This window comes from Salvelinus namaycush, chromosome 32 (genome assembly GCF_016432855.1).
Source record: "Salvelinus namaycush isolate Seneca chromosome 32, SaNama_1.0, whole genome shotgun sequence".
Taxonomy (NCBI): domain Eukaryota; kingdom Metazoa; phylum Chordata; class Actinopteri; order Salmoniformes; family Salmonidae; genus Salvelinus; species Salvelinus namaycush.
Window position 1 is genome coordinate 35,489,312 of NC_052338.1, and position 72,089 is coordinate 35,561,400.

General features: G+C 44.3%; 1 protein-coding gene across 3 annotated transcripts; it reads left to right on the forward strand.

The window, feature by feature from the left end:
* The first annotated feature begins 17,277 nt into the window (after window positions 1-17,277).
* LOC120027227 (KH domain-containing, RNA-binding, signal transduction-associated protein 1-like) lies at window positions 17,278-53,423 on the forward strand. Of its 3 annotated transcripts, XR_005473273.1 has the most exons (11): window positions 17,278-17,601; window positions 22,535-22,659; window positions 27,575-27,691; window positions 29,537-29,683; window positions 37,411-37,562; window positions 37,679-37,907; window positions 42,916-42,983; window positions 43,535-43,593; window positions 43,874-44,083; window positions 46,360-46,462; window positions 51,226-53,423. XR_005473273.1 is itself a non-coding variant. In XM_038972123.1 (9 exons), exons 1-9 carry the CDS (start codon window positions 17,505-17,507, stop codon window positions 43,978-43,980), a joined length of 1,101 nt encoding a protein of 366 aa, XP_038828051.1. In that variant the 5' UTR covers window positions 17,278-17,504; the 3' UTR covers window positions 43,981-45,243. The 3 variants fall into 3 exon arrangements, 2 of the variants coding, with proteins under 2 accessions (XP_038828051.1, XP_038828052.1); XM_038972123.1 differs by lacking the exons at window positions 46,360-46,462; window positions 51,226-53,423 and having other exon boundaries at window positions 43,874-45,243; XM_038972124.1 differs by lacking the exons at window positions 42,916-42,983; window positions 46,360-46,462; window positions 51,226-53,423 and having other exon boundaries at window positions 43,874-43,986.
* The last annotated feature ends 18,666 nt before the right edge of the window (window positions 53,424-72,089 follow it).

Genomic DNA, 72,089 nt, shown 5'->3' on the forward strand with positions numbered 1-72,089 from the left:
TGCACTATGTAGGGAACATGGCGCTATTTGGCATATATCAATCAGCTCTCATTAAAACCAGAATGTGGTGCTGAAATAGTCCCAAATGGCATGTTGTTCCTTACTACTTTTGACCAAGGCCTATAATGCACTGTTGTGTGTGTGTCACCCTATCACTTATTCACCCATCGCTTATTCACCCTATCGCTTATTCGTCATATCACTTATTCACCCTATCACTTATTCACCCATCGCTTATTCACCCTATCGCTTATTCGTCATATCACTTATTCACCCTATCACTTATTCACCCTATCACTTATTCACTCTATCCGTTATTCACCATATCACTTAATCACCATATCACTTATTCACTCTATCATGTATTCACCCTATCACTTATTCACCATATCACTTAATCACCATATCACTTATTCATCATATCACTTAATCACCATATCACTTATTCACCCTATCACTTATTCACCCTATCACTTATTCACCATATCACTTAATCACCATATCACTTATTCATCATATCACTTAATCACCATATCACTTATTCACCCTATCACTTATTCACCCTATCACTTATTCATCATATCACTTATTCATCATATCACTTATTCACCCTATCACTTATTCACCATATCACTTATTCATCATATCACTTATTCACCATATCACTTATTCATCATATCACTTAATCACCATATCACTTATTCACCCTATCACTTATTCATCATATCACTTATTCACTCTATCCGTTATTCACCATATCACTTATTCACCCTATCACTTAATCACAATATCACTTATTCACCCTATCACTTATTCACCCTATCACTTATTCATCATATCACTTAATCACCATATCACTTATTCACCCTATCACTTATTCACCATATCACTTATTCATCATATCACTTATTCACTCTATCCGTTATTCACCCTATCACTTAATCACCATATCACTTATTCATTCTATCACTTATTCACCCTATCACTTATTCACCCTATCACTTATTCATCATATCACTTATTCATCATATCACTTAATCACCATATCACTTATTCATTCTATCACTTATTCACCCTATCACTTATTCACCATATCACTTATTCATCATATCACTTATTCACTCTATCCGTTATTCACCCTATCACTTAATCACCATATCACTTATTCATTCTATCACTTATTCACCCTATCACTTATTCACCCTATCACTTATTCATCATATCACTTAATCACCATATCACTTATTCATTCTATCACTTATTCACCCTATCACTTATTCACCATATCACTTATTCATCATATCACTTATTCACTCTATCCGTTATTCACCCTATCACTTAATCACCATATCACTTATTCATTCTATCACTTATTCACCCTATCACTTATTCACCCTATCACTTATTCATCATATCACTTAATCACCATATCACTTATTCATTCTATCACTTATTCACCCTATCACTTATTCACCATATCACTTATTCATCATATCACTTATTCACTCTATCCGTTATTCACCCTATCACTTAATCACCATATCACTTATTCATTCTATCACTTATTCACCCTATCACTTATTCACCCTATCACTTATTCACCATATCACTTATTCATCATATCACTTAATCACCATATCACTTATTCACCCTATCACTTATTCATCATATCACTTAATCACCATATCACTTATTCATTCTATCACTTATTCACCCTATCACTTATTCATTCTATCACTTAATCACCATATCACTTATTCATTCTATCACTTATTCACCCTATCACTTATTCACCCTATCACTTATTCACCCTATCACGTATTCACCCTATCACTTATTCATCATATCACTTAATCACCATATCACTTATTCATTCTATCACTTATTCACCCTATCACTTATTCATTCTATCACTTAATCACCATATCACTTATTCATTCTATCACTTATTCACCCTATCACTTATTCACCCTATCACTTATTCACCCTATCACTTATTCACCCTATCACGTATTCACCCTATCACGTATTCACCCTATCACTTATTCACCCTATCACTTATTCACCCTATCACGTATTCACCCTATCACGTATTCACTCTACTTGAGTGATAGGTACAAACCTAGATGATGTACATAATGTACATTTATATTGAGTAGTTTGTAAGGATGGTGAATTAATACTGCAAAAAAAGTGGTTGTTTTTTCATGTTATTTGATTAAGAAAAATATTTAATTTGATGTGAATGTTTTGTGTCTTTGCCCATAACGTCACACCTTTCGATGTAAATGTTTGAAAACAGGGTTTTGTTCTTTCTGGATTCCATTAGAATGACATCACAGAGAAAGGTACAGGGTTTTGTTCTTTCTGGATTCCATTAGAATGACATCACAGAGAAAGGTACGGGGTTTTGTTCTTTCTGGATTCCATTAGAATGACATCACAGAGAAAGGTACGGGGTTTTGTTCTTTCTGGATTCCATTAGAATGACATCACAGAGAAAGGTACGGGGTTTTGTTCTTTCTGGATTCCATTAGAATGACATCACAGAGAAAGGTACGGGGTTTAGTTCTTTCTGGATTCCATTAGAATGACATCACAGAGAAAGGGACACGGCCTCAACTCTTACAATTCCAACTATTGAATCCAGCAAGATACTGTTCTTAATTTTTCCAACGACCTTTTTTGCCAAAGCAGAGATGGCGAATTTTTGGGGGGTAGGGATGTGCTACAGACATCTATTTCAGTCCACTAATACTAGTAAAGGCCCAGGGCACTACTTTTGTAAAAAAAAAAAACATATATTAAAAAAATATATACAGTATATATTTGTATTAATATATATGTTTAATTCTGAATTTTCAGGAGTACAGCACCCTCAGCACCTCTACTTCCTGCGGCTATGAACTGAAGGCAAAGGGACTGAAAAGGAGTGAACAAGTGCAGACTAAAGGCAAAGGGACTGAAAAGGAGTGAACAAGTGCAGACTGAAGGCAAAGGGACTGAAAAGGAGTGAACAAGTGCAGACTAAAGGCAAAGGGACTGAAAAAGAGTGAACAAGTGCAGACTGAAGGCAAAGGGACTGAAAAGGAGTGAACAAGTGCAGACTGAAAGCAAAGGGACTGAAAGGGAGTGAACAAGTGCAGACTGAAGGCAAAGGGACTGAAAGGGAGTGAACAAGTGCAGACTGAAGGCAAAGGGACTGAAAGGGAGTGAACAAGTGCAGACTGTAGGCAAAGGAGTGATTTATCATATATGGAACTGCACGCACTTGCCAAGAAAAAGTAAATCCTTCTTTTATGAGCCAATTGTTATTCAGTTGACACAGCATCCATTTTGTCAATGACAAGAGCAATCAGGACAACCATGCAGCCCCCAGTGCTAACAACATAGGCGGTGTTCCAAATGGCAGGGGCTCTGGTCAAAAGTAGTGCACTTCATAGGGAATAGGGTGCCATTTGGGATATACCCATGGAAATGGTCAGAGATAGATCAGCTTGAGTGCTGAGAGTTAAAAAGAGGACGTAAACGCCACGACCTCCCATAAGCATTCACTGCCGACCAAATTTACATTTCATTTATTTAAAATGGATTCATGCTCGGGTACACACAGGAAAAATTAAAAATTACAGGAGTCAAAGTACTCAAACATTTAGTATTTGTCCCATATTCGGTAGCGTGCAATGACTACATCAAGCTTGTGACTCTACAAACTTGTTGTATGCATTTACAATTTGTTTTGGTTTTGTTTCAGATTATTTTGTGCCCACTAGAAATTAATGTTAAATAATATATTGCATCATTTTGGAGTCACTTCTATTGTAAATAAGAATATAATATGTGTCACGCCCTGATATGTTTCACCTGTCTTTGTGATTGTCTCCACCTCCCTCCAGGTGTCGCCCATCTTCCCCATTATCCTTTGTGTATTTTTACTTGTTTTCTCTGTTTGTCTGTTGCCAGTTTGTATTGTCTTGTCAAGCTTACCCGCGTGTTTTGTAGCCGGTGATGATAGTGAGGAAGGTTTTTGATGCCCCATTCTCCAGGCGATAGGCCACCCGGAAGCTAATCCAGCTTCGGCAGGACTCCCGCAGTGTAGCTGATTATGCTGTGGATTTCCGCACGTTGGCAGCGGAGAATGCGTGGAATCAAGAGGCACTGTTCGACATGTTCCTGCACGGCGTCTCTGTGGAGGTCAAGGACGAGCTTGCAGCCCAGGAGTTACCTACGGAGCTCGATTCCCTCATCGCTTTGACCATCCGTATTAATGGGCGATTACGGGAATGATGGAGGGAGAGGAAATTTGATTTTGCTCGCACGCCCAGGGATCCCACCTTGCCTCCAAGTCATCCCAGAAGCTCGAGACGGTCTCGTTGCCGAGAGAACCCGAGGCTTTCCGACCTGCCGAAGGGCTGCCGAAGATGGCCGAGTTCCTGCTTCCCCTGCTCGCACCCATTTCCTTGCCATTTTGCTGTGGGGAGACCAGTCCAAATCTCTCTGGGTTCTCATTGACTCTGGGGGCGACGAGGGCTTTTTGGACACTACCCTGGCGTCCGAGCTGAACATCCCCACTCAGCACCTCTCCATTCCCATGGACGTTAGAGTGCTGGACGGACGCTCTATAGGCCGAGTCACCAACAACACCACTCCCATCCACCTACGGTTGTCAGGTAATCACAGCGAGGCTATCCAGTTTCTGATCATAAAGTCCCCTTTGATTTCCGTGGTATTGGGATTCTCCTGGCTCCAACAACAAAATTCCCTCATTAACTGGTCCACTGGTGCCATCATGGACTGGAGCCCATTCTGCCACACCCATTGCCTGAAGTCAGCACAACCTGCCACTCGGAAGGTGCCCCGGACCTCTCCGCCATTCCCGTGGAGTATCAGGACCTCCGGGAGGTGTAACAAGGCCATGGCCACGTCGCTTCTGCCGCACCGACCCTATGACTGCGGGATTTACCTTCTCTCTAGCACCACGCCGCCCCAGGGACGTCTGTACTCTCTGTCGGGACCGGAGACCATGGTTATCGATACCTACATTGGGGACTCCCTAGCTGCTGGATTTATCCATCCCTCTTCCTCTCCCGCCGGCACACCGTTCTTCTTTGTGGAGAAAAAGGACAAGACCCTGCGCCCGTGCATTGACTACCGGGGACTCAATGACTTTATGGTTAAGGACCGTTACCCGCTACCACTCATCGTCTCGTCCTTCAGGGGGCCAGTGTTTTTTCCAAGCTGGATCCATGGAAGAACTACCACCTGGTGTGGATACGAGAGGGAGATGAGTGGAAGACCGCCTTCAACACAGCCAGTGGCCACTACGATTATCTGATCATAACCTTTGGCCTCACCAACGCCCCTACCGTGTTCCAGGCTCTGGTGAACGATGGTCTCCGCAACATGTTGAACTGGTTCGTCTTCGTCTACATTGATGACATCCTCGTCTTCTCCCGGTCCCCTCAAGAACACGTCCTCCACGTCCGGCAAGTCCTTCAACGCCTTCTGGAGAATCAGCTATTTGTGAAGGCGGAGAAGTGAGAGTTCCATTGCTCCACCGTCCCCTTTCTGGTTTACATCATCTCTGCTGGGAGTGTCCAGATGGATCCCAGAAAGGTGAGAGCAGTGATGGATTGGCCTCAGCCTACATCCAGGGTGCAGCGGAAACGTTTCCTGGGGATCGCCAACTTCTATCACCGCTTTATCCAGGGGTACAGCACCATGGCTTCCCCCTGTCAGCACTCACCTTGCCCAAGGTTCCGTTCATGTGGTCTCCAGCTGCTGACCGGGCATTCCGGGACCTCAAAAAATTACTTCACCACAGCTCCCATCCTGGTTCATCTGGACCCATCTTGCCAGTTCATGGTGGAGGCCGATGCTTCGGACACCGGAGTGGGGCCTGTCCTGTCCCAGTGTTCCACTCTTGACCTCAAGCTACATCCCTGCGCTTTCTTCTCCCATTGCCTCAATGACACGGAAAGGAAATACGATGTGGGGAATCACGAGCTTCTCGCTGTGAAGATGGCGTTGGAGGAATGGAGGCACTGGCTGGAGGGGGGGTTCATCATGTGGACTGACCACAAGAACCTAAAGTATCTCTGCACCGCCAAGCGCCTCAACTCCAGGCAAGCCAGATGGGCCCTGCTGTTCACATGGTTCAACTTCTCCCTCTCGTACCGGCAGGGATCCAAAAATGTCAAGCCGGATGCACTGTCCCTCCGCTATAGCCCCACGACTACTACCCCGGAACCCGAGCCCATCCTTCCCAACTCATGCCTGGCGACGGCACTCAGCTGGGGAACACGGAAGCAGGTCCGTGAGGCGCAGCGTTCCCAGCCATACCCCCCCCCCAAACCCCTGATAACCAGATGTTCGTTCCTGACAGCGCCCACTCCGCAGTCCTGAAGTGGGCCCACTCCTCCAGGCTGGCCTGCCACCCGGGTGCTCGTCGGACCCTGGCCTTTGAGCGACAGCGCTTTTGGTGGCCCACCATGGGCCCTGACGTCTCCGCATTCGTCGCTGCTTGCACAGTGTGTGCCCTGAACAAGACTCCTCAGCAAGATCCGGCTGGCCATCTGCAACCTCTGTCTGTCCCTCACTGTCCCTGGTCCCACATATCCCTGGATTTCGTCATGGTCTCCCCCCGTCTGAGGGCAACAATCTCAATCTCATTGAGCACGTCTGGGACCTGTTGGATCGGAGGGTGAGGGCTAGGGCCATTCCCCCCAGAAATGTCCGGGAACTTGCAGGTGCCTTGGTGGAAGAGTGGTGTAACATCTCACAGCAAGAACTGGTAGATCTGGTTCAGTCCATGAGGAGGAGATGCACTGCAGTACTTAATGCAGCTGGTGGCCACACCAAATACTGACTGTTACTTTTGATTTTGACCCCCCCTTTGTTCAGGGACACATTATTCCATTCCTGTTAGTCACATGTCTGTGGAACTTGTTCAGATTATGTCTCAGTTGTTGAATCTTATGTTCATAGAAATATTTACACATGTTAAGTTTGATGAAAATAAACGCAGTTGGCAGTGAGAGGACGTTTCTTTTTTTGCTGAGTTTATGAGTATAAAAGTACTTAAACATTTAATATTTATAATCCTAGCACACAATGACAAGATCAAGCTCGTGATTCTAGAAACTTGTTGGATGCGTTTTCAGATTGTTTTGGTTGTGTTTCAGATCTTCTTTTTGCCCAAAATAAATTAGGCTAATTGTAAAGTCACTTTTATTGTAAATAAGAATTTAATATGTTTCTGAAACACTTCAACATGAATGTGGATGCTACCATGATTACGGGTAATCCTAAATGAATCGTGAATAATTATGAGTGAGAAAGTTACATATGTATACCAGATACCCTCAAGATATGCTTTCCTCTGACCATTACCAATAACAGGGAGGGTTAGAATTTTGGGGGGATATGATATTCATCACGGATCATTATTCATGTTTAATTTATAATTTTCCGTAATCATGGTAGCATCCCCATTAATGTAGAAGTGTTTAGAAACATATGATCAGTTTTCAGGTAAGAGCCAAATGTAGAAACGTTGAATAAACAAATGTGTAATAGTCTAAGGGGCAAGCAAGAGACCAAAACTGGGAGGACTAGGAAAAAACTGAGACTAGGAAAACACGTGGGTAAGCTTGACAAGACAAGACGAACTGGCAACAGACGAACAGAGAACACTGGTATTAAATACACAAGAGGTAATGGGAAAGACAGATGGGCGACACCTAGAGGGGGGTGGAGACAATAACAAGGACAGGTGAAACAGATCAGGGCGTGATGAGAATGAGATTGAGGCTCTTTGCTGGCCATGGCAGAACACTGACATTCCTGTCTTGCAGAGAATCACGCACAGAACGAGCAGTATGGCTGGTGGTATTGTCATGCTGGAGGGTCATGTCAGGATGAGCCTGCAAGAATGGTACCACATGAGGGAGGAGGATGTCTTCCCTGTAACGCACAGCGTTGAGATTGCCTGCAATGACAACAAGCTCAGTCCGATGATGCTGTGACACACCGCCTCAGACCATGATGGACCCTCCACCTCCAAATCGATCCCACTCCAGAGTACAGGTCTCGGTGTAACGCTCATTCCTTTGACAATAAACCCAAATCCGGTGAGACAAAACCGTGACTCGTCAGTGAAGAGCACTTTTTCCCAGTCCTGTCTGGTCCAGTGACGGTGGGTTTGTGCCCATAGGGGACGTTGTTTGCTGGTAATGTCTGGTGAGGACCTGCCTTACAACAGGCCTACAAGCCCTCAGTCCAGCTTCTCTCAGCCTATTGCGGACAGTCTGAGCACTGATGGAGGGATTGTGCGTTCCTGGTGTAACTCGGGCAGTTGTTGTTGTCATCCTGTACCTGTCCCGCATGTGTGATGTTCGGATGTACCGATCCTGTGCAGGTGTTGTTACACGTGGTCTGCCACTGAGAGGACGATCAGCTGTCCGTCCTTTCTCCCTGTAGCGCTGTCTTAGGCGTCTCACAGTACGGACATTGCAATTTATTGCCCTGGCCACATCTTCAGTCCTCATCAAATCAAATCAAATGTATTTATGTAGCCCTTCGTACATCAGCTAATATCTCGAAGTGCTGTACAGAAACCCAGCCTAAAACCACAAAAAGCAAGCAATGCAGGTGTGGAAGCACGGTGGCTAGGAAAAACTCCCTAGAAAGGCCAAAACCTAGGAAGAAACCTAGAGAGGAACCAGGCTATGAGGGGTGGCCAGTCCTCTTCTGGCTGTGCCGGGTGGAGATTATAACAGAACATGGCCAAGATGTTCAAATGTTCATAAATGACCAGCATGGTCAAATAATAATAATCACAGTAGTTATCGAGGGTGTAGCAAGTCAGCACCTCAGGAGTAAATGTCAGTTGGCTTTTCATAGCCGATCATTAAGAGTATCTCTACCGCTCCTGCGGTCTCTAGAGAGTTGAAAACAGCAGGTCTGGGACAGGTAGCACGTCCGGTGGACAGGTCAGGGTTCCATAGCCGCAGGCAGAACAGTTGAAACTAGAACAGCAGCAAGGCCAGGTGGACTGGGGACAGCAAGGAGTCATCATGCCCGGTAGTCCTGACGCATGGTCCTAGGGCTCAGGTCCTCCGAGAGAGAGAAAGAAAGAGAAAAGAGAAAATAAAGAGAAAAGGAGAGAATTAGAGGGAGCATACTTAAATTCACACAGGACACCGGATAAGACAGGAGAAGTACTCCAGATATAACCAACTGACCCTAGCCCCCCGACACATAAACTACTGCAGCATCAATACTGGAGGTTGAGACAGGAGGGGTCAGGAGACACTGTGGCCCCATCCGATGATATCCCCGGACAGGGCCAAACAGGAAGGATATAACCCCACCCACTTTGCCAAAGCACAGCCCCCCGCACGACTAGAGGGATATCTTCAACCACCAACTTACAATCCTGAGACAAGGCCGAGTATAGCCCACAAAGATCTCCGCCACAGCACAAACCAAGGGGGGGCGCCAACCCAGACAGGAAGATCTCGTCAGTAACTCAACCCACTCAAGTGACACACCCCTCCTAGGGACGGCATGAAAGAGCACCAGTAAGCCAGTGACTCAGCCCCTGTAATAGGGTTAGAGGCAGAGAATCCCAGTGGAGAGAGGGGAACCGGCCAGGCAGAGACAGCAAGGGCGGTTCGTTGCTCCAGAGCCTTTCCGTTCACCTTCACACTCCTGGGCCAGACTACACTCAATCATATGACCTACTGAAGAGATAAGTCTTCAGTAAAGACTTAAAGGTTGAGACCGAGTCTGCGTCTCTCACATGGGTAGGCAGACCATTCCATAAAAATGGAGATCTATAGGAGAAAGCCCTGCCTCCAGCTGTTTGCTTAGAAATTCTAGGGACAATTAGGAGGCCTGCGTCTTGTGACCGTAGCGTACGTGTAGGTATGTACGGCAGGACCAACTCGGAAAGATAGGTAGGAGGAAGCCCATGTAAAGCTTTATAAGTTAACAGTAAAACCTTGAAATCAGCCCTTGCCTTAACAGGAAGCCAGTGTAGGGAAGCTAGCACTGGAGTAATATGATCAAATTTATTGGTTCTAGTCAGGATTCTAGCAGCCGTATTTAGCACTCACTGAAGTTTATTTTGTGCTTTATCTGGGTAGCCGGAAAGTAGAGCATTGCAGTAGTCTAACCTAGAAGTAACAAAAGCATGGATGAATTTTTCTGCATCATTTTTGGACAGAAAATTTCTGATTTTTGCAATGTTACGTAGATGGACAAAAGCTGTCCTTGAAACAGTCTTGATAATGTTCGTCAAAAGAGAGATCAGGGTCCAGAGTAACGCCGAGGTCCTTCACAGATTTATTTGAGACGACTTTACAACCATGAAGATTAATTGTCAGATTTAACAGAAGATCTCTTTGTTTCTTGGGACCTAGAACAAGCATCTCTGTTTTGTCCGAGTTTAAAAGTAGAACGTTTTCAGCCATCCACTTCCTTATGTCTGAAACACAGGCTTCTAGTGAGGGCAATTTTGGGGCTTCACCATGTTTCATTGAAATGTACAGCTGTGTGTCATCCGCATAGCAGTGAAAGTTAACATTATGTTTTCGAATGACATCCCCAAGAGGTAAAATATAGAGTGAAAACAATAGTGGTCCTAAAATGGAACCTTGAGGACAACAGAAATGAACAGTTGATTTGTCAGAGGACAAACCATTCACAGAGACAAACTGATATCTTTCCGACAGATAAGATCTAAACCAGGCCAGAACTTGTCCGTGTAGACCAATTTGGGTTTCCAGTCTCTCCAAAAGAATGTGGTGATCGATGGTATCAAAGGCAGCACTAAGGTCTAGCAGCACGAGGACAGATGCAGAGCCTCGGTCTGACGCCATTAAAAGGTAATTTACCACCTTCACAAGTGCAGTCTCAGTGCTATGATGGGGTCTAAAACCAGACTGAAGCATTTCGTATACATTGTTTGTTTTCAGGAAGGCAGTGAGTTGCTGCGCAACAGCTTTTTCTAAAATTTTTGAGAGGAATGGAAAATTCGATATAGGCCGATAGTTTTTTATATTTTCTGGGTCAAGGTTTGGCTTTTTCAAGAGAGGCTTTATCACTGCCACTTTTAGTGAGTTTGGTACACATCCGGTGGATAGAGAGCTGTTTATTATGTTCAACATAGGAGGGCCAAGCACATGAAGCAGCTCTTTCAGTAGTTTAGTTGGAATAGGATCCAGTATGCAGCTTGAAGGTTTAGAGGCCATGATCATTTTCATCATTGTGTCAAGAGATATAGTACCAAAACACTTAAGTGTCTCTCTTGATCCTAGGTCCTGGAAGAGTTGTGCAGGATTAGGACAGCTAAGCTTTGGAGGAATATGCAGATTTAAAGAGGAGTCCGTAATTTGCTTTCTAATGATCATGATCTTTTCCTCAAAGAAGTTCATGTATTTATTACTGCTGAAGTGAAAGCCATCCTCACTTGGGGAATGCTGCTTTTTAGTTAGCTTTGCAACAGTATCAAAAAGAAATTTTGGATTGTTCTTATTTTCCTCAATTAAGTTGGAAAAGTAGGATGATCGAGCAGCAGTGAGGGCTCTTCGATACTGCACGGTACAGTCTTTCCAAGCTAGTCGGAAGACTTCCAGTTTGGTGTGGCGCCATTTCCGTTCCAATTTTCTGGAAGCTTGCTTCAGAGCTTGGGTATTTTCTGTATACCAGGGAGCTAGTTTCTTATGACAAATGTTTTTAGTTTTTAGGGGTGCAACTGCATCTAGGGTATTGCGCAAGGTTAAATTGAGTTCCTCAGTTAGGTGGTTAACTGATTTTTGTCCTCTGACGTCCTTGGGTAGGCAGAAGGAGTCTGGAAGGGCATTAAGGAATCTTTGTGTTGTCTGAGAATTTATAACACAACTTTTGATGCTCCTTGGTTGGGGTCTGAGCAGATTATTTGTTGCGATTGCAAACGTAATAAAATGGTGGTCCGATAGTCCAGGATTATGAGGAAAAACATTAAGATCTACAACATTTATTCCATGGGACAAAACTAGGTCCAGAGTATGACTGTGGCAGTGAGTAGGTCCAGAGACATGTTGGACAAAACCCACTGAGTCGATGATGGCTCCGAAAGCCTTTTGGAGTGGGTCTGTGGACTTTTCCATATGAATATTAAAATCAACAAAAATTTGAATATTATCTGCTATAACTACAAGGTCCAATAGGAATTCAGGGAACTCAGTGAGGAACGCTGTATATGGCCCAGGAGGCCTGTAAACAGTAGCTATAAAAAAGTGATTGAGTAGGCTGCATAGATTTCATGACTAGAAGCTCAAAAGACAAAAACGTCATTTTTTGGGGGGTAAATTGAAATTTGCTATCGTAAATGTTAGCAACACCTCCGCCTTTGCGGGATGCACGGGGGATATGGTCACTAGTGTAACCAGGAGGTGAGGCCTCATTTAACACAGTAAATTCATCAGGCTTAAGCCATGTTTCAGTCAGGCCAATCACATCAAGATTATGATCAGTGATTAGTTCATTGACTATAACTGCCTTTGAAGTGAGGGATCTAACATTAAGTAGCCCTATTTTGAGATGTGAGGTATCACGATCTCTTTCAATAATGGCAGGAATGGAGGAGGTCTTTATCCTAGTAAGATTGCTAAGGCGAACACCGCCATGTTTAGTTTTGCCCAACCTAGGTCGAGGCACAGACACAGTCTCAATGGGGATAGCTGAGCTGACTACACTGACTATGCTAGTGGCAGACTCCACTAAGCTGGCAGGCTGGCTAAGAGCCTTCAATTGAGAGATGGAACGGAGCTGCCTCTCACGTGAACGCGCGTGTTGAATGCATGGTCACCTCATGGCACCTCATGCTAAATTCTGTCTCCTTCGACCCCCCTTCACACTAGAGTCATCAGACAAAGTTATATTGACTGTTGACATCTAGTGGAAGCCGTAGGAAGTGAAAACCCATCCATATCTCTCTGTATTTTGAATAAGAGCTTGGTTGAAAATATGGCACCCCCAGAAAAAATCTAAACAGGAAGTGGAACTTCTCAGGTTTTTGCCTGCCATATGAGTTCTGTTATACTCACAGACATAATTCAAACAGTTTTAGAAACTTTAGAGTGTTTTCTATCCAATACTAATAATAATATGCATATATTAGCAACTGAGACTGAGGAGCTGGCCGTTTACAATGGGCACCTTTCATCCAAGCTACTCAATACTGCCCCTGCAGCCATAAGAAGTTCAACCCTTTACAATGAAGATCTGTGAATTTATTTTGATTTTTACGAACTATCTGAAAGACAGGGACATTTCTTTTTTGCTGAGTTTTTAAGTGAATTTGTTCCAATACTTTCGGTCCTCTAAAATGGGGGGACTATGTACAAAAAAGTGCTGTAATATCTAAATGGTTCACCTGATATGGATGAAAATACTCTCAAATTAAAGCAGTCTGCACTTTAACGTCATAGTCATTGTATAATTTCAAATCCAAAGTGCTGGAGTACAGAGCCAAAACAACCAAAAATGTGACACTGCCCCAATACTTGTTTCAGCTGTCCTTGTGATTTTCTCCACCCCCCCACGGTGTCGTTTATTTTCCCCAGTGTATTTATCACTGTGTTTCCTGTCTCTCTGGGCCGGTGTATTTATCCCTGTGTTTCCTGTCTCTCTGTGCCAGTTCGTCTTGTTTGTTTCCAAGTCAACCAGCGTTTTTCCTGTTCTCCTGCTTTTTGCATTCTCCTTTTTCTAGTCCTCCCGGTTTTGACCCTTGCCTGTTTATGGACTCTGTAACCGCCTGCCTGACCATTCTGTCTGCCTTGACCACAAACCTGTCTGCCACTCTGTACCTCCTGGACTCTGATCTGGTTTTGACCTTTTTGCCTGTCCACGACCATTCTCTTGCCTATTCCCTTTGGATTAATACACATTGTAAGACTCCAACCATCTTGCTCCTGTATCTGCATGTGGGTCTCGCCTTGTGCCCTGATAACTTTTTGACATCACTGTAGCAGGGACCTATTCAGATAGGGTGCAACATGACAGATCATTCAGATAGAAGTGTATTGAGAGGCGTAGAATACGGAAACTAGTCAGCTGCTCGGTAGCCTACATAAGAGTTATATCTACTTCACTTTTACTGGCTTTATTGTCAGAGACAGTATCATGTACACAAATAAAATCTAGTGGTTCCACATATTGTTATGATATTCTGGCTGCTTCCACGCCAATCCATCAATAACCCTTTACGAGAGAGAGAGAGAGAAAGAGAGAATTGTTCCAGAAATTGTTCTGAGCGAGAGAAAATATCTCAAATGATCTGAATGTTGCAACACACCGCAAGGCACTCAGAGCCCTATATATCAATGTTTGGCCTTTGCTGAACCGATGAGTTAAATCCATTCTGAGAACGCAGAACTGGCCTTACATCGATATCTGGGAGCAACATGGGAGGCGCGCAACAACATTCAGAACCCTGGGAGTAGGTGGAGCCAGCGGCGAGCAGTGGCGACCAGTGGCGACCAGTGGCGATCAGTGGCGACCAGCGGCGACCAGCGGCGACCAGTGGCGACCAGTGGCGATCAGCGGCGATCAGCGGCGACCAGCGGCGATCAGCGGCGACCAGCGGCGACCAGCGGCGATCAGCGGCGACCGGTGGAGAGCCCGGGCGATCAGCGGCGACCAGCGGCGATCAGCGGCGACCAGTGGCGACCAGCGGCGATCAGCGGCGACCGGTGGAGAGCCCGGGCGATCAGCGGCGACCAGCGGCGATCAGCGGCGACCAGTGGCGACCAGCGGCGATCAGCGGCGACCGGTGGCGACCAGCGGCGACCAGCGGCGACCAGCGGCGACCAGTGGCGATCAGTGGCGACCAGCGGCGACCAGCGGCGACCAGCGGCGACCAGCGGCGACCAGCGGCGACCAGCGGCGATCAGCGGCGACCAGCGGCGATCAGCGGCGACCAGTGGCGACCAGCGGCGATCAGCGGCGACCGGTGGAGAGCCCGGGCGATCAGCGGCGACCAGCGGCGACCAGTGGCGACCAGCGGCGATCAGCGGCGACCGGTGGAGAGCCCGGGCGATCAGCGGCGACCAGCGGCGATCAGCGGCGACCAGCGGCGACCAGCGGCGACCAGCGGCGACCAGTGGCAGAGCCCCACCTGTTTTGAGCTCCACGTTTTATAGAAATTTTTTGGGGGGCGGGGCTTGTCTGATTTGCATGTTATTTTGGCATTAATACCTGTCACGTATAAGTTTGCAAACAGTGTAAAAAAAAATATATATATCATTTAGTTAATAATATATATAATAATATATATAATATAAATATAAAAAAAATATATATATCACTGAGTTAATGAAGCTGCATACAAACATGGTTTCTTTTTTGTTTACTTGAGTAAGGCAGCTCCAAAATGCAGGTGTTTCAGCCTGCCTCAGTGCTTTGTGTGGTGGTGGGGCATGCCAGCAGAAAATATGAGGCGTTGCACCGTGATTGGCTCAGTGTTCTGTCACTCATGGGGACACTACGTCACCGCTAAGTCTAAGGGAAGAGCTAGAAAATTCTAGCCCCTTGGGTGCTGCTATAGAGTTATATTAGAAGTGCTCATCCAAGAAGGCTCAAGGTCATTGGCCACAGATAAAATGACGTCAAATCACGTTATATCTACAGTAGCTTTGATTGGACTGATCATGTCAACATCATACTTTCATCATCTTAGCTATCAGTCATCATCATGAATCAAGTCGACAATCTACTGGCGAATCCTTTTTAAATCCTTGTCATATGAAGAGAAATAATGGAGAGAAATTATCGATAAAAACTTATTGGTGCTCAATCAACCATTGGACATAAACATTACAAAACAATTTGGAAATCGCAAATTCAACAGTGACTGGTTTGGAAGGAATCAGTGGCTAACTACAAGCATTGCAAAGCAATCACTAGCCTCCTATTCAGTGGAGTGGCGTTGTGGTCCCAAATCTGGGTTTAAGGGTCTCTTTTCAAAGTTAAAATGATAAACATGATTTGTGCCGCGCTCAAAACAACTGTTAACTCGGAACTGCGAAAACGTGACTTCAGTGAGTTCAAGACAACTGGGGGTCGGGAATAAACGAGCTCCGACTGGGAAAATACGTTTTGAACGGTCATCCAACTCGGAATTGTAAATCCGGCCTCTTTCTAGAGCTAAGACCTGAAGATCAAGGCCGTCATCATGATTCAACCTTGTTTTTTTCCCAGTTGTCTTGAAAGCGCCATAAATCCAGAGAACGCCAGGCTTTGATGACAAAATTTGCCCACGAAGGACCACCCTGCCACCTTCCTGTTCAAGTGAGCACAGCACAACAAGGTGAGTCCAAAAATGTCTTGTATGTTGCTGCATAAATTATGTAATATGCCAGAGAGATATGTATACTGTAGCTAAGAAAGTAATACTAAATGTATGTTGTGTAGTAAGCTGTTAGTAGCCCATGTGCCTCACCCTAATAATTTGGTCTACATACCCCTCTTAATTTTGCCAACTGTTCTGAATTGGTTGTGTACATATAGTCTATAGCCTGTTTAAGAGACATGTAATCACCAAATATTGTAAGAGCTTTCATTGTCTGCTTATATGCCCCTTTAACTTATCCTACAGTTCTGACTTGGTGTACAGGGAGAACACTGTAAGAACGGCCCATGTTCTGATTTCTGTTGCTGTACATTTCAAAAGTGCTAAACAAATAGTTATATTGACTACGTCCGTCCTAGCTCGCTCAGTAATGTCTTAATCAAAATTATGGATTGCCTGTTATCCACTTGTTGTGCCATTATGCCATAGTTTGTACATTTCAATTGTCAGAGGAAACCACATTTGTTAAAGCAAGTCAGCCACATCAGCTCTGTTTTTTAAAAAGGCAGTAAATGAGGCTGAATTAACTGTTTCGCTGCCAGACAAGGCTCCACTGATAGCCAGGTGTAGCAGTGGTAAGGTGTTGGGACTGCTGTTGGGACTCTGCTGTTGGGACAGCTTTATGTATGCCGTTTGTGGGCACCGTTTGTCACCGTTATTGTGCAACTAATGTAATGTATTGTTTACAGTGTTGTGTGTTGTGTTGTGTAGTGGATTTGCTGGCATGCACGCCACTTTTTTTGTTGCCCCACCAAGATTGATCTGCTAAAATCGCCACTGGGTGGCGCCAAAGCAGCGGGCAGTAAACCTATCTCACTGAGCTCACTTCCGTTTATTCGACAGTCGCATGCAACCGTATCCATTTTCAACAGGCAAAGCGCCGCGACAGGAGCACCCAACCGCCCTCGTCAGCAGCCGTGCGGTAGCAGCGAGAGCTCTACATGCGAAGCAGCGAAATTAATCTACACGAATAAGTGGATATTTACGCACTGATTACATAACTTTACTGGACTATTTATTCTACTGTTGTTGTTTATGTTTTCTATCCACCCGAAGTTTGTCTTTAATTGCACAATTCGCATTTATAACTGATTTCCAACTCAAAATGGAGAATCAAGAAGGCAAATACCTCCCGGAGCTCCTCGCGGAGAAAGACAGTCTGGACGTGTCATTTACGCACGCGATGAAACTTTTATCCGCAGGTAAAAACAAATGTCATTTACAACATTTTGCCGCGTCCTTCGTTCAAAAGGATGTATATTTTATGGATTGCGTTAAGTTTTTTGTTGTTGTTGTTGCTATGTGCGTTTTGAAAAGGACGCACCCTGGCTGGATTGTGTGCACCAAACGGGACGGGTATAGCGGTTCTGTAAAACCCTGCAAACAACAAATCCTTTCATAGCCTGGCTACGACCCGTCACCAAACCGCAGTTAGGCTACAGTGTGACACGTGATCTAGACACGGTTTAGCAAACGTTGGAAACAAATGGTTGAATGGAACCATTCCTAGTCGAGTTTGTGAACTTCCCCTCTTCTGAAATATCGAACTCACTTGAAAATGCGCAAGAAGTAGCCTAAACGAAATCCTACGTTCAAAGCTGCATCCCCCTCTATACATGGACCGAATGGGCTTTCTATAGCCTATGTCCGCAACCCCGAGAGAGAGTACGATAGGATGCTCTCGGGTCTTTCTTTTGTCTGGCAGATACAGTACAGCCCTTTATTTTGTGTGTGTGTGTGGTATAGTAGTTCACAGCAAATCACTATCACCAAAACTGAAAAATATGTTTGCTGTTCTCTGGTTGGTAGGCCTAATCCCCCGCCAAAAAATATTGTTTATTTTGGATAGAAAGAATGATATTCAGAGCTGTGATGTAGGTCACTTTGAAATGTGTATAATCACATGTCAACGCTTACCAGTTGTAGTGGTTTATCTTGAGTAGCCTGCTATTGAAGCGAAAGTTGTGAGCGTGGAGAGAAAAAAAGACAACTAGGCGACGTTTTGTAACAGCTCTAATTTGATACATTATAACTTGCGTGTCGATATGTTGACACGTTGTAACTGCGTGTGTAACAATGTTTGTATCGCCACCGTGTAAGAATGTATGGTAGGTAGCGTTTGTCTGCAAAAACACGTGTCCCAATCCTATTCGGCCAGTGATAGACGCTATGTGTTTATGGGCCGGTTTCCCGGACACCTTTTATGTCTAGTCCTGGACCCAAAAATTACGTTCAATGGAGAATCCTCATTGAAATTACAGTAGGTTTTAGTCCAGGCCTGCGGTTAATTTGTGTCTTGGAATCCCGCCCTTTCTGTTTAGTCCGATCAAAATATTACAGATAAGATGTTGAAAAGCTTTTGTCTGGAGAAGTACAAGCAGTGAGTTGTTAAACGTTTCCGAAAGGTGTATAGCCTCGACTTCCAGCTGGATCTGACACACTTTTTCCATGATGAAATATGTTTTTCCATGGGTCCTTTCCACCCATGTGTTTCGCATTATAACACAGACCTTCTGGAATTAAAATCTAGCACGGTACTGTAGCCTACCATTTGATGGGGGGGAGGGTGTAGAGGTAGTTTTATACATATTGTGTAGCCGGGTGGCCTGAATTGTGATAGAAAAATTGTTAGTCAGTGTTTCCTAAATTGTGTGTGTGTTGTTGGGACCCTATCAACACCAGTCAGTCAGTGTCTTCTGAGATCACACACGAAGGCATGATTCTTCATCGCTGCTAGATTAATGGAGACACTGTACTGTACCAGGATACTGTATCGCAGTGAATCACAATGCAAAAAAATAAATAAAACAATGACTTGGGAAATGCCAGGTTAAATCAGCCTGATGTGGTGTCTAATGTTACTGACCTTGATAAAGATAATCTGTCATGAGCTCATCCTAAAGACTAAAGACTGGAACCCGGCTGTGACTTTGTCCGTCACCTTTTTAAATGTCAACCCGAAGCCGTCTGAACGATGGGCTATACATGCCTACTATACAGGCCGTGTATGACCGGTGTAAAACAGGTTGCATAGGTTAGCTACTGCATATCTCACCGTGGCTGTGTCCCTCGTGGAACCTTTGTCCAGTACTGATAATCATTGAGATTGTAGTGCGACACATGACTAGCGTGCTACAGAAGCCTGTACATGACTGTAGTAGTAGTGTGACTGGCTGGTTAAATGAGTACAGAACAATAGATGCATAGTGACACAGTTCAATGTGTGCGGAGCAGAGCAGCAACCCAGACACCCCTGCTAGCCTGCTAGCAGACCTCTGGCTCCCAGCTGGTAGTGTAGTTGACACGTTTGCACGTGGCATGCTGAGACACTGTCATCGCAGGGAGTGAGGCGGTGGGCTGAAATAAATGGCGTTGTACCGTACCAGAGACATAAGGCTCTTCCATGGCTGTACAGTACTATAGACCTAAGGCTCTTCCATGGCTGTACTGTACTATAGACCTAAGGCTCTTCCATGGCTGTACTGTACTATAGACCTAAGGCTCTTCCATGGCTGTACTGTACTATAGACCTAAGGCTCTTCCATGGCTGTACAGTACTATAGACCTAAGGCTCTTCCATGGCTGTACTGTACTATAGACCTAAGGCTCTTCCATGGCTGTACTGTACTATAGACTTAAGGCTCTTCCATGGCTGTACTGTACTATAGACCTAAGGCTCTTCCATGGCTGTACAGTACTATAGACCTAAGGCTCTTCCATGGCTGTACAGTACTATAGACCTAAGGCTCTTCCATGGCTGTACAGTACTATAGACCTAAGGCTCTTCCATGGCTGTACTGTACTATAGACCTAAGGCTCTTCCATGGCTGTACTGTACTATAGACTTAAGGCTCTTCCATGGCTGTACTGTACTATAGACCTAAGGCTCTTCTATGGCTGTACAGTACTATAGACTTAAGGCTCTTCCATGGCTGTACTATAGACTTAAGGCTCTTCCATGGCTGTACTGTACTATAGACCTAAGGCTCTTCTATGGCTGTACAGTACTATAGACTTAAGGCTCTTCCATGGCTGTACTATAGACTTAAGGCTCTTCTATGGCTGTACTATAGACTTAAGGCTCTTCCATGGCTGTACTATAGACTTAAGGCTCTTCCATGGCTATACTATAGACTTAAGGCTCTTCTATGGCTGTACTATAGACTTAAGGCTCTTCTATGGCTGTACTGTACTATAGACTTAAGGCTCTTCTATGGCTGTACTATAGACTTAAGGCTCTTCCATGGCTGTACTATAGACTTAAGGCTCTTCTATGGCTGTACAGTACTATAGACCTAAGGCTCTTCCATGGCTGTACTATAGACTTAAGGCTCTTCCATGGCTGTACTGTACTATAGACTTAAGGCTCTTCCATGGCTGTACTATAGACTTAAGGCTCTTCAATGGCTGTACTGTACTATAGACTTAAGGCTCTTCTATGGCCGTACTATAGACTTAAGGCTCTTCCATGGCTGTACTATAGACCTAAGGCTCTTCTATGGCCGTACTGTACTATAGACCTAAGGCTCTTCCATGGCTGTACAGTACTATAGACCTAAGGCTCTTCCATGGCTGTACTGTACTATAGACCTAAGGCTCTTCCATGGCTGTACTGTACTATAGACCTAAGGCTCTTCCATGGCTGTACTGTACTATAGACCTAAGGCTCTTCCATGGCTGTACTGTACTATAGACTTAAGGCTCTTCCATGGCTGTACTGTACTATAGACCTAAGGCTCTTCTATGGCTGTACAGTACTATAGACTTAAGGCTCTTCCATGGCTGTACTATAGACTTAAGGCTCTTCCATGGCTGTACTGTACTATAGACCTAAGGCTCTTCTATGGCTGTACAGTACTATAGACTTAAGGCTCTTCCATGGCTGTACTATAGACTTAAGGCTCTTCTATGGCTGTACTATAGACTTAAGGCTCTTCCATGCTGTAGACTAAGCTTATGGCTGTACAGTACTATAGACCTAAGGCTCTTCCATGGCTGTACTATAGACTTAAGGCTCTTCAATGGCTGTACTGTACTATAGACTTAAGGCTCTTCCATGGCTGTACTATAGACCTAAGGCTCTTCTATGGCCGTACTGTACTATAGACCTAAGGCTCTTCCATGGCTGTACAGTACTATAGACCTAAGGCTCTTCCATGGCTGTACTGTACTATAGACCTAAGGCTCTTCCATGGCTGTACTGTACTATAGACCTAAGGCTCTTCTATGGCTGTACTGTACTATAGACTTAAGGCTCTTCCATGGCTGTACTATAGACTTAAGGCTCTTCAATGGCTGTACTGTACTATAGACTTAAGGCTCTTCTATGGCCGTACTATAGACTTAAGGCTCTTCCATGGCTGTACTATAGACCTAAGGCTCTTCTATGGCCGTACTGTACTATAGACTTAAGGCTCTTCCATGGCTGTACTGTACTATAGACCTAAGGCTCTTCCATGGCTGTACTGTACTATAGACCTAAGGCTCTTCCATGGCTGTACTGTACTATAGACTTAAGGCTCTTCCATGGCTGTACTGTACTATAGACCTAAGGCTCTTCCATGGCTGTACTGTACTATAGACTTAAGGCTCTTCCATGGCTGTACTATAGACTTAAGGCTCTTCCATGGCTGTACTGTACTATAGACTTAAGGCTCTTACATGGCTGTATGACTTCTAACAAGTCAATGGTCTGGCAATTAAAGGTGCTATATGCAGAAATTGCTCTACCATTTCCTGGTTGCAAAAATTTGACTAGTTTAGATAATTTCAGTTTATTTGACAGCAAAAAAAAGAAATTATATTTGTGTGTGTGTAGAGAATCATTGTACCATCTAAACGGCTGTGAAATATATTTTCAATAACCAAAAAATGCTGTATTTTCAGCTGTTTGGAGCTGATGTACAAAATCGAAAGTAAAAGACGCCATAAAACTAAACGTAAGAATAGAGAGCATAGAAATATCTCACATAGACCATATCTACAGATCTACTACTCACATCTTTATGTGCATTTGGTCGGGTCGCCCACCCAAAAAAAGTTACATATTGCAGCTTTAATGTTTTCACAGAAATTACATTAAGTGGTAACATAGTAAGACTTGGTGTTTGAATCGGTTGAATTCTCCCTTTGTAGAAATCGAGAGAATCCAGAAAGGTGAACCCAAGAAGGAAGGAGGAGACGCGTACCTGGACCTTTTCACCGTGAAGAATATCAAACTGAAGGAGCGTGTGCTCATACCTGTCAAACAGTATCCGAGGGTAAGCCTTCTACCTCTCTACTCCTGTCCTTCATTCAGCAGCAGGGCTTGAATTACATGGGTGACTGGGGGGGGGGGGGGGTCAAACAGTATCCGAGGGTAAGCCTTCTACCTCTCTACTCCTGTCCTTCATTCAGCAGCAGGGCTTGAATTACATGGGTGACTGGGGGGGGGGGGGGGGGTCAAACAGTATCCGAGGGTAAGTCTTCTACCTCTCTACTCCTGTCCTTCATTCAGCAGCAGGGCTTGAATTACATGGGTGACTGGGGGGGGTCAAACAGTATCCGAGGGTAAGTCTTCTACCTCTCTACTCCTGTCCTTCATTCAGCAGCAGGGCTTGAATTACATGGGTGACTGGGGGGGGGGGTCAAACAGTATCCGAGGGTAAGCCTTCTACCTCTCTACTCCTGTCCTTCATTCAGCAGCAGGGCTTGAATTACATGGGTGCCTGGGGGGGGGGGGGTCAAACAGTATCCGAGGGTAAGTCTTCTACCTCTCTACTCCTGTCCTTCATTCAGCAGCAGGGCTTGAATTACATGGGTGACTGGGGGGGGTCAAACAGTATCCGAGGGTAAGTCTTCTACCTCTCTACTCCTGTCCTTCATTCAGCAGCAGGGCTTGAATTACATGGGTGACTGGGGGGGGGTCAAACCAGGTTACAGAGTAGGAGTTTCTAAACGTTGGCCAACTTACTATTGTTCCCCCCCCCCCCCCCCCCAAGGTGCCGATACGATATGTATAGCGTTTCCCACGATTCTATATGTATTGCGATTTGATACTGTGATTTATATTGCAATTCGATGTTCCAAACATATTGCTCATCATATGTCTGCTGCAGAGGGCCAAAAATAATATTGCAATTGTTGTCACAACTATACGATATATCGTCAAACATAATTTCCCAATATCTAACTGTATTGACGCCTCCCATCACCAGTAGGCATATGACAAATATAAGTGTAGTTAAAAGTGGTTCTTTCCGTGATGAGTCATTTTTTTTCCTGAGACATTGATCCGTCACTTGTCAAATCAAATCACATTTTATTGGTCACATTCGAGTGTTTAGCAGATGTTATTACGGGTGTAGTGAAATGCTTGTGTTGTGTAGCTCCAACAGTGCAGCAATATCTAACAAGTAATGTCTAACAATTTCACAACAATACACACACACACACACAACTAGATAGACTAACATACAGTAGAATAGACTAACATACAGTAGAACAGACTAACATACAGTAGAATAGACTAAGATACAGTAGAACAGACTAAGATACAGTAGAATAGACTAACACACAGTAGAACAGACTAACACACAGTAGAACAGACTAACACACAGTAGAACAGACTAACACACAGTAGAACAGACTAAGATACAGTAGAACAGACTAAGATACAGTAGAACAGACTAAGATACAGTAGAACAGACTAAGATACAGTAGAATAGACTAAGATACAGTAGAATAGACTAACACACAGTAGAACAGACTAACACACAGTAGAACAGACTAACACACAGTAGAACAGACTAACACACAGTAGAACAGACTAACACACAGTAGAACAGACTAAGATACAGTAGAACAGACTAAGATACAGTAGAACAGACTAAGATACAGTAGAACAGACTAAGATTCAGTAGAACAGACTAAGATTCAGTAGAACAGACTAAGATTCAGTAGAACAGACTAAGATTCAGTAGAACAGACTAAGATACAGTAGAACAGACTAAGATTCAGTAGAACAGACTAAGATACAGTAGAACAGACTAAGATACAGTAGAACAGACTAAGATACAGTAGAACAGACTAAGATACAGTAGAACAGACTAACACACAGTAGAACAGACTAACACACAGTAGAACAGACTAAGATACAGTAGAACAGACTAAGATACAGTAGAACAGACTAAGATACAGTAGAACAGACTAAGATACAGTAGAACAGACTAAGATACAGTAGAACAGACTAAGATTCAGTAGAACAGACTAAGATTCAGTAGAACAGACTAAGATTCAGTAGAACAGACTAAGACACAGTAGAATAGACTAAGACACAGTAGAATAGACTAAGACACAGTAGAATAGACTAAGACACAGTAGAATAGACTAAGATACAGTAGAATAGACTAAGACACAGTAGAATAGACTAAGATACAGTAGAACAGACTAAGACACAGTAGAATAGACTAAGACACAGTAGAATAGACTAAGATACAGTAGAATAGACTAAGACACAGTAGAATAGACTAAGATACAGTAGAACAGACTAAGATACAGTAGAACAGACTAAGATACAGTAGAATAGGTGACTCCACTTAGACCAGAGAGACTGTCAACTTTCTCTAGACAGGGTTCCTCAAATCAGAGCTTTGATGTCTTGAGTAGTTCTGGTTTTATTTGAATAATGTTCACTAATTGGCCAGAGATTCCGGTCACCCAGAGTCCCAGTTAATCCATTTCCTGGTCCCTCATTATTTTAAGCTTCACTAAAACTCTGTATTTATATGGTGATTACATGGTAGGTAGAACTTTGCACGGTGTGTGTGTGACCACGGGGTGTGTGTGACCACGGGGTGTGTGTGACCACGGGGTGCGTTACCACGGGGAGGGTGACCACGGGGAGGGTGACCACGGGGCGGGTGACCACGGGGCTTTGCACAATTGTTCCATTATAGTTTCTTCATGTTTCAAATGCCTTGTTGCCCAATTCCTTACTCTATTGAAGGTCTGACACATTTGTATTGGGAAAGGCGATATGACCCATAGTGATGTGCGGGTTGACTTATAACCCGTTGTCCCTGTGGTTATATCCGCAGGCGGGTTTAGAGTCATGAAATGTTACGTGGATGAATGACGGGTGGGTTGAATAAAGAAAAAAACGATACCTTAAAAAAAAATCAAAAAATGTATAATTATTGTGCAATTTTATATCTATAGGCCACATCAAGGTTTTTCCCCTCCCATTATTTTAGGCTATCTGGCATAGTGCGTAAGCCTAACCCGTAGGACCTAACTGTACGCGTGCCAAATAGTCTACACGCCAATCGCCAAATGGTTTTGGGAACAGGCAGAAAAAGTGACCGTCGATCCACAGAGGCAAAAAAAAAGGGACATTGTCGGAGTTTAATTCAATAAGAGAAAAGCTGGGAAATGGAGAGTTAAAAATAGAGTGATGTTGGGGCGGTGGTGAGAGAGGATGATGGCAGTGCTTCAAATATGACACGTCAAAGGGAACTGAGGCCTACTGTTCAGATGGGTTAAACTGACTCTGAAATCAGGACACTTGACTGTAGGTCTATAACCTCTCACATAGCCTTACTATTAACTCCTGCAGAATTAAGTGTTTATTGCAGTACAATGACACACACCAAATGTAGGCTACGTTTTTTGGACAGAAGTGGAGAAATATGTTTTAATTTGTATTTTTGCCATCTTGGGAGAATGCAAATGCAATTATTTAGCGTCTGTAGAGGTGCTGTCTTTCAGCATCCAAGCTGATAGTATTTTAACCACATAAAATATGCATCCAAGGAGAACTGATATCTTATCAGAAACATGTTGGGTCGTTTTCACAGCTTTTCTGTTCCCTTACAACTGGTCAAACTGATGTCATTTGGAAACCTAGCACAGAAAATCTTTCAATTTTTTACATTTTTTATTTATTTTTGATCCAGACGGTTAGCTACGGCTGTTGAGTTATTGCATTTTCTCCTCGGTCAATTAAAAAATGATCTTTGCTCTGCAAAAGAGGAAGAAATGACAGAGAAACGTATCGACGTCAACTAGCTTGAAGCATTCACATTCTATCCCTTTATGACATCATTCTGTTGAGGAAGAGTTGATTTAGTCTTCTGTAGGGCAACATGTAATGACAGAAGAGAAGCTGCATCTATCTAATTATAGACAAAGTCGACTAACAAATAGCCTACCGAAATGTCTGGAATTATAAGCAGAAACATCTAATTTAGGCCCCCCAAAAATCGTGCACCCCCTGTCAAAAAATTGTGCACCTCCCTGTCAAAAAATTGTGCACCCCCCTGTCAAAAAATGGTGCACCCCCCTGTCAAAAAAAGTGTGCACCCCCCTGTCAAAAAAAGTGTGCACCCCCCTGTCAAAAAATGGTGCACCCCCCTGTCAAAAAATTGTGCACCTCCCTATCAAAAAATTGTGCACCCCCCTGTCAAAAAATGGTGCACCCCCCTGTCAAAAAAATTGTGCACCCCCCTGTCAAAAAATTGTGCACCTCCCTATCAAAAAATTGTGCACCCCCCTGTCAAAAAATGGTGCACCCCCCTGTCAAAAAAATTGTGCACCCCCCTGTCAAAAAATTGTGCAACTCCCTGTCAAAAAAAGTGTGCACCCCCCTGTCAAAAAATGGTGCACCCCCCTGTCAAAAAATTGTGCACCTCCCTGTCAAAAAATTGTGCACCCCCCTGTCAAAAAATGGTGCACCCCCCTGTCAAAAAATGGTGCACCCCCCTGTCAAAAAAATTGTGCACCCCCCTGTCAAAAAATTGTGCACCTCCCTGTCAAAAAAAGTGTGCACCCCCCTGTCAAAACATTGTGCACCCCCTGTCAAAAAATTGTGCACCCCCTGTAAAAAAGTAATTCCGCCGTCTCTGACTGTAGCCAACAGAGCATGTTCTATATTAGCAGGTTAGGGTCGGGTGTGGCCTCTGATTTCTACTTCATCACATGTATAGTCGGGCAGTTACGTGTGGGTTATTAGCAATTGCGGGTGGGTGCAGGTGACCAAACAGCTGACCCATGCACCACTAATGACCCACACTGAAACTCTATGGTTTATGCAACAAGTACAGAACACACAGCCATATGCTTCCCTGCACGCTGGTACACAAGAAACCATGTTAGATATTCTGTGGTCTGAACCTGTCTTGTTTGTCCTGTTTCCAGTTCAACTTTGTGGGGAAGATTCTTGGCCCTCAGGGCAACACAATCAAACGCCTTCAGGAAGAGACTGGGGCCAAGATCTCTGTACTGGGCAAAGGTTCCATGAGGGACAAGGCGAAGGTGAGTGACCTGGCATGTTACACACACACCTGGCATGTTACACACACACCTGGCATGTTACACACACACCTGGCATGTTACACACACACCTGGCATGTTACACACACCTGGCATGTTACACACACCTGGCATGTTATACACACCTGGCATGTTATACACACCTGGCATGTTACACACCTGGCATGTTACACACCTGGCATGTTACACACCTGGCATGTTACACACCTGGCATGTTATACACACCTGGCATGTTACACACCTGGCATGTTACACACCTGGCATGTTACACACCTGGCATGTTATACACACCTGGCATGTTATACATACCTGGCATGTTATACACACCTGGCATGTTACACACACCTGGCATGTTACACACACCTGGCATGTTACACACACCTGGCATGTTATACACACCTGGCATGTTATACACACCTGGCATGTTATACACACCTGGCATGTTATACACACCTGGCATGTTATACACACCTGGCATGTTACACACCTGGCATGTTACACACCTGGCATGTTACACACCTGGCATGTTACACACACCTGGCATGTTACACACACCTGGCATGTTATACACACCTGGCATGTTATACACACCTGGCATGTTACACACCTGGCATGTTACACACCTGGCATGTTATACACCTGGCATGTTACACACCTGGCATGTTACACACCTGGCATGTTATACACACCTGGCATGTTACACACCTGGCATGTTACACACCTGGCATGTTACACACCTGGCATGTTACACACCTGGCATGTTATACACACCTGGCATGTTATACACACCTGGCATGTTATACACACCTGGCATGTTATACACACCTGGCATGTTATACACACCTGGCATGTTACACACCTGGCATGTTACACACCTGGCATGTTACACACCTGGCATGTTACACACACCTGGCATGTTACACACACCTGGCATGTTACACACCTGGCATGTTACACACCTGGCATGTTACACACCTGGCATGTTATACACACCTGGCATGTTACACACACCTGGCATGTTATACACACCTGGCATGTTACACACCTGGCATGTTATACACACCTGGCATGTTACACACACCTGGCATGTTATACATACCTGGCATGTTACACACCTGGCATGTTACACACCTGGCATGTTACACACCTGGCATGTTACACACCTGGCATGTTATACACCTGGCATGTTATACACCTGGCATGTTATACACACCTGGCATGTTATACACACCTGGCATGTTATACATACCTGGCATGTTACACACCTGGCATGTTACACACCTGGCATGTTACACACCTGGCATGTTATACACCTGGCATGTTATACACACCTGGCATGTTACACACCTGGCATGTTACACACCTGGCATGTTACACACACCTGGCATGTTACACACACCTGGCATGTTACACACACCTGGCATGTTACACACACCTGGCATGTTACACACACCTGGCATGTTATACACACCTGGCATGTTACACACCTGGCATGTTACACACCTGGCATGTTACACACACCTGGCATGTTACACACCTGGCATGTTACACACCTGGCATGTTACACACACCTGGCATGTTACACACCTGGCATGTTATACACACCTGGCATGTTATACACACCTGGCATGTTACACACCTGGCATGTTACACACCTGGCATGTTACACACCTGGCATGTTATACACACCTGGCATGTTATACACACCTGGCATGTTATACACACCTGGCATGTTACACACCTGGCATGTTACACACCCAGACCCAGACCGAGGTGGCTTTTCTTCCTCAATAAGCTCTCTAACTGTCCTGTGTTGTTGTGTTTCAGGAGGAGGGTCTGAGGAAAGGTGGTGAGCCCAAGTACGCACACCTGTCTATGGAGCTGCATGTCTTCATCGAGGTGTTTGCCCCCGTGCCCGAGGCTTATCTACGCATGGCACACGCCATGGAGGAAGTCAAGAAGTTCCTTTTTCCTGTGAGTGGAATTAGACTTTTATTAAGTGTGGTGGTTCTGTAAGTTCCAGTGCTTTTATTTTCCTTGTCTGCCCCTAAAATAAATAATTAAAGGTGCAAGTTGAAACCAAATAAGGTTATTGAGAGCAGTGCTATACGGGAACCATTTTAGTGTCTCTGAAGAACCACAAAATGGGAAGGTTCTATGAAGAACCAAACAAAACCAGTAATGTTTCGGCCCTCTAGGACCAGAGTTGCTGTATGGTTTATTTGCATATTTCCCAGGGTGCCTTTTCAAGTGAATCTTCAAGTTATCATTACCACCATGACGGTGTTTGCTAGTGACAGAGACATGATTGTTGCATTCATTTTTAGTCTTGTGGCCTTCACCAAGTGAGCTCCTAAGTGAATATGTTGTCATTAAAAGTACAATACATATTTCATAAGGCCTTCATTTAAGGGCCTAGTTTTACCCTAATACAGTGGCCTGAAACTCCTAGTTTACTCCCGTTTTAAGGGCCTAGTTTACAGGCTCCATCAAACTGCAAATCGCATTATACTGGCTTGCGAAGTGATGTGTAATTCCTATTGACATCCACCCAGAGTGGGGATATCCAACATTTGGATTTGTTATTCACCTGCAACATGCATTCAGAATGACTGCCAGGGTATGATTTTAAATATCACACTACATACACCATATAAACTGGAACTAGCATTTCAGTAACGGGTGCTATAAGTCCAAGTAACAGATCGGATTATTTTAGAAAAATGCTTTTATATTTAGGGGCTCCCAAGTGGCGCAGCGGTCTAAGACACTGCATCTAGATGCGTCACTACAAATCCTGGTTCGATTCCAAGCGGTGATTGGGAGTCCCATAGGGCGGCACACAATTGGCCCAGCGTCGTCCGGGTTAGGGTTAAGCTGGGGTAGGCTGTCATTGTAAAATAAGAATTTGTTCTTAACTTACTTAAAGATTAAATAAAAAATATTTGAGAAGCATAACATTAATTAATCAATCAATCAATCAATGTACCTGCAGAAACAGATATTGAAACAAACACTTCTAAAAATCAACCTGCAATAAAGCATGCTGGGAAATATGATGCGTGGTTAAACTCTGGTTACTAACACCAACACTGGGGTTCTTTCTACACCACCTGAGTGTTAATTTAACTCTTGAATCGACACTAGAAACGTCACACTGAAAAAAAAAAACACTAGCTAAGACTGCCCAATTTGCTGTGTCCTATGAAAGGGACACATCTGCAGGCTTCCATACATTTTCAAGAACCTTCTAGAATTCGGAATAATCATTGACACCACGTCAAGAACCCCACGCTTCACTCAAAGGTTATTTTTATCGGGCAAGAGTTCTCCAAGGAACCTTAAGAGCTGAGGAAGAACCATTTAAGAAACAGTGTGCCTTGTCAAGGTCGTGATAAGTTGCAAAAACTGTAGTATTTTGATTAGGCAAGTGCAGGCTACTTTTCAAGACACAAATATATATATATATATATTTTTTTTTTCATTATTTGTATGAAATGGTTCTGATACCTAAACAGTTATCAAATGCTATTGATTGGTCTGTTTGAACAGTTTGACACGATACACAAAGCAAGCACCACGTCATTCGATGGACTGACCGACGATGTGTCTGCTTACCTGGAATAACCAGCCTTGACAGGGCAGTGAGCCTGAGCCTATAAACAATAGGCTTAAAAAGAATTGGGTCACTTTCACCGTGCCTGCAGGGTGCCCCCATATGGCTCTAAATATCCGTAAGCCTCCTGTGTTAGAAGAGGAGGGCAGTGCTGCCCAGAGACACTCCTCTAACTGCCGAGTTACACTGGGGCATCTGGAAAATAGTAGGCTTCTAACTGCTTCTCTTGATCCGTAGCTATGCCAGCATGAGCGAAATTCTTGAAAATAGAATAGAGCATCATTTTACTGTTCAGTGCGAACCTCTCGCGAAGCTGTGTTGCTTATTCCCAGGTTTCATTGAAATTAGCAGGTTACTCATACAGGTTGTGAAGGCGTTTGTTCGGCATAGGCTAAGATCATAGCACCGATACTACAACAAAAATGGTACCTCTAATATTTAGAAAAATTCTTAGAAACGTTTTGCATATGGAGGTTGCTGTTATCCTAGATCTGTTTCTGTGGAGACCTTGAGTAACAGCATTCTGGGAAAATGTCCCCCAGTTCAACTCTGGTGGCCCATTCCTGTAGCATTAGGGACTGCCATGTTGCCACTAATACTTTGGAAGGATTCCAAGCTGGAGAATTATGGTTGGAATTCTGGAAGCTGATGAACTTGTTTGAATATTGCTATCCTACAGATGTAGGATCTTAATTTGATCACCCTGTATTTGCAGGAAATCTCCTGTACAGAAGGAAATGCAAAATTGTAGTGTATTTGAGGCTTCTAAAATTTGTTACTTCCATTTCTGACTTAATTTGCCCTAACTAAAAATTGATCAACCCCTACAAAAAGGTCCATGAATGATAATCCATGCAATAATTCACATTTCCTCTGACCGTAGGAATATTTTCCTGCTGTGAGAAACTGGTCAAAATGAATATCCTGTATCTGTAGCTATGCGGTATTTTGTTGTGACTTTACTTTCATTAATCTGATGACAGTTGATTCGATAAATAACAATGTATAGTTGTTACCCGATTAAAATAAAAAATGTATAATGTAATAATTAACTCATTAGGAATTTGGGGCACCACGAGAGCGGTTGTTTAAAGTGTGACCATCCCCCGAATGAAACTCGAAAGGTCCTTACCTATCATATCCATAAAACAGTCAACATATTAAAAGTAAGAAATGTATTTACGCCGTTTATCTCTGTCGGAACCAGCCCTCCTTCGAAAGAGTGTTGGTTTGGCCTTTCAGTGGCACGCTTGTTTGTCCAAAAAGGGCCCCCCTCCTTTTCCCAGTCTTCTTTCTGCTGTTCACTCTGGACGATGCTCCTAGGGTAATGGTTAGCCAGCCGTGTCGACGGTTCCTTCCCGTCGGTGATGCGAGTCGGAGAATACAGTGATTTGAGAATAGTAGTAGGATGGGATGGTTTGAATAGTAGTAGTATGGTACCACTTAAATTCGCTTTTCTTGATATCTGACTTGGGACAGCTAATCAGCCATACTGGTGATTGTCTAGGAGATGAGCTTCTCTCCTACACCTCATGTTGATATTCAGTGTTCAGGACTCAGACCACTTTACACGCACAGCTGCAACCTGGCAATGTTCTGGTCTAGTATGTTAATTCTTAGCTCGTCCCTTTATGCACTCTGGTCGAAAAGGACGCTTCCATCAGGCTGGCACACTCTCTGACCTCACTCGGGGCGTGGCTACTTACCATGCAAAGGTATATGATAGCAAATTATCTCTTATGACTCCTTCAATTTACATTCCTATCTTAACAATAATACTTTCATCATTTGGCATATTATATGCACATAGTATTGGATGGAAACTTGACAGATAAAAGGGATATTCTTTCCAAGTTACAGTATTTTGTTTATACTGTTTTAATTGATATCACAAAATAAAACCAACATGACATTAGTTTTCTACTGACCGTTCCCCACATTCTAATGCTAGAAATATTGTTCCAGTATTCACTTTTGAACGTATTTGAGTTTCGGCAGGAAAAGCCTGTTAACAAAGACATTCCTTTTGTTCATACTGGAGGGAGAGAAAAAGTCCCCTTCTGCTGTAATTTACAACAGGGTGTGAACTGTCAACTCCTCCAGCAGCTCCCTCCTCCCCCCCTCTGTGGGTGAGACAGGGTCTGGTTACTGTCATCCATTGCCAAGCTGATCATACCCATTCTGATCCTCACAAGACAGTCATGACAATTTGTTAAACTGTTGTGGTGTTATTCCTATATGCTGCAGAAGTTGTTTGGTTATTGATATTCTAGCTATGCAGTACTTGCATATCTTAATTTCCCTGTAAAGAAGATGCAAAAATCATATACAGTACCAGTCAAAAGTTTTGACACCTACTCATTCCAGGGTTTTTCTTTATTTTTACTATTTTCTAATAGTAATAGTGATAGTGAATAGTAATAGTGATAGTGAATACATCAAAACTATGAAATAACACATATGGAATCATGTAGTAACCAAAAGAGTGTTAAACAAATCAAAATATATTTGAGATTCTTCAAATTAGCCACCCTTTGGCTTGATGACAGCTTTGCACACACTTGGCATTCTCTCAACCAGCTTCGAGGTAGTTACCTGGAATGCATTTCAATTACCAGGTGTGCCTTGCTAAGTTAATTTGTGGAATTTCTTTCATTAATGTGTTTGAGTCAATAATTTGTGTTGTGACAAGGTAGGGGTGGTATACAGAATATGACCCTACTTGGTAAAAGACCAAGTCCATATTATGGCAAGAACAGCTCAAATAAGCAAAGAGAAACAACAGTCCATCATTACTTTAAGACAGTAAGGTTTTTATTTATATTTTATTTAACTAAGCAAGTCAGTTAAGAACAAATTCTTATTTACAATGACGGCCTACCAAAAGGCAAAAGGCCTCCTGCGGGGACGGGGGCTGGGATTAAAAATATAACATCAAATTAAAAATATAGGACAGAACACACATCACGACAAGAGAGACACTACACAAAGACCTAAGACAACAACATAGCATGGCAGCAACACATGACAACACAGCATGGTAGCAACACAACATAACAACAACATGGTAGCAACACAATATGACAGCAGTATAACATGGTACAAACATGATTGGGAACAGACAACAGCACAAAGGGCAAGAAGGTAGAGACAACAATACATCACACGAAGCAGCCACAACTTTCAGTAAGAGTGTCCATGATTGAGTCTGAATGAAGAGATGGACATAAAACGGTCCAGTTTGAGTGTTTTTTTGCAGCTCGATCCAGTCGCAAGTGGCAGCGAACTGAAAAGTGGAGCAACCCAGGGATGTGCGTGCTTAGGGGACCTTTAACAGAATGTCACTGTCAGAACGGGTGTTGTATGTGGAGGATGAGCACTGCTGTAGGTATATCAGATAGGGGGAGTGAGTCCTGAGAGGGTTTTATAAATAAGCATCAACCAGTGGGTCTTGCGACAGGTATACACAAATTACCAGTTTACAGGGGAGTATAGAGTGCAGTGATGTGTCCTATAAGAAGGAAATGGTGGTAAATCTGATGGCTGAATGGTAAAGAACATCTAGCTCCTTGAGAGCACCCTTACCTGCTGATCTATAATTTACGTCTCTATAATCTGGCATGGGTAGGATGGCCATCTGAATCAGGGTTTGTTTGGCAGCTGGGGTGAAAGAGGAGCGATTACGATAGAGGAAACCAAGTGTAGATTTAACTTTAGCCTGCAGTCTTTATATGTGCTGAGAGAAGGACAGTGTACCATCTAGCAATTCTCCCAGTCACTTGTAGGAGGTGACTACCTCAAGCTCTAAACCCTCAGAGGTAGTAATCGCACCTGTGGGGAGAGGGGCATTCTTCTTACCAAACCACATGACATTTGTTTAGAAGGTGTTCAGAAAAAGGTTAAAGGTAGAGAAAGCTTGTTGGATACTAAGAAAGCTTTGTTGTAAAGCTTTTAACGTCAGTTAACCAGTATAAGGTCAGTCAATCAGGACAATTTCAAGAACTTTCAAAGTCTCTTCAAGTGCAGTCGCAAAAAACATGAAGCACTATGATGAAATTGGCTCTCATGAGGACCGCCACAGGAAAGGAAGACTCAGAGTTACCTCTGCTGTAGAGGATAAGTTCATTAGAGATACCAGCCTCAGAAATTACAGCCCAAATAAATGCTTCACAGAGTTCAAGTAACAGACACATCTCAACATCAACTGTTCAGAGGAGACTGCGTGAATCAAGGCTTCATGGTCGAATTGCTGCAAAGCAACCATTATTAATGGACACCAATAAGAACAAGAGACTTGCTTGAGCCAAGAAACATGAGCAATGGACATCTGGAAATCTGTCCTTTGGTCTGATGAGTCCAAATTTGAGATTTTTGGTTCCAACCGCCGTGTCTTTGTGAGACGCAGAGTAGGTGATCAGATGATCTCTGCATGTGTGGTTCCCACCGTGAAGCATGGAGGAGGAGGTGTGATGATGTCGGGCTGCATTGCTGGTGACACTGTCAGTGATTTTATTTAGAATTCAAGGCACACTTAATCAGCATGGCTACCACAGCATTCTGCAGAGATACGCCATCCCATCTGGTTTGCGCTTAGTGGGCCTATGATTTTGTTTTTCAACAGGACAATGACCAACAACACACCTCCAGGCTGTGTCAGGGCTATTTGACCAAGAAGGAGAGTGATGGAGTGCTGCATCAGATGACCTGGCATCCACAATCACCCGACCTCAAACCAATTGAGATGGTTTGGAATGAGTTGGACCGCAGAGTGAAGGAAAAGCAGCCAACAAGTGCTCAACATATGTGGGAACTCCTTCAAGACTGTTGGAAAAGCATTCCAGGTGGTTAAGAGAATGCCAAGTGTGTGCAAAGCTGTCATCAAGGCAAAGGGTGGCTACTTTGAAGAACCTCTAGTATATTTGGATTTAACACTTTGCTTACTAAATGATTCCATAGGTATTATTTCACAGTTTTGATGTCTTCATTATTATTCTACAATGTAGAAAATAGTAAAATAAAGGAAAAACCCTTGAATGAGTAGGTGTTTCAAAATGTTAGACAGGTACTGTAGGTTAGCCTTGTTTGTTTGGTTCATATGGGTCAATGTAAAGCAGTGATTTGATGTAACAGTGTGATTTCCCAGACAGACTTGTTTAGATTGGAGTGCTCAGTATAACACCCATTAATTATCCCTCTGAAAATTATTCTAGGTTAGCGAGCTTCATTTGTCTCGTTTGAAGTGGATCGATTTTTTTTTCTAAGCTGGGGAAGGCAGTCTGTCTCTCTCCCTGCCCCCCCCCCCCCCCCCCCCCCCCCCCAAAAAAAACCTCTGTTAGTCTTAATTATTAGATAGCTTAGGTAGAAACGATCCAATGTATAGCAAAGTATTAACTGTCTAAATTGTTAAGCAAAGGCAATGCCGTGTTGCTCTTGGCCATGGATTAGTACATAATCAGACAAATGGATTTCTGTGTGTTGTCACTCTAGAGATGAGTGGAGAACATGGCGCCCTAAAGGGCTCTCTATTCCTTACATGATGCACGCAGTACTTTTGACCCGGGGCCCATAGTGCATAGCAGTGGGAACCGTATAAGGATGGTGGCGTTTTGAGACGTGACCTCGGATCGTGGTTCTACCCCCAAAAATGACTCTCTCTGGAGAGAGACTACGTCCGATGCTTGGTGTGTGAAAGGTTCCCTACTGCAGGAGTATGTATCATTATTTATCTGTTTCTCCAATAAACAGAGGAAAATATGGAAGATTTACCACTAGAGTACATTCACTAGTTCTTTTACCTTGCCTATGTAGGGACTAGGGTGCTGCGTATATGCACACATACACACTTTGCGTGACACACAAACACACACATACACACTGTTTTAAAAGGCTTCATGAGACATGCTCTTTATTGCCTGCTGCCTTGCTCTTTTAGTCATTAGAGGAATGGTTTGTATTGAGCGGCTTAGTAATTACCTTTCCTCTCTTCCCTCCTGCCCTATCCTCCTTCCGTCTTTACTACCAACCCTCCTCCTTTCTGTCTGTCCTCTTCCTCTCTCTCTCCCTTCTTCTTTCTCTCTCTGTGCAGGACATGATGGATGACATCTGTCAGGAACAGTTCATGGAGATGGGTTATCTGAACGGGGGCCAGGAGCACGGGCCAGGGGCCCCACGAGGTAGAGGCGGACCACCGGGCCCCAGGGGCCGAGGAGGGCCACCGGGACAAACAGGGGCATCCAGGTAACCAGACAGACTCAGGATGACATTTATCAAGGTGGCTGATGACAATTCATTGTCTGGTCTATCTATGTCTGGTCCTCTTCTTTCCTTCTTTCTCTCTTCCTCCATCTCTCCAGGGGTAGAGGTATGCTCCCACGTGGAGGTGCCACAAGGGGAGGTGCGCCCCGCGGAGGGCCAGCCAGAGTTGGGGTAGTGAGGGGGGCACCGGCAGGAAGAGGGGGACCTCCAGCTGTCCCCGCCCGAGGGGCAGCAACGCCCCGAGCCAGACCCCCTGCCCCTGGGGGACCACCCAGGATGCCACCCCCACACCAACACGCCCCAGCACATGGACAATATGAGGAATATGTAAGTTAAAATATCAATTCATTTTTAAAATAACTGTTCAGTCCTTTATCATTCCATACATGAAACATGTATTATCCAATGAAGTTTTAGAGTCGTAAGATCTCTTACACGTTTTATTTTAGCTAGTCGATTTTTCCCCCACCAATCACGTTGTAGTTATTAAGATACATTGTAACAATGACCATACTATGATTCAGAGAACACCTTCATCGTGTAAAGCTTTGAACCCTATAATGAATAGTTAAGAATGTAATCTGGTTCGTTTATTTAACCCTAATCTATCCAGGTTAGTTGAACTCTATTTCACCAGGGGAGATCAGACAGTACTAGTAGTGGGAGTCGACTAGTAATGTGTTATTGTAGAGAGCATATCGAGTGAAGCAACAGCCCTGCCTGGTCTACCTTTTTATAAGACATTGGTACAGTGGCATTTTAAAGAACTACCCCTGTTTTTATTTATTTTATGTACCTCTGGTTTGGTAATTACAGCTCACTACCTCTGGGTTAAGGTTTGGTAATTACAGCTCACTACCTCTGGGTTAAGGTTTGGTAATTACAGCTCACTACCTCTGGGTTAAGGTTTGGTAATTACAGCTCACTACCTCTGGGTTAAGGTTTGGTAATGACAGCTCAGTACCTCTGGGTTAAGGTTTGGTAATTACAGCTCACTACCTCTGGGTTAAGGTTTGGTAATTACAGCTCACTACCTCTGGGTTAAGGTTTGGTAATTACAGCTCACTACCTCTGGGTTAAGGTTTGGTAATGACAGCTCAGTACCTCTGGGTTAAGGTTTGGTAATTACAGCTCACTACCTCTGGGTTAAGGTTTGGTAATTACAGCTCACTACCTCTGGGTTAAGGTTTGGTAATTACAGCTCACTACCTCTGGGTTAAGGTTTGGTAATTACAGCTCACTACCTCTGGGTTAAGGTTTGGTAATTACAGCTCACTACCTCTGGGTTAAGGTTTGGTAATTACAGCTCACTACCTCTGGGTTAAGGTTTGGTAATGACAGCTCAGTACCTCTGGGTTAAGGTTTGGTAATGACAGCTCACTACCTCTGGGTTAAGGTTTGGTAATGACAGCTCAGTACCTCTGGGTTAAGGTTTGGTAATGACAGCTCAGTACCTCTGGGTTAAGGTTTGGTAATGACAGCTCACTACCTCTGGGTTAAGGTTTGGTAATTACAGCTCACTACCTCTGGGTTAAGGTTTGGTAATTACAGCTCACTACCTCTGGGTTAAGGTTTGGTAATTACAGCTCACTACCTCTGGGTTAAGGTTTGGTAATGACAGCTCAGTACCTCTGGGTTAAGGTTTGGTAATGACAGCTCAGTACCTCTGGGTTAAGGTTTGGTAATGACAGCTCACTACCTCTGGGTTAAGGTTTGGTAATTACAGCTCACTACCTCTGGGTTAAGGTTTGGTAATTACAGCTCACTACCTCTGGGTTAAGGTTTGGTAATTACAGCTCACTACCTCTGGGTTAAGGTTTGGTAATGACAGCTCACTACCTCTGGGTTAAGGTTTGGTAATGACAGCTCAGTACCTCTGGGTTAAGGTTTGGTAATGACAGCTCACTACCTCTGGGTTAAGGTTTGGTAATGACAGCTCAGTACCTCTGGGTCAAGGTTTGGTAATAACAGCTCACTACCTCTGGTTTGGTAATTACAGCTCACTACCTCTGGGTTAAGGTTTGGTAATTACAGCTCACTACCTCTGGGTTAAGGTTTGGTAATGACAGCTCAGTACCTCTGGGTTAAGGTTTGGTAATAACAGCTCAGTACCTCTGGGTTAAGGTTTGGTAATGACAGCTCAGTACCTCTGGGTTAAGGTTTGGTAATTACAGCTCACTACCTCTGGGTTAAGGTTTGGTAATGACAGCTCAGTACCTCTGGGTCAAGGTTTGGTAATAACAGCTCACTACCTCTGGGTTAGGGTTTGGTAATGCCTGCTCAAGGTACACAACATTGCAGTAAAACCAGCTCTATCAGACTGATTGCTCCTTAATGGAAGTTCTTCTTTGCCAATTTATTTACAGTCTAGAACTCGTCTACAGGTGAATGTTATTCAAATCAAATTGTATTTGTCACATTCACATGTTTAGCAGATGTTATTGCGTGTGTAGTAAAATGCGTGTGTTTCTAGCTCCAACTATACAGTAATATCTAACAATTCACAACAATACACACAACCTAAAAGTAAAATAATGGAATTAAGCAATTTATAAATATTAGGATGAGCAATGTCGGAGTGGCATAGACTAAAGTACAGTAGAATAGAATACGGTATATACATATGAGATGAGTAAAGCAAAAATATGTAAACATTATTAAAGTGACTAGTGTTCAATTATTAAAGTGGCCAATGATTTCAAGTCTGTATATGGGGCAGCAGCCTCTAAGGTGCAGGATTAGGTAACTGGGTGGAAGCCACCTAGTGATGGCTATTTAACAGTCTGATGGCCTTGAGATAGAAGCTGTTTTTCAGTCTTTCGGTCCCAGCTTTGATACACCTGTACTGACCTCGCCTTCTGGATGATAGCGGGGTGAACAGGCAGTGGCTCGGGTGGTTGTTGTCCGTGATGGTCTTTTTGGCCTTCCTGTGACATCGGGTGCTGTAGGTGTCCTGGAGGGCAGCTAGTTTGCCCCCGGTGATGCGTTGGGCAGACCACACCACCCTCTGGAGAGCCCTGTGGTTGCAAGCGGTGCAGTTGCCGTACCAGGCAGCGATACAGCCCGACAGGATGCCCTCAATTATGCATCTGTAAAAGTTTGATGGTTTTAGGTGCCAAGCCAAATTTCTTCAGCCTCCTGAGGTTGAAGAGGCACTGCTGCGCCTTCTTCACCACACTGTCTATGTGGGTGGACCATTTCAGATCGTCAGTGATGTGTACGCCGAGGAACTTGAAGCTTTCCGCCTTCTCCACTGCGGTCCCGTCGATGTGGATAGGTGGGTGCTCTCTCTGCTGTTTCCCTAAGTCCACGATCATCTCGTTTTGTTGACGTTGAGTGAGAGGTTGTTTTCCTGACACCACACTCCCAGAGCCCTCATCTCCTCCCTGTAGGCTGTCTCGTCATTGTTGGTAATCAGTCCTACTACTGTTGTGTCGTCTGCGAACTTGATGATTGAGTTGTAGGCTTGTGCGGCCAGTCATGGGTGAACAGGGAGTACAGGAGGGGGCTGAGCATGCACCCCTGTGTTGAGGATCAGCGAATTGGAGGTGTTGTTTCCTATCTTCACCACCTGGAGGCGGCCCGTCAGGAAGTACAGGACTCAGTTGCACAGGACGGGAATCAGACCCAGGGCCCCGAGGTTAATGATGAGTTTGGAGGGTACTATGGTGTTGAATGCTGAGCTATGGTCACTGAACAGCATTTTTACATAGGTATTCCTCTTGTCCAGATGGTATAGCGCAGTGTGCAGTGCGATTGCATTGTCTGTGGATCTATTGGGGCGGTAAGCAAATTGAAGTGGGTCTAGGGTTTCAGGTAAGGTAGAGGTGATATGATCCTTAACTAGCCTCTCAAAGCACTTCATGATGACAGAAGTGAGTGCTATGGGGGGATAGTCATTTAGTTCACTTTGCTTTCATGGGTACAAGAACGATGGTGGCCATCTTGAAGCATGGTGGCCATCTTGAAGCAGCAGACTGGGCTAGGGAGAGATTGAATATGTCCGTAAACACTCCAGCCAGCTGGTCTGAGCATGCTCTGAGGACGTGGCTAGGGATGCCGTCTGGGCCAGCAGCCTTGAAAGGGTTAACACGCTTAAATGTCTTACTCACGTTGGCCACGGAGAAGGAGAGACCACTGTCATTGGAAGCGGGCCGCGTCGGTGGCACTGTGTTATCCTCAAAGCGAGCAAAGAAGGTGTTTAGCTTGTCCGGAAGCAAGAAGTCGGTGTCTGTGACGTGGCTGGTTTTCCTTTTGTAGTCCGTGATTGTCTGTAAACCCTTCCGCATACGTTTCGTGTTTGAGCCGTTGAATTGCGAGTCCACTTTGTCTATATACTGACGTTTTGCCTGTTGGATTGCCTTACGGAGGGAATAACTACACTGTTTGTATTCGGCCATATTCCCAGTCACCTTGCTATGGTTAAATGCGGTGGTTCGAGCTTTCAGTTTTGCGCAAATGCTGCCATCTATCCATGGTTTCTGGTTAGGGTAGGTTTTGATAGTCGCAGTGGGTACAACATCTCCTATACACTTCCTGATTAAACTCTGTCACCGTATCTGTGTATTCGTCTATGTTATTTTCTGAGGCTAGACCGGAACATATCCTAGTCCGCTTGATCAAAACAATCTTGAAGTGTGGATTCTGATAAATCATGAAACATACATCCCCGCCTTTCTTCTTCCTGGAGAGTTCTTTATTTCTGTCTGGGCGATATACTGAGAACCCAGCTGGCTGTATGGACAAAGACAGTATATCCCGAGAGAGCATGTTTCTGTGTGACAATCCCTGATGTCTCTCTGGAAGGAGATTCGCACCCTGAGCTCGTCTACTTTATTATCCAGAGACTGAACATTAGCGAGTAATATACTCGGAAGCGGTGGGTGGTGTGCGTGCCTTCTGAGTCGGACTAGAAGTCCACTCCGAATACCTCCACCGGCTATGTTTTGGATCAGCCTTTGGAATCAGTTCAATTGCCCTGGGGGGTACGAACAAATTCGGGAAAGTCGTATTCCCGGTCGTAATGCTGTGTTACCGCCGCTCTGATATCCAAAAGTTATTTCCGGCTGTATGTAATAACACAAAAAAATCCTGGGCTAATAATGTAAGAAATAACACACACACAAAAAATACTGCAAAGTTGCTTAGGAGCTAGAAGCAGAGCTGCCCCAACTGTCCGCGCCATCTTGCATCATTATCAGTTCACAGGTCAAGGATCACATAAAGGCTTTTCTTATGTTTATTTTTACTCTGTCTCTCTGCTACTCTTTCTGACCCCCCTCACTCTTTCTGTCTCTTTCTCTCTCCCTCTCTCTCGCTCTCCCCTTCTCACTAGGCCTATGATGAGGGCTACACAGAGCCAGCGTACGAGTCATACGACAATTACTACAGTCAACCACAGGCGTGAGTCACCAATCTCTCCATCTATTGGCAACAAACAACACACGCACTAGCGCATACACACTAGTGCATGCTCTGGCTCTCTCACGTCCTTGCTCTTCACGGTTACACGTGCCCTACTTTCAAACTGGATTATTGAGTTATGGGGACTGTAGGGACTGAAATAGGCTATATTTTTGAGTTCATACGGATGAACTTTCCTACCCCTGTGGTTGGATTATTTTGAGTCTACGTGTTATTTAATCGGAGAAAGATATGGGCTGCTGTCTTCAGCTAACTGTGACTAGGTTATCGCTTGGCTAACATCAGCTATTAAAGGTATTCTTTTTACATATTAAGTGATTTTATGAATGAAATGTCACTCAAAGATGACAGCTGGTTTGCTTGGTTTGCTGGCTAGGTTGCGTTTCTGGTTAGCTTGATAAGCTAGCTAGTTAGCGACCTACCTGGTTAGCTTGATGAGCTAGTTAGCAACCTACCTGGTTAGCTTGTTTAGCCTGCTAGCTTGGTGTGCTGCTATTTGAAATGTTCTTTCTCCTCTGTTCTTCTCTTAGAGAGCCAGAGTACTACGACTACGGACATGGAGAGGTACAGGAGGCATATGAACCCTACGGTAAGACATCACTACTCCACTCTCAAGCCAAACCTCTCACCCTTTATGGAGAGGGAAATCTGTTTTCTTTTCTTGATTATTGCTCTCAGCATGTGCCAACATTTGCTTTGGTTCTGTAGTCGGTAAATTTCATGCATAATGCCGACAACAACACGTGTTCAATACATCCTTGTTGAAGTGCGCTTGGGAAATGGTGTTTTAGTTGGAGATGTTTACTTGACAGCCAAGCTCGTTTTGTAATGACATTTCTGTTCTGTCTGTGTGTGGTTCACTCCTCTAGCCCAGGATGACTGGAACGGAGCCCAGAGAGCGGCACCGGCGGGAAAGGCCCCACCTTCCAGAGCGGCTAAGGGCCCTTACCGAGAACACCCCTATAGACAATACTGAACTCACCATGACAACGCCTAGCGACCAACGCTAACGAGTTGCCCTGACAACCAACAGACCTGTCTACCACGGGGGCTCTCGCTCTAAGCAACCCTCGAAAAAAGTAATTGTCCGTTTTGTTTTTTTGTTTTGGTATTTTCTACTACGATGGACTTTTACAAACAGAAAATGAGGATCTTGACTGATTGCAGCTGGGTTGATATTTCATTCAGAGCAACCCTTAAAGTGTTTTTTTTTTTTAGATGGGTTAGAGAAGATAACTGTATTTTAGTTTGGTTTGAAGTTTTAGTTAATCTGTTCTTATCTCTGACCCTATCTCTCCCTTGGCTTTTTTTTTTGCATTGTTGACCATTTTTTTTTACATTTTGGATTTAAACTAATTTCCAGTGGAGTTGGAGACTGCTTATCCACTTGTTAGCATCTTAAGAAAAACATTTTTAATTATTTTGTTTAAAAAAATCCTTTGTTAAGGGACAGTTGCAGATTCCCATTTAGGCTACATTTCAAAATTCTGTTTTAATATAGCAAAGTAAAAGAAAGGTCTGTTTCAGTTATGTAATATAGACCAAACATAAAACGTCAAATCAAGTCAAAGGAAACAGTAAAAACAAACAAATGTTAATGGAATTTGCAGCTGCGATCTATTCATTCTTGATTTATAATTCCCATTTGTTTTAAATAGTCTTTTAATTCAAAGTTGTCAATTTAGATTTAGGCAGCGGGGATTATATAATGATATTTTGTCATTGTACATTAGAGTTTTGAAAAGTAGGCCTAATAACCACTGTTGAGATGGACTGTCCTCACATACTTCATTTGTTTATTAAAGTTGTTCAACAATTTTAAGTTAATTTTATTATGGCTCTGTGTTATTCTACTTCTTCTTCGAAGTAGAATATGGCCTTAGATCGGCCTCATGATAAAAAGAAAACAACACATGTCACTGCAGGATCTTATTGGTTGATCTGAGTCTATAAACTGCATGTAAAAATGACGCAATGAAGGATTGGGACAAAAATCTCCACATGGGTTTTCTCTTTATACAGAGAAGGGATCCTGCAGTTTATTAATCTCATCTCTTTGTACATACTTTTTTAAAAAACGTCCAAACTGTACGTATCCACTATTCTGCCACTGGTATATGTACCCTCTCCGTTAAAATGCATTATGCTCTATGTGTAAGGCTTGTCTAAATAGGTACTACTACATCTGCCAGAAGATGTTTTGTAGCAATTTGTCAATAAAGATTTAGTTTGTTTTTCTATGAAACTTCCGTAACTTGGTTTATTTCTTGAATATTTTTGAAATAACATTTAACAGCCTGGTAGTTAAGAGGTGTTTTTATTTGTATTTCTCTTCAAAAAACACATATTTTTTTTAAATTTAAATGATTTGTATTATAGTCTGAAGCCCTTAACATATACTAAATGATGTCTTGATTTATTTATTTAAAAAACAGCACAACTTATTCTTTCTCTCTCTTTCTATACTTTTAAAAAGGAGCCAGAGGGTAAGACCTCTAAAATAACCTGGATAGCTTCCTAATGTGTTTTAAAGCTCTAAAGCATTGAGTGCCTGGGTATGTATAAAGACTTTTTCAATCCATCTTACCTGTGGTCGTAGACGGTAATGAGAAATGCATTGCTAGACTCTTGTTAGTAAAATTTAACTGAACTCCCAACCATTTTAAGTCTTAGGTTTCAGGGTTTGCCCTCGACGTTCGTGTCGTGTGTAGTGGCCGACGTGGTGGCTACTTTAGTAAAGAGAGTAATGGCAGTGGAGAGGATGGTTTTAACCGTAATCGCTCCACTATAAAGGTAACCTTAACCCTAAATGTGTCATTTGATAGTGTGTTTATACATTGAATTAAGCTGCTGGTAAATGCGTGCAATTTAGTAAAAGATGAATTCTAGTCATGTCAACAACAACAAAAAATCTAAAGTAAAGAAAAAGTAACTTCCAATATTATTGTAGTTGTAGATTTACTAAAATAAATTTGTGTACTAACAAAATATCCTAGAATAGTGTTAATAATGCAACTATTGCTAAAATAAAAATCTACAAAGCTGAATCTTTATCAATATCTTCTGAATCAGTTGGGCTGCTGCTACTTTTTCTTTGCGATATTTGTGTAAACATTGCATATACTGTAACACGTTTTACATATTTGTGTAAACATTGCATATACTGTAACACGTTTTACATATTTGTGTAAACATTGCATATACTGTAACACGTTTTACATATTTTGTAGAACGTAACGGACAAAAGCTTGAGTTGCATGACTACAACTACTCTGTCCATTTTTGCATGATTTTAACTGAACTGTCCACTAGTGTTTTCCCATTGGTTATGGATTTAGTGTGTCTCTTCCCTCAGGTCCAACTATTAGTCAGTCAAGGACCAATCAGAGGGTGGCTTACTGGAGAGAGAACCAATCAGAGGTCGGCTTACTGGAAAGATGATACCATACGTACCTCAGGTAGGCATTTGTTTCGCTAAGGGGTTTTGGCAACCTAGTTTGCCAGTGCCCGGTTTCTCGATATCAATGGAATTTAGGCTTATTTAAAACTTTAATTTAAAACAAGTGTTTTAACGATGCATTAACGGCTGAAGATGTAACATTCGTTTCCCAAAACACCTTGCAGAGAAAACGGTCGCTAATTACATCTTTGGAGCATGTGTCGATACTGATAGGATGGAAAGAAAGGGAGCGCTGCTCTTGGATCAGCTTCCTCCATTCAAATCTTTCCTTAACATTATAGTTATTTCACAATCCGCTCCTAGAGAGGTATTACCACCTACGGCTACAAATATCGAGGCGGCTTATTCTAACGCTTATGCCCTATAATGCACTAATCTCAGATTTGGCACATCGTTGCACACGTTAAACATCATTAAATATATTGAGACACATTTCAGACGGTAGCCTACAAGTAGCAAAAATAGAACTCAATTGATTGAACATAAAATGTATTTCAATAGGATTGAAAAAGGCCTAGGTCACCTTGTCTGAGAGAGTTTTTACATGGTTATCAAAACGTCACGCCAGGGTAAGCCTACACGAAACACAGCCCTTATTTTAAGTGTTTCTAAAAATCCCCTATGGGAAAAATGAATGGTGGATAAACTATTGGAACCATTTCCCTGTTTGACTGCCATGTTTTATGGTCATACTTATGAGTCATAATACCCATCTTAAAACAATTCCAAATGTTTTATGGTCATACTTATGAGTCATAATACCCATCTTAAAACAATTCTAACTGTTTTATGGTCATACTTATGAGTCATAATACCCATCTTAAAACAATTCCAAATGCTTTATGGTCATACTTATGAGTCATAATTCCCATCTTAAAACAATTCCAAATGTCAGCTTAGAACCCCCCCCCCAACGACTTAGACTTTTAATAAATAAAGTAACACGGGGGGGGAAAGCATCTATCGACGTACTTAGCTGATCTGGGAGTGATCTGCGTTAGATTACAAGCGTTTTCAAGTGCAACATTTAATAAAAATGGTTTTGGGAGAAACAGCTCTGAGATATAATGACGCTCCTACAGTGCATTTGGAAAGTATTCAGACTCTTTGACTTTTTCCAAATGTTGTTATGTTACAGCCTTATTCTAAAATTGATTACATTGTTTTGTTCCCTCAATCTACAAACAATACCCCGTAATGACAAAGCAAAAACGTTTTTTTTTAAACATTTTTGCAAATGCATAAAAAAAAACATAAGTATTCAGACCCTTTACTCAGTACTTTGTTGACGCACCTTTGCCAACGATTACAGCCTCTAGTCTTCTTGGGTATGACACTTACAAGCTTACACACCTGTATTTGGGGAGTTTCTCCCATTCTTCTCTGCAGATCCTCTCAAGCTCTGTCAGGTTGGATGGGGAGCGTCGCTGCACAGCTATTTTCAGGTCTCCAGAGATGTTTAGTCAGGTTCAAGTCCGGGCTCTGGCTGGGCCACTCAAGAACATTCAGAAACTTGTCCCGAAGCCACTTCTGCATTGTCATGGCTGTATGCTTAGGGTCGTTGTCCTGTTGGAAGGTGAACCTTCGCCCCAGTCTGTGGTCGTGAGCGCTCTGGAGCAAGTTTTCATCAATGATCTCTCTGTACTTTGCTCAAAGTGACCATCGGGTTCTTGGTCACCTCCCTGACCACAGCCCTTCTCCCCCGATTGGTCAGTTTTGCCAGGCGGTCAGCTCTAGGAAGAGTCTTGGTGGTTCCAAACTTCTTCCATTTAAGAATGATGGAGGCCACTGTGTTCTTGGGTATCTTCAATGCTGCAGAAATGTTTTGGTACCCTTCCCCAGATCTGTGCCTCGACACAATCCTGCCTCGTAGCTCTACGGACAATTCCTTCGACCTCATGGCTTGGTTTTTGCTCTGACATGCGCTGTCAACTGTGGGGCCTTATATAGACAGGTGTGTGCCTTTCCAAATCATGTCCAATCAATTGAATGTACCACAGGTGGACTCCAATCAAGTTGTAGAAACATCTCACGGATGATCAATGTAAACAGGATGCACCTGAGCTCCATTTTGAGTCTCATAGCAAAGGGTCTGAATACTTAAGTTATATGGACAGGAAGGACCTGATCCTAGATCAGCACTCCTACTCTGAGACACTATGAATACAGGCCCAGATTTATAGCCATAATGTCAGCTATATTGATACTGAAACTCCACATTCCAGGAGTGTGTGTCGCTGATAAACCAATACACATGTTACTTCTAGAACCCTCTACAATGTCCAGAATCCTCTACAATGTCCAGAACCCTCTACAATGTCCAGAACCCTCTACACTGTCTGGAACCCCATACACTGTCCAGAACCCTCTACGCTGTCCGGAACCCCGTACGCTTTCCGGAACCCCGTACGTTGTCCCCCGAACCCCGTACGCTGTCCGGAACCCGGGAAGCTGTCCCCCGAACCCCGTACACTTTCCGGAACCCCGTACGCTGTCCCCCGAACCCCGTACGCTGTCCGGAACCCGGGAAGCTGTCCCCCGAACCCCGTACGCTTTCCGGAACCCCGTACGCTGTCCCCCAAACCCCGTACGCTTTCCGGAACCCCGTACGCTGTCCCCCGAACCCCGTACGCTTTCCGGAACCCCGTACGCTGTCCCCCGAACCCCGTACGCTGTCCGGAACCCCATACGCTGTCCCCGAACCCCGTACGCTGTCCGGAACCCCGTACGCTGTCCCCCGAACCCCGTACGCTGTCCCCCGAACCCCGTACGCTGTCCCCGAACCCCGTACGCTGGCCGTAATACCGCACGCTGGCCGGAACACCGTACGCTGTCCCCGAACCCCGTACGCTGTCCCCCGAAACCTGTACGCTGGCCGGAACACCGTACGCTGTCCCCGAACCCCAGACGCTGTCCGGAACCCGGGAAGCTGTCCCCCGAACCCCGTACGCTTTCCCGAACCCCGTACGCTGTCCCTGAACCCCGTACGCTGTCCCCGAACCGCGTACGCTGTCCGGAACCCCGTACGCTGTCCCCGAACCCCGTACGCTGGCCGGAACCCCGTACGCTGTCCCCGAACCCCGTACGCTGGCCGTAACACCGTACGCTGGCCGGAACACCGTACGCTGTCCCCGAACCCTGTACGCTGGCCGGAACCCCGTACGCTGTCCCCCGAACCCCAGACGCTGTCCGGAACCCGGGAAGCTGTCCCCCGAACCCCGTACGCTTTCCGGAACTCCGTACGCTGTCCCCCGAACCCCAGACGCTGTCCCCCGAACCTTGTACGCTGTCCCCCGAACCTCGTACGCTGTCCCCCGAACCTCGTACGCTGTCCCCCGAACCCGTACGCTGTCCCCTGAAACCTGTACGCTGGCCGGAACACCGTACGCTGTCCCCGAACCCCGTACGCTGTCCCCCGAAACCTGTACGCTGGCCGGAACACCGTACGCTGTCCCCGAACCCCAGACGCTCTCCCCCGAACACCAGACGCTGTCCCCCGAACCTCGTACGCTGTCCCCCAAAACCCGTACGCTGTTCCCCGAACCCCAGACGCTGTCCCCCGAACCCCAGACGCTCTTTTATAAGGTTCTTGTGGAGGTTAGGTTCCAAGCTGTCACAGCCAAGTTAGCATGTTACACTTGTACTATAGTTGGCTTTCGGTACAATTCGTAGCAAGCCACCCTGGAGAGCCAAGGATCATGCTGCAGTGATAACAAGACTTGACCTGCGTCCCACCCTATTCCCTATGTAGTGCAATATAAAGGGAAAATGGTGCCATTTGGGAAGCAGACCTGCTTTATCATAGACCCTTTCCCCAATAGCTGTTCACCAGTAGCCAGTCCCAGTCAGCTCATTTGGTGTCAGCTGTTACCCAGGGAACATGACTAATGGGAATGTACAGATTCTAGAGTTGTGAGGTTGTGACAGGACCATAACCATGGAGCCCTGGGGGGTTGTGACAGGACAGTAACCATGGAGCCCTGGGGGGTTGTGACAGGACCGTAACCATGGAGCCCTGGGGGGTTGTGACAGGACCGTAACGATGGAGCCCTGGGGGGTTGTGACAGGACCGTAACGATGGAGCCCTGGGGGGTTGTGACAGGACAGTAACCATGGAGCACTGGGGGGTTGTGACAGGACAGTAACCATGGAGCCCTGGGGGGTTGTGACAGGACAGTAACCATGGAGCCCTGGGGGGTTGTGACAGTATCGTAACCATGGAGCCCTGGGGGATTGTGACAGGACCGTAACCATGGAGCCCTGGGGGGTTGTGACAGGACAGTAACCGTGGAGCCCTGGGGGGTTGTGACAGGAAATAGAGCCTGCAGGAAAGGACTAGTAGCTGTTAAAATTTCAAGTGACGATAACATCAGAACTGTGTTGAGAAGCTAGTTTTTCTTAACGGTGGGTGGTGATTTAAAACGAGCTGTTCTTCAGTCCTTCCTAGTTTAGCCAGATAGATGGCTGTAGTTTAGCCAGATAGATGGCTGTTGTTGAAGTAGAGGGGAGGAATGACCAACCATCCTCTTGGAGAGATCAAGGCTTTCCTTCCAGCCTTGATCCAATGCTCATTTATACTGCCAATACAGATCCTGGTCAGCTAATAGTCTAATACTTGAGTGGAATGTTGAATATATCAAGTTAGATTAGTCCTTGTTCTCCTTCCTCGAGGCATGTTGAATATATCAACGTAGATTGGTTCTCGTAAGAATGAATGCTAACATGATTGTTTGTCTGTGTTCTTTGTGTTCCCCTCTGCAGTGAGGTGGTGCAGGAGCAGCAGGGTCCTACATGACAGAGCACTGGATCTCCGTCAGGCTCCACAGTGAAGGGCTGACCCAGTGGAGGGCACCAATACTGGGGTAGAGCAGTCCGGAAGGAGGGCAGGCTGCCAAGAGGACCAGAGAGCAGATGTAACCTACAGAGAAGGGAGCCTCGGCCCCGCTAGAAAATGAAGAGGGGTGATTCTATGAGGCTCTGTATTAGAATCTGGATGAGGGGAGAAGATTCTGGAATGTGAAGCTATGACACTTAACTATGAAGCTATGACACTGAAGCTATGACAGTTATTGTGAAGCTATGACACTTAACTTTGAAGCTATGACACTGAAGCTATGACACTTATTGTGAAGCTATGACACTTACTGTGAAGCTATGACACTGAAGCTATGACACTAACTGTGAATTTATGACACTGAAGCTATGACACTAACTGTGAAGCTATGACACTAACTGTGAAGCTATGACACTGAAGCTATGACACTAACTGTGAAGCTATGACACTAACTGTGAAGCTACGACACTGAAGCTATGACACTAACTGTGAAGCTATGACACTGAAGCTATGACACTAACTGTGAAGCTATGACACTTACTGTGAAGCTATGACACTAACTGTGAAGCTACGACACTGAAGCTAACTGTGAAGCTATGACACTGAAGCTATGACACTAACTGTGAAGCTATGACACTAACTGTGAAGCTATGACACTTACTGTGAAGCTATGACACTAACTGTGAAGCTATGACACTTACTGTGAAGCTATGACACTAACTGTGAAGCTATGACACTAACTGTGAAGCTATGACACTGAAGCTATGACACTAACTGTGAAGCTATGACACTGAAGCTATGACACTAACTGTGAAGCTACGACACTGAAGCTATGACACTAACTGTGAAGCTACGACACTGAAGCTATGACACTAACTGTGAAGCTACGACACTGAAGCTATGACACTAACTGTGAAGCTATGACACTGAAGCTATGACACTAACTGTGAAGCTACGACACTGAAGCTATGACACTAACTGTGAAGCTATGACACTGAAGCTATGACACTAACTGTGAAGCTACGACACTGAAGCTATGACACTAACTGTGAAGCTACGACACTGAAGCTATGACACTAACTGTGAAGCTACGACACTGAAGCTATGACACTAACTGTGAAGCTATGACACTGAAGCTATGACACTAACTGTGAAGCTACGACACTGAAGCTATGACACTAACTGTGAAGCTACGACACTGAAGCTATGACACTAACTGTGAAGCTACGACACTGAAGCTATGACACTAACTGTGAAGCTATGACACTGAAGCTATGACACTAACTGTGAAGCTATGACACTGAAGCTATGACACTAACTGTGAAGCTATGCTTGTGATGGCTGTGTGACTCTGGCGTTTTGATACTGTACTGCTTATTCACTGCCAGGTACTTTTGATACTAAACTATTCTATTGGTTTCTAATGTGAACAGTTTCCAAGACCCTTTACAGTGTGTAGTAAGTGAAACTTCATTGTTATGGAAATGTACAATGAAAATGCCCACCCAGGCTGTAACCAGCTGTGAAATTGGTTTAAATATCCCTTTAATTGGTTGTCTTCTATTTTCTTTGAAGGGTTGAACACATTTTGACTTTCTGCAAGGCAAGCTGTATTTATTCACGCCCTCATAGAGAGATTGTTCATTATACTGTTTTAGCAGATACAGCCTGTGTCCATGTCTGTTTCTTTGTCTTCATGGTTTAATATCATGGTAAATGATGCTATGTGCTTGTGAAATCAAGACACCCTAAGAGTGAATCTGTTTCTGTTCTGCTCGGGTCCTCTGCCGCTCGCCACGTCGTTCACACACTGAATATCACTCACACATACACACACACGTACAACAGACAATCCATGGCATAACCCAGCCTATGTTGCCCTAAAGATATGAAATGCTAATGTGAAATGCATTTGCATGTTCTTTCCGCTCAAATGTGCAAAGCTTTCGCAACAAATGTTGGCTTGCTCAACGTCCAAGTCTGATAATACTCTGAGATCTGGCTGTGAGGGGAAGTGTGTGTGAGGGAGATGGATAGATTACCAGCATTTGCTCTCTACCTCTCCTGCTCTCCCCTGACTCCATCCCTTTCTCTCCTGCTCTCCCCTGACTCCATCCCTTTCTCTCCTGCTCTCCCCTGACTCCATCTCTTTCTCTCCTGCTCTCCCCTGACTCCATCTCTTTCTCTCCTGCTCTCCCCTGACTCCATCTCTTTCTCTCCTGCTCTCCCCTGACTCCATCCCTTTCTCTCCTGCTCTCCCCTGACTCCATCCCTTTCTCTCCTGCTCTCCCCTGACTCTATCCCTTTCTCTCCTGCTCTCCCCTGACTCCATCCCTTTCTCTCCTGCTCTCCCCTGACTCCATCTCTTTCTCTCCTGCTCTCCCCTGACTCCATCTCTTTCTCTCCTGCTCTCCCCTGACTCCATCCCTTTCTCTCCTGCTCCCCCCTAACTCCATCCCTTTCTCTCCTGCTCTCCCCTGACTCCATCTCTTTCTCTCCTGCTCTCCCCTGACTCCATCTCTTTCTCTCCTGCTCTCCCCTGACTCCATCCCTTTCTCTCCTGCTCTCCCCTGACTCCATCTCTTTCTCTCCTGTTCTCGGCTGACTCCATCCCTTTCTCTCCTGCTCTCCCCTGACTCCATCTCTTTCTCTCCTGCTCTCCCCTGACTCCATCCCTTTCTCTCCTGCTCTCACCTGACTCCATCTCTTTCTCTCCTGCTCTCCCCTGACTCCATCCCTTTCTCTCCTGCTTTCCCCTGACTCCATCCCTTTCTCTCCTGCTCTCCCCTGACTCCATCCCTTTCTCTCCTGCTCTCCCCTGACTCCATCCCTTCCTCTCCTGCTCTCCCCTGACTCCATCCCTTTCTCTCCTGCTCTCCCCTGACTCAATCCCTTTCTCTCCTGCTCTCCCCTGACTCCATCTCTTTCTCTCCTGCTCTCCCCTGACTCCATCCCTTTCTCTCCTGCTCTCCCCTGACTCCATCCCTTTCTCTCCTGCTCTCCCCTGACTCCATCCCTTTCTCTCCTGCTCTCCCCTGACTCCATCCCTTTCTCTCCTGCTCTCGGCTGACTCCATCCCTTTCTCTCCTGCTCTCCATCCCTTTCTCTCCTGCTCTCCCCTGACTCCATCCCTTTCTCTCCTGCTCTCCCCTGACTCCATCCCTTTCTCTCCTGCTCTCCCCTGACTCCATCCCTTTCTCTCCTGCTCTCCCCTGACTCAATCCCTTTCTCTCCTGCTCTCCCCTGACTCCATCCCTTTCTCTCCTGCTCTCGGCTGACTCCATCCCTTTCTCTCCTGCTCTCCATCCCTTTCTCTCCTGCTCTCCCCTGACTCCATCCCTTTCTCTCCTGCTCTCGGCTGACTCCATCCCTTTCTCTCCTGCTCTCCATCCCTTTCTCTCCTGCTCTCGGCTGACTCCATCCCTTTCTCTCCTGCTCTCCCCTGACTCCATCCCTTTCTCTCCTGCTCTCCCCTGACTCCATCCCTTTCTCTCCTGCTCTCCCCTGACTCCATCCCTTTCTCTCCTGCTCTCCCCTGACTCCATCCCTTTCTCTCCTGCTCTCCCCTGACTCAATCCCTTTCTCTCCTGCTCTCCCCTGACTCCATCCCTTTCTCTCCTGCTCTCGGCTGACTCCATCCCTTTCTCTCCTGCTCTCCCCTGACTCCATCCCTTTCTCTCCTGCTCTCCCCTGACTCCATCCCTTTCTCTCCTGCTCTCCCCTGACTCAATCCCTTTCTCTCCTGCTCTCCCCTGACTCCATCCCTTTCTCTCCTGCTCTCCCCTGACTCCATCTCTTTCTCTCCTGCTCTCCCCTGACTCCATCTCTTTCTCTCCTGCTCTCCCCTGACTCCATCCCTTCCTCTCCTGCTCTCCCCTGACTCCATCTCTTTCTCTCCTGCTCTCCCCTGACTCCATCCCTTTCTCTCCTGCTCTCCCCTGACTCCATCCCTTTCTCTCCTGCTCTCCCCTGACTCCATCCCTTTCTCTCCTGCTCTCCCCTGACTCTATCCCTTTCTCTCCTGCTCTCCCCTGACTCCATCCCTTTCTCTCCTGCTCTCCCCTGACTCCATCCCTTTCTCTCCTGCTCTCCCCTGACTCCATCCCTTTCTCTCCTGCTCTCCCCTGACTCCATCTCTTTCTCTCCTGCTCTCCCCTGACTCCATCCCTTTCTCTCCTGCTCTCCCCTGACTCCATCTCTTTCTCTCCTGCTCTCCCCTGACTCCATCCCTTTCTCTCCTGCTCTCCCCTGACTCCATCCCTTTCTCTCCTGCTCTCCCCTGACTCCATCCCTTTCTCTCCTGCTCTCGGCTGACTCCATCCCTTTCTCTCCTGCTCTCGGCTGACTCCATCCCTTTCTCTCCTGCTCTCCCCTGACTCCATCCCTTTCTCTCCTGCTCTCCCCTGACTCCATCCCTTTCTCTCCTGCTCTCCCCTGACTCCATCCCTTTCTCTCCTGCTCTCCCCTGACTCCATCCCTTTCTCTCCTGCTCTCCCCTGACTCAATCCCTTTCTCTCCTGCTCTCCCCTGACTCAATCCCTTTCTCTCCTGCTCTCCCCTGACTCCATCCCTTTCTCTCCTGCTCTCCCCTGACTCCATCCCTTTCTCTCCTGCTCTCCCCTGACTCCATCTCTTTCTCTCCTGCTCTCCCCTGACTCCATCTCTTTCTCTCCTGCTCCCCCCTGACTCCATCTCTTTCTCTCCTGCTCTCCCCTGACTCCATCCCTTTCTCTCCTGCTCTCCCCTGACTCCATCTCTTTCTCTCCTGCTCCCCCCTGACTCCATCTCTTTCTCTCCTGCTCCCCCCTGACTCCATCTCTTTCTCTCCTGCTCTCCCCTGACTCCATCTCTTTCTCTCCTGCTCTCCCCTGACTCCATCCCTTTCTCTCCTGCTCTCCCCTGACTCCATCCCTTTCTCTCCTGCTCTCCCCTGACTCCATCCCTTTCTCTCCTGCTCTCCCCTGACTCCATCCCTTTCTCTCCTGCTCTCCCCTGACTCCATCTCTTTCTCTCCTGCTCCCCCCTGACTCCATCTCTTTCTCTCCTGCTCTCCCCTGACTCCATCTCTTTCTCTCCTGCTCTCCCCTGACTCCATCCCTTTCTCTCCTGCTCCCCCCTGACTCCATCTCTTTCTCTCCTGCTCCCCCCTGACTCCATCTCTTTCTCTCCTGCTCTCCCCTGACTCCATCTCTTTCTCTCCTGCTCTCCCCTGACTCCATCCCTTTCTCTCCTGCTCTCCCCTGACTCCATCCCTTTCTCTCCTGCTCTCCCCTGACTCCATCCCTTTCTCTCCTGCTCTCCCCTGACTCCATCTCTTTCTCTCCTGCTCTCCCCTGACTCCATCCCTTTCTCTCCTGCTCTCCCCTGACTCCATCGCTTTCTCTCCTGCTCTCCCCTGACTCCATCGCTTTCTCTCCTGCTCTCCCCTGACTCCATCCCTTTCTCTCCTGCTCTCCCCTGACTCCATCCCTTTCTCTCCTGCTCTCCCCTGACTCCATCCCTTTCTCTTCTGCTCTCCCCTGACTCCATCTCTTTCTCTCCTGCTCTCGGCTGACTCCATCCCTTTCTATCCTGCTCTCGGCTGACTCCCTCCCTCCTTTCTCTCCTGCTCTCCCCTGACTCCATCCCTTTCTCTCCTGCTCTCCCCTGACTCCATCCCTTTCTCTCCTGCTCTCCCCTGACTCCATCCCTTTCTCTCCTGCTCTCCCCTGACTCCATCTCTTTCTCTCCTGCTCTCCCCTGACTCCATCCCTTTCTCTCCTGCTCTCCCCTGACTCCATCCCTTTCTCTCCTGCTCTCCCCTGACTCCATCTCTTTCTCTCCTGCTCTCCCCTGACTCAATCCCTTTCTCTCCTGCTCTCCCCTGACTCCATCCCTTTCTCTCCTGCTCTCCCCTGACTCCATCCCTTTCTCTCCTGCTCTCCCCTGACTCCATCCCTTTCTCTCCTGCTCTCGGCTGACTCCATCCCTTTCTCTCCTGCTCTCCCCTGACTCCATCTCTTTCTCTCCTGCTCTCCCCTGACTCCATCCCTTTCTCTCCTGCTCTCCCCTGACTCCCATCTATCCTGCTTTTTCTATTACTTAATTCAGTCAGTTCTACCAACCACTACTAATGGCCTTCTGTCAATGTCCTGGAGTAGGGTCTGTGTGTGTGCTGACAATGTCAGTACAGTAACCGTGCATTACTGTATTAAACACACTTTAAAAAAAAAATCTATCAATCTGTCCCCACTGTGAGGCTTAACCAGCATCCCAAATGACTTCTCTATTCCCTTTATAGTGCACTACTTTTGACCAGGGCCCATAGGCCGAATGTATAGGGAATAGGCTGCTAGTTGGTACGCAGCTGTCCTCTGTGTCTCCATGTAACAACTGGAAGACGGGAAGGATGGAAGGGAAGGGAGGGAGGGAGGGAGGAAGGAAGGGGGAGGGAGGGCGGGAGAGGGAGGAAGGGGGAGGGAGGGAGGGATGAAGGGAAGGGAGGGAGGGAGGAAGGGAGGGAAGGAAGGGAGGGAGGGAGGGAGGAAGGGGGAGGGAGGGGGGGAGGGATGAAGGGAAGGAGAGACGGTAGGGGAGGGATGAAGGGAAGGAGAGAAGGTAGGGGAGGGATGAAGGGAAGGAGAGAAGGGAAGGGGCTCATCAAACAATCACTCATGTTTTGTAGAAGCCAGGTTGTCAGATGTATTTATTTAATTTGGACATTTTATGATGAATTGCATAGATTAAACATTGTGTTCTGATGTGAAGTCAACATTTAACAAAACAGAAGTTTCTGTAGAGATGTCAACTGTGCTGACAGAAAATGAATTGCAGTGTCTGATGTATTTTATTGCATGTTTTGTAACAAATCTATTAAAATGACTGCTCTTGATACATGCTACAGTTATGCCCATGTCTTTCCCTGTGAGTTCTGGCTGTAAGGTAACTCATTGCTGTGGGTTGGAGCATTGTCTAATGTCTTCTCATCCCCTAGTTGCCAGCTGGTAGTGGCACCATGTTTTCACACATGGAGACTGGTGGTGGGGGTGGGGGTGGGGTGGGGGGGGGGGGTCTGTCTGGAACAGGATTTAGTGATTTGGAGGCCCAGGGCAGAGGCCAGTCTGAGACATGTCATGTAACTGTAAAAAATGAATGACCTTTTAACGTGCCACGAACAAAACCAGTCATGATGTTTTTATCTGATGGTCAAACAAATCACTCTAGTAATCTCCCTACAGTATATACACACACAAAGTAATCTCCCTAAAGTATATACTCACAAAGTAATCTCCCTACAGTATATTCACACAAATTAATCTCCCCACAGTATATACACACACAGAGTAATCTCCCTACAGTATATACACACACAGAGTAATCTCCCTACAGTATATACACACACAAAGTAATCTCCCTAAAGTATACACACACAAAGTAATCTCCCTAAAGTATATACACACAAAGTAATCTCCCTACAGTATATACACACACAGAGTAATCTCCCTAAAGTATACACACACAAAGTAATCTCCCTAAAGTATATACACACAAAGTAATCTCCCTACAGTATATACACACACAGAGTAATCTCCCTACAGTATATACACACACAGAGTAATCTCCCTAAAGTATACACACACAAAGTAATCTCCCTACAGTATATTCACACAAAGTAATCTCCCTACAGTATATACACACACAAAGTAATCTCCCTAAAGTATATACTCACAAAGTAATCTCCCTACAGTATATTCACACAAATTAATCTCCCTACAGTATATACACACACAAAACAACCTCCCTAAAGTATTTACTCACAAAGTAATCTCCCTAAAGTATATACAAACACACACACACACACACACAGTAATCTCCCTACAGTATATACTCACAAAGTAATCTCCCTACAGTATACACACACAAAGTAATCTCCCTACAGTACATACTCACACAAAGTAATCTCCCTACAGTATATACTCACAAAGTAATCTCCCTACAGTATATACACACAAAGTAATCTCCCTACAGTATACACACACAATGTCATCTCCCTACAGTATATACACACACAGAGTAATCTCCCTACAGTATATACACACACAAAGTAATCTCCCTACAGTATATACTCACAAAGTAATCTCCCTACAGTATATACACACAAAGTAATCTCCCTACAGTATACACACACAATGTCATCTCCCTACAGTATATACACACACAGAGTAATCTCCCTACAGTATATACACACAAAGTAATCTCCCTACAGTATATAATCTCCCTACAGTATATACTCACAAAGTAATCTCCCTACAGTATATACACACAAAGTAATCTCCCTACAGTATACACACACAAAGTAATCTCCCTACAGTATATACACACACAGAGTAATCTCCTTACAGTATATACACACAAAGTAATCTCCCTACAGTATACACTCACAAAGTAATCTCCCTACAGTATATACACACACAAAGTAATCTCCCTAAAGTATATACTCACAAAGTAATCTCCCTACAGTGTATACACACAAAGTAATCTCCCTACAGTATACACACACAAAGTAATCTCCCTACAGTACATACTCACACAAAGTAATCTCCCTACAGTATATACACACAAAGTAATCTCCCTACAGTATATACTCACAAAGTAATCTCCCTACAGTATATACACACACAAAGTAATCTCCCTACAGTATATACACACACAGAGTAATCTCCCTACAGTATATACACACAAAGTAATCTCCCTACAGTATATACTCACAAAGTAATCTCCCTACAGTATATACACACAAAGTAATCTCCCTACAGTATACACACACACAAAGTAATCTCCCTACAGTATATACACACAAAGTAATCTCCCTACAGTATATACACACAAAGTAATCTCCCTACAGTATATACTCACAAAGTAATCCCCCTACAGTATATACTCACAAAGTAATCTCCCTACAGTATACACACACAAAGTAATCTCCCTACAGTACATACTCACACAAAGTAATCTCCCTACAGTATATACACACAAAGTAATCTCCCTACAGTATATACTCACAAAGTAATCTCCCTACAGTATATACACACACAAAGTAATCTCCCTACAGTATATACACACACAGAGTAATCTCCCTACAGTATATACACACAAAGTAATCTCCCTACAGTATATACTCACAAAGTAATCTCCCTACAGTATATACACACAAAGTAATCTCCCTACAGTATACACACACACAAAGTAATCTCCCTACAGTATATACACACAAAGTAATCTCCCTACAGTATATACACACAAAGTAATCTCCCTACAGTATATACTCACAAAGTAATCCCCCTACAGTATATACTCACAAAGTAATCTCCCTACAGTATATACTCACAAAGTAATCTCCCTACAGTATATACACACAAAGTAATCTCCCTACAGTATATACTCACAAAGTAATCTCCCTACAGTATATACACACACAAAGTAATCTCCCTACAGTATATACACACACAGAGTAATCTCCCTACAGTATATACACACAGAGTAATCTCCCTACAGTATATACTCACAAAGTAATCTCCCTACAGTATATACACACAAAGTAATCTCCCTACAGTATACACACACAATGTAATCTCCCTACAGTATATACACACACATAGTAATCTCCCTACAGTATATACACACAAAGTAATCTCCCTACGGTATATACTCACAAAGTAATCTCCCCACAGTATATACACACACAGAGTAATCTCCCTACAGTATATACTCACAAAGTAATCCCCCTACAGTATATACTCACAAAGTAATCTCCCTAAAGTATATACTCGCAAAGTGATCTCCCTACAGTATACACTCACAAAGTAATCTCCCTACAGTATATACACACACAATATCCCTACAGTATATACACACAAAGTAATCTCCCTACAGTATACACACACAATGTCATCTCCCTACAGTATATACACACACAGAGTAATCTCCCTACAGTATATAATCTCCCTACAGTATATACTCACAAAGTAATCTCCCTACAGTATATAATCTCCCTACAGTATATACTCACAAAGTAATCTCCCTACAGTATATAATCTCCCTACAGTATATACTCACAAAGTAATCTCCCTACAGTATATACACACAAAGTAATCTCCCTACAGTATACACACACAAAGTAATCTCCCTACAGTATATAATCTCCCTACAGTATACACACACAAAGTAATCTCCCTACAGTATATACACACACAGAGTAATCTCCTTACAGTATATACACACAAAGTAATCTCCCTACAGTATATACTCACAAAGTATTCTCCCTACAGTATATACACACACAAAGTAATCTCCCTAAAGTATATACTCACAAAGTAATCTCCCTACAGTGTATACACACAAAGTAATCTCCCTACAGTATACACACACAAAGTAATCTCCCTACAGTACATACACACACAAAGTAATCTCCCTACAGTATATACTCACAAAGTAATCTCCCTACAGTATATACACACACAAAGTAATCTCCCTACAGTATATACACACACAAAGTAATCTCCCTACAGTATATACTCACAAAGTAATCTCCCTACAGTATATACACACAAAGTAATCTCCCTACAGTATACACACACACAAAGTAATCTCCCTACAGTATATACACACAAAGTAATCTCCTTACAGTATATACTCACAAAGTAATCTCCCTACAGTATATACTCACAAAGTAATCTCCCTACAGTATATACACACAAAGTAATCTCCCTACAGTATATACTCACAAAGTAATCTCCCTACAGTATATACACACAAAGTAATCTCCCTACAGTATACACACACAATGTAATCTCCCTACAGTATGTACACACACATAGTAATCTCCCTACAGTATATACACACAAAGTAATCTCCCTACAGTATACACACACACAAAGTAATCTCCCTACAGTATATACACACAAAGTAATCTCCTTACAGTATATACTCACAAAGTAATCTCCCTACAGTATATACTCACAAAGTAATCTCCCTACAGTATATACACACAAAGTAATCTCCCTACAGTATATACTCACAAAGTAATCTCCCTAAAGTATATACACACACACACACACACAGTAATCTCCCTACAGTATATACTCACAAAGTAATCTCCCCACAGTATATACACAAACAAAATAATCTCCCTACAGTATATACTCACAAAGTAATCTCCCTAAAGTATATACACACACACACACACACACAGTAATCTCCCTACAGTATATACTCACAAAGTAATCTCCCTAAAGTATATACACACAAAGTAATCTCCCTACAGTATATACTCGCAAAGTGATCTCCCTACAGTATATACTCACAAAGTAATCTCCCTAAAGTATATACTCGCAAAGTGATCTCCCTACAGTATATACACACAAAGTAATCTCCCTACAGTATATACACACAAAGTAATGTCTGTTTTTCGTACTTGCTGGTCCTGCAGTGCCTTCAGAAATACTTAAATAATACATATTTTTATGCTACAGCCTGAATTTTAATTGGATTAAATATATTTTCCCCCCCTCACCCATCTACACACAATACCCCATAAGGACAAAGCCTTCTAAATCACAATAGATAGAATGACATGGATAGAAGGGATCTGATTCTATCAACACTCATTATACTCAGAGACACTTTGTGAATATGGGCCAGGTTACGTCCCAAATGTCATCCTCTTCCTTACACGGTGCACTACTTTTGACTAGGGCCCGTAGCACCTATATGCACTACATAGGGACTAGGGTGCCATTTGGGATGAACCCCCTGGTCTAGTGGTCAAAGTAGGCCAGCTATATAAAGGTGATGGATCTTGGCCCCCGAAGTGGTTGTTGGAGGACAGTGTTGTTTCTATGGAAAGACAGGGTTGATGCCTATGGATAGGCCTGAGCTGTGTGTGTGTGTGTGTGTGTGTGTGTGTGTGTGTGTGTGTGTGTGTGTGTGTGTGTGTGTGTGTGTGTGTGTGTGTGTGTGTGTGTGTGTGTGTGTGTGTGTGTGTGTGTGTGGTTGGGTGGGTGGGGCTGGTCAAACACCCGACCCCATAGCTATGGAGTTCAAGGCTGCTGTGTTGTGGTACTGTAGGAATGAAATCTCTAGAGCAAAATCTTATAGAGAGAGCGAGAGAAAGATTGAAAAGATATAGACACATTTAAAAAGGTTCTTATATGTTCTACCTTGAACTTGTAAGTATTTCATGGAATATTATTGTATTATCTGACTTCTATGGGTGGCTACCATTTATACATAACATACATTTTGCATGTATTATATATAAAAAAATATATGCAAACATTTTAGATACATGTAAGCTAAGCTTTTTAAGGTGGAGGAGGAGAAGGAGGATAGGAGAGGAGGAAGGAGGACAGGAGGAGGAGGAGAAGGAGGACAGGGGAGGAGGAGAGGAGGAAGGAGGACAGGAGGAGGAGAGGAGGAAGGAGGACAGGAGGAGGAGGAGAAGAGGAGGAAGGAGGACAGGAGGAGAAGGAGGATAGGAGAGGAGGAAGGAGGACAGGAGGAGGAGGAGAGGAGGAAGGAGGACAGGAGGAGGATAGGAGAGGAGGAAGGAGGACAGGAGGAGGAGGAGAGGAGGAAGGAGGACAGGAGGAGGAGGAGAAGAGGAAGGAAGACAGGAGGAGGAGGAGAAGGAGGAAGGAGGACAGGAGGAGGAAGGAGGACAGGAGGAGGAGGAGAAGGAGAAGGAGGACAGGGGAGGAGGAGAGGAGGAAGGAGGAGGATAGGAGAGGAGGAAGGAGGACAGGAGGAGAAGGAGGATAGGAGAGGGGGAAGGAGGACAGGAGGAGGAGGAGAGGAGGAAGGAGGACAGGAGGAGGAGGAAGGAGGACAGGAGGAGGAGGAGAAGAGGAAGGAGGACAGGAGGAGAAGGAGGATAGGAGAGGAGGAAGGAGGACAGGAGGAGGAGGAGAAGAGGAGGAAGGAGGAGAAGGAGGACAGGGGAGGAGGAGAGGAGGAAGGAGGACAGGAGGAGGAGGAGAAGGAGGATGAGAAGAGGAGGTAAGGAGGAGAAAGGGGATGAGGAGGAGAAGAGGAAGGGGAGGAGGAGGAGTAGGAGGAGAAGAGGAGGTGAGGAGGAGAAAGGGGGGGAGGAGGAGAAGAGGAGGAGGTGAGGAGGAGGAAGGGGAGGAGGAGGACGGTATGGGGGAGGTGTGGAGGAAGAGATGAGGCGGAGTGGGGAGGAGGAGAAGGGGAGGAGGAGGACGGTATGGGGGGGGGGGGAGGAAGAGATGAGGAGGACAGGAGGAGGAGGAGGAGGAGAAGGAGGGAGGAGGAGAGGAGAGGAGGAGGAGGAGGATAGGATTCCCATTAACCGACGCCAATGGAGACAGCTGGTCTTACTGGGGTCAGACACATAACGAAAAATACATTACAGACAAAAGACTTTACAATTTACATCCATTTAACATTAACATGTAGTTTGTGTGTGTGTGTGTGCATCTATCAGTTACACATACATGTCAGTACATACACACAACATGTAGGTCACATGGGGGAGAGGCGTTGTGAGGTGTTAATTTATCTGTTTGCTGTTCAGTTGCACAGTATAAGATGGAAGGGAGTTCCATGTACTCATAGCTCTGTAGTATAGTACTATATGTTTTCTTGAATTTCTTCTGGACCTGGGGACTGTGAAAATACCTCTGTTGGCATGTCTGGTGGGGTGTGTCTGTTAGTGCTGTGTGTCAGTTGACTATGCAAATAATTTGGAATTTCCAACACATTGTTTCTTATAAAAACAAGAAGTGACGCAGTCAGTCTTTCCTCAACTCTTAGCCAAGAGAGGCTGGCTTGCATAGTATTAATATCAGCCCTCTGATTACAATGAAGAGCAAGACGTGCCGCTCTGTTCTGGGACCAGCTGCAGCTTAACTAGCTCTGTCTTTGCAGCACTTGACCATATGACTGGACATTAATCAAGAGAAGGTCAAACTAGAGCATGCAGGACTTGGAGTGCGGTGTCAAAATAGCAGAGCATCTCTTTATTACGGACAGACCTCTCCCCATCTTTACAATCGTTGAATATATATGTTTTGACCATGACAGTTTACAATCTAAGATAAAACCAAGTAATTTAGTCTCCTCAACTTGTACAACAGCCACAACATTCATTACCAGGTCTAGAACTTAATTTGTACCAAATACAATGCTCTTAGTTTTAGAGATGTTCAGGACCAGTTCATTACTTGCCACCCATTCCAAAACAAACTGCAACTCTAGGTTAACCTTTTCTCAATAGGGGGTGCTGTTGGCACTTTGTAATAATTTCGTTCCCGAATAATTTCGTTCCGAAGTTAAGGGTTTTAGTGACTTCATTAGCTGTGGTTGCTGATGCATATTAGTGTGAATCATCCGTATACATGGACACGCATGCTTTGTTTAATAGTAGTGGCAGGTCATTGGTAAAAATAGAAAAGAGTAGAGGGCCTAGAGAGCTGCCCTGCGGTACACCACACTTTACATGTTTGACATTAGAGAAGCTTCCATTAAAGAAAACCCTTTGAGTTCTATTAGATAGATGACTCTGAATCCACGATATAGCAGAGGTTGAAAAGCCATAACACATACAGTACTGTGCAAAAGTTTTAGGCAGGTGTGAAAAAATGCTGTAAAGTAAGAATGCTTTCAAAAACAGACATGTTAATAGATTATATTTATCAATTAACTAAATGCAAAGTGAGTGGACAGAAGAAAAATCTACATAAAACCATTATTTCGTGTGACCACCCTTTTCCCTTCAAAACAGCATCAATTATTCTAGGTACACTTGCACAAAGTCAGGGATTTTGTAGGCCTATAGTCAGGTGTATGATTAAACAAGTATACCAAACAGGTGCTAATGATCATCAATTCAATATGTAGGTTGAAACACAGTCATTAACTGAAACCTCTGTATGTTCAACAACAGGTTATGGTCAATAATATCAAAGGCTGCACTGAAATATAACAGTACCGCTCCCACAATCTTCTTATTATCAATTTCTTTCAACAAATCATCAGTCATTTGTGTCAGTGCAGTACATGTTGAGTGTCCTCTATCATCATGCTGAAAGTCTGTTGTTCATTTGTTTACGGAGAAATAGCATTATATTTGGTCAAACACTATTCATTTCCAACAGTTTGCTAAGAGCTGGCAGCAAGTTTATAGGTCTGCTGTTAGATCTGGTAAAGGATCTTGGGTAGCGGAATTAGTCTGGCTTCCCTCCAGGCCTGAGGACAAAGACTTTCCTCCAGGCTCAGATTAAAGATATGACAGATAGGAGTGGCTATAGAGTCAGCTACCATCCTCAGTAGATTTCCATCTAAATTGTCAATGTCAGGAGGTTTGTCATTATTGATCGATAATAATCATTTTTCTACCTCTCCCACACTAACTTTACAAAATTCAAACTTGCAATGCTTTTCTTTCATTATTATTTTTTTTATGCATGAATACTATGGCACACTGTTCATTGTTGGCATTTCCTGACTAAGTTTGCCCACTTTGCCAATGAAGTAGTCATTAAAATAATTGGCAACATCAAATGGTTTTGTGATGAATAAGCCATCTGATTAGATGAAAGAGTTTAATTTGTCTTTCTGCCCATAATTTCATTTAAAGTACTCCAAAGTTTATTTTCCAACATTCTTTTTATCATTGATCTTGGCTTCATAATACAGTTTCTTCTTCTTTTTGTCGAGTTTAGTCACATCATTTCTCAACTTGCAGTAAGTCAGCCAGTCAGATGTGCAGCCAGACTTATTAGCCACTCCTTTTGCCCCATCTCTTTCAACCATACAGTTTTTCATTTCCTCATCAATCCATGCAGCCTTAACAGTTCTAACAGTCAGTTTCTTAAAAGGTGCATGTTCATCAATAATTGGAAGAAGCAATTTCATAAATTCATCAAGTGCAGCGTCTGGATGCTCCTCATTAATCACATCAGACAGGCAAATGTTTTTGACTTCATCCACATAAGAGTCACAGCACAATGTTTTGTATGATCTCTTACACACTATTTTAGGCCCCGATTTTGGAACTTTGGCTTTCCTGGCTATAGCCACTATATTGTGATCACTGCATCCAATGGGTACCGATACAGCTTTACAACAAAGTTCTACAGTATTAGTAAAAATGTGATCAATACATGTGGATGATCCTTTTCCCCTAGTGTTTGTAAACACCCTGGTAGGTTGATTAATAACCTGAACCAGATTACAGGCACTGGTTACAGTTAGAAGCTTCCTTTTGAGCGGACAGCTTGATGAAAACCAGTTAATCAGGTCTCCAAGAAAGTTGACCTCTCAGTTTACATCACATACACTATCAAGCATTTCACACATATTATTTAGATACTGACTGTTAGCACTTGGTGGCCTATAGCAACACCCCAGAAGAAAAGGCTTTAGAAGTGCCAGGTGAACCTGCAACCACAATACTTCAATAACACTTGACATAAGATCTTCTCTAAGCATTACAGGGATATGGCTCTGAATATATACAGCAACACCTCCCCCATAAGCATTACAGGGATTATGGCTCTGAATATATACAGCAACACCTCCCCCATAAGCGTTCCTGTCTCTTCTATAGATGTTATATCCTTGTATTGCTACTGCTGTATTATCAAATTAATTATCTAAGTGAGTCTCAGAAATGGATAATATATGAATGTTATCTGATGTTGGCAAGTTATTGATTTCATGAACCTTATTTCTAAGGCTACATATTTTAATATGGACTTTTTTCAGGCCCTTCCTGTGTAGCTTATCAGATATAGACATAATATGGAAAAGAGAAAAACATTTGCAAGATAAATAATTATACATTCAGCAGTCCATTGATCAGTTGATGCTGCAGGGTTAAAGCTCATCCCTTCCATGCTTTTGCTTCATGGCTCTTTCCAGAACAGCTAACTTGTCCTTGAACCTCAGGAACTTGTCCTTGAGGAGAGGAGGAGGAGGGAGAGGAGGCGGAGGAGGATGTGGAGGAGGAGGAGGTGGAGGAGCGGGCGGAGGAGGTGTGGGAGGAGGTGGGGGAGGAGAAGGTGGAAGAAGAGGTGGATGAGGAGGAGGTGGAGAAGATGATGAGGAGGAGGAGGTGGTTGAGGAGGAGGTGGAGAAGGAGGAGGAGATCGAGGAGATGGAGAAGATGAGGAGGAGGAGGAGGAGGAGGAGGAGGAAGAGGAGGAATAACTTCAAGAGCAGCAGTGATTCTACTTAGTTATTAAGTGGAGCTCTCTCAACAATCATTCTCACAATAGCACATTGGTAGTAGTCAGTGAAAAATGTCAACCCTTACAAAAATGAATTTGTTACTGCAAACTTCTTGCAACTTTGTGGCAAATTTTCAGGAACATTTCCTGAAAACAAAATGTTGCTAGAAGTTTGCAAACATTTGCCACTAGTGGTGAATCTGTGGTAAACCTTTGGTAACAATAATATTTATTGCCGTTACTAGAAACTGTTTCTGGTGAACACATAAGTTCCAAAGCCAGTAACCGTTGATGTCCAATCAAGGGGATTAGAAACATCTGTTGAAAAATGGAACCCAAGCTATCTAGCTAGCTACAGTACCTACCAAAGTTGTCCGGGAAGTGTCTAACTTATTCATTAAACTTCCTAATAAACTTGAACATTTTATGAGATAAGTGATGTCAATGTCATGTTTTATGGGATAAGGTGAAAAACATTTTGGTTGAGTGTCACGGATTCATTCTGTCAGCGCCACTGACTGGCTAGCGCTTAGCTAGCTATTGTTAGCTATTCAATTTTTGCACAATTCATGTGATAGGTAGCTAGCTAACTAATGATTTGTGTATATTTTATAGGTGTATACGTTGCTGTATTTTAATATCAATATGCATGTCAATATGCTAGTGTCACGGTTCAGTAGCATGTTTGCTAGCACAACAGTTAAAGTAGCTAGCTAGCAACAATATGAGTTGATTTAACATAAGCGCAAAACTTCACTTTTGCAGGTGAATAGTCCCCACAATTTTTTGGGGGCCCTTTTTTCTCCCCAATTACGTCACGCAATTTCCGATATGTTTTTTTCTCTCTAATTTCTCTTCATATGACAAGGATTGAAAAGGATTTGCCAGTAGATTGTCAACGTGATTCATGATGATGACTGCTTGTGTAGCTAGCTAGCTTGCTACGAAGTTGACATGATCAGTCCAATCAAAGCTACGGTGGATATAAAAGTGTTTTGACATCATTTTATCTGTGACCTTGAGCCTTTTTGGACGTACACTTCTAATGTAAATCTATGGCAGACCCCAAGGGGGCTTGAACTGCCTAGCTCTCCCTGTAGATTCTGCGGTGACGTAGTGTCCCCATGAGTGACAGAACACTGAGCCAATCACGGCGCAACTAGAGAAGATTACCAAAGCCATCGCTCTGTGATTTCGCTGGCTGCCCCTCCACCCCAGAATGCACTGAGCCAGGCTGTAACATTTGCATTTTAGGAGTTGCCTTCTTTTTTTTAAAAAGACACCATGTTTTTATGCAGCGTTGTTAACTCAAGGATTTATTTAGATTTTATTGTTTGTGACACGAATTAATGCAAAGCAGGCCAAAAAAATTTAATAAATGTTTGTCCCTGTAACGATCTTCTTCATCTGATGAACAGGAAATATCGGACAAAAACGCAGTGTGGTAAGTGTCCATGATAATTTATTAAAACTGAACACGAAAATACAAAATAACAAAGTGAATGAAAGAAATGAAAATCGAAACAGTCCTGAAAGGTGACACAACACAAAACAGGAAACAACTACCCACAAACACCAGGTGTCACGAATCCCGCCGAAGATGGTGCCTCTTCCTGTCCTGCTCTCTGCGCTTGACTCCTCCACCCAGTACTCCTAGCAGCTCTGACACCAGGTGAGAAAATTCTACCTAAGTATGGGTTCTCAATCAGAGACAACGATAGACAGCTGCCTCTGATTGGGAACCATACCAGGCCAAACACATAGAAATACAAAACTTAGAATGAAAAACATAGAATGAACATAGAACGCCCACCCCAACTCACGCCCTGACCAAACCAAAATAGAGACATAAAAAAGGAAATAAGGTCAGGACGTGACAGTCCCAGCTGTTTTTAGCCACACCTGCCCTGAATGACGTGTCGCCACTGAAGACAGGGTTTGGGGAGATAAATAGAGTTTAGAGAGATATAGTCCTGCATCTTTGTTCTGTTGCCTGTCCTTTCCCGTCTCCATCTCTGAGCTGTCAGACAGAACAGCTGTTCCCCTCATCCTGTTCCAGTCATACGGACACATTTGGCAAAGCTACCAGCTGCCGGCGAGGCTGTGTGTGTCAGGAGGTGTGTGTGTGTGTGTGTGTGTGTGTGTGTGTGTGTGTGTGTGTGTGTGTGTGTGTGTGTGTGTGTGTGTGTGTGTGAGATGATAGTAGTCTACCAAGCCAGCACCTGTCACAAGGGACATCATTAGGCGCGTTGCGGCAGAGAGAGATGGAGGGAGAGAAGGAACAGAGAAGAGGATGACTTTGGGACCCATCATCCTCTCCCTTCTGTCTTATTCCCGTAATCAACTCCTTCACACACACACACACACACACACACACACACACACACACACACACACACACACACACACACACACACACACACACACACACACACACACACACACACACACACACACACACACACAGCTGTCGCAACAGATTGCCTGTCCCCAACTACAAGGTTTTCCCACTCCTCCCTTACTCCTGCCTTTCCCCATCTTCATTAAAGGAGAACTGCACCCGCTGATTTGGCCTCTTCTTTCAGCTTGCTCCTCAAGAAACGCTGGCGGCCATGACAGACGCCAAACGTGAGTTGTCTTGGGGGTGTGGTTTGATGTGGGTGTTTCTTGGGTGTGTCCTTGCCACCACCAAGACACACCCCTCTGTCAGAACCTTGTCTGCAGCTGTTTCCCCTCCACTCAATCACAACATCTAAACCTCCCCCTGCAGGTTGAGTTCAGTAACTACAGACAGATGTACGGTCAGATGCCGGAGGAAGCCTTGAATAGGTCAGTAGCCAACAGATTAATATGAGAAGAATGTAATCGCTGAATTGATATAGATATACTAAACTAAGTGTTTTGATAACTTTCAAATGTAGCAACAGGTCCATGTAGAATAAACAACCTTTTAAATTATACCACAGAAGAAGTCTTCTGGTTATATAACAATGTGTACCTTTCATCGATACAGGAAATGGAAAGGGGGGATACCTAGTCAGTTGTACAACTGAATGCATTCAACTGAACAATTCACGATATAAACTCAGCAAAAATTTTTTACGTCCTCTCACTGTCAGCTGTGTTAATTTCCAGCAAACTTAACATGTGTAAATATTTGTATGAACATAAGATTCAACAAATGAGACATAAACTGAACAAGTTCCACAGACATGTGACTAACAGAAATGGAATAATGTGTCCCTGAACAAAGGGAGGGGGGGGGGGGTCAAAATCAAAAGTAACAGTCAGTATCTGGTGTGGCCACCAGCTGCATTAAGTAACGCAGTGCATCTCCTCCTCATGGACTGCACCAGATTTGTCAGTTCTTGCTGTGAGATGTTAGCACACTCTTCCACCAAGGCACCTGCAAGTTCCCGGACATTTCTGGGGGGAATGGCCCTAGCCCTCACCATCCGATCCAACAGGTCCCAGACGTGCTCAATGGGATTGAGATCTGGGCTCTTCGCTGGCCATGGCAGAACACTGACATTCCTGTCTTCCAGGAAATCACGCACAGA

Bases quoted from the DNA above. Each gene is read 5' to 3' on its own strand.
- LOC120027227 (XM_038972123.1), top strand. From the start codon at position 17,505: ATGGAGAATCAAGAAGGCAAATACCTCCCGGAGCTCCTCGCGGAGAAA. The intron at 29,684-37,410 runs GTGAGTGGAATT...CTCTCTGTGCAG, and splicing joins TCAAGAAGTTCCTTTTTCCT to GACATGATGGATGACATCTG. The intron at 37,563-37,678 runs GTAACCAGACAG...CCATCTCTCCAG, and splicing joins GGACAAACAGGGGCATCCAG to GGGTAGAGGTATGCTCCCAC.